General features: G+C 43.3%; 1 long non-coding RNA gene across 2 annotated transcripts; it reads right to left on the bottom strand.

Moving 5' to 3' along the window:
- Positions 1-19825: 19825 nt before the first annotated feature.
- Positions 19826-24227, bottom strand: LOC307220425. 2 transcript variants are annotated; one of them, XR_013840875.1, is made up of 4 exons: positions 23356-24227; positions 23093-23202; positions 20181-20241; positions 19826-20083 (listed from the first exon to the last, which is right to left on the bottom strand). It is a non-coding gene; the product is annotated as an uncharacterized lncRNA (long non-coding RNA). The 2 variants fall into 2 exon arrangements; XR_013840876.1 differs by having other exon boundaries at positions 23093-24223.
- Between the last annotated feature and the right edge of the window lie 47862 nt (positions 24228-72089).

Here is a 72089-nt window from a genome sequence, read left to right as displayed (position 1 = left end):
ATTCTGGTCATAGACACCCCCATCGTTCAGCCCGGACACTGAGATCCAGCGCCTAGGGCCTTCTGGCGGTTCCCTCATTGCGAGAAGTAAGGTTACAGGGAACCAGACAGAGGGCCTTCTCGGTAGTGGCGCCCACCCTGTGGAACACCCTCCCTTCAGATGTGAAGGAAATAAGTAGCTATCCTATCTTTAAAAGACATCTGAAGGCAGCCCTGTTCAGGGAAGTTTTTAATATTTAACGCAGTATTGTTTTTAATACTTGATTGGGAGCCGCCCAGAGTGGCTGGGGAAACTCAGCCAGATAGGCGGGGTATAAATAATAAATTATTATATATTATTATTCAGGATAGCAGCCACCCTCCCTCCATTTTAGCAGTCTTCAAGAGTTTCTCTTCCCTCCACATCCCAAGAAATGATTTTATTTTTTATTTTTTATATTTTTAAAACTCTTCTCTGGCGCAGAGACCTCTTCCCACCCAGTGATTGGGGATTTGAACTCGGTTCCCCAAAGCCCTAGCTCAGAATTATAACCGCTAAACAACACTGACTCTTGGATGGTGACCTATATGAGCAATTGTTCCTCGGTATGGTGAAGCCAGAAGGCTCTGGTGGAGGTCCATAGTGGTCCTGATGTTGTCAGACTTGTTGTCAGACCTGGGTATATGGCAGTGTTTTTGGACTACAACTCCCATCATCCCTAGCTAACAGGACCAGTGGTCAGGGATGATGGGAATTGTAGTCCCAAAACAGCTGGAGGGCCGAGTTTGGCCACCACTGGTATATGGCAAAGGACTAAGTTAACCATCTAGTAGTGGGTTAATTTCAATGAAGTAACATTGAAAATTAAGTTATAGGCATGTCTTTATGAACCAACTGCCTAAGAGATCTGTTTTGGAACATATTGTTTACCACTTTCAAGGGTATGTCTTCCAATTCAGACCTCTGTAGAATCATGCTTTAGTCCAGCCAGTAGTGAGTATATATTCTGGTTAATGACAGAGTCAAACATATTGGTCAATTCAGAAGCTTCTTTTTAAAGTAAATTGAAAAATATTACAGGAGGAAGGAATGGCATTTCAAGGAGTCGGTGTTGCGTTAAAAAATGAAAAACTACAAATGAAAAGCAGTTCATTTTCCTCCAGAACTAATTTTACTGTCTCAGTATGAGACAATCAACAGATAAACAATGGAAGGTTTCTCCCCACCTAACCCCCCATCACATTCTGCTTTCAGAAGAGTCCTCAAGAACACAACAATGAATCTGTGGAGGCTTTCTTCGGACTTCTTTTTAGTTCATTATTAAAATTTTAAAGCTGTTTTAAATTGAAGCACTCTGGCTTCATAACCTGCCAGCCTCACAAAGGAACTTTGACATATTTCCCGTTTTGAAAGCGTTCCGGGGATTTACATTTTGCACTTTGCAATTATATCTGTATTAAAATGATTTAGTACCTTGTTGCATGGGAAAAGGCAATTCATAATAACAGCCGTAGAAGCATGCAGAGTTTGGGGCATCAAGAAGGAAATGAAGCAAGGAAGTCAGAAGGGCTCTGAACAAGAGAGGCTTAAGAGAGAATATATTTTAGAGAGAGAAAACCCTCCTAGTCCTTACCATAACTTTATGTAACAAGATATCAGCAAGACTTGAAGCCAATATGCTTGTCTTTCTGTGTACCTAGAAGGAGGGAAGTGGATCTGGAAATGGTGTACACACTTCTGCCTTTATTTCGTGTGACACACAATGCAAAGTTTCAATTGACCATTTTCCCCCAGTGTCTGGCAGGACTGTATTTTGGGCAAACTTCTTCCTGCTGGTAAGATTTCTTAAGAGAATTCTGGTTTGCAAACCAACATTCCAAACAAAAAAATGAATTTATGGGGGGGGGGGGGAAATCAAGGGGCAGGAGTGGAAAGGAATCAAACTTGTCATCAGCTGCTAAAGCACACTGGAGAAGCAGCACAGTGTAGTGGTTAGAGTGTCAGACTAGGACATGGGAGACAATGGTTGAAATCCACACTCGGGCATGAAGCTCACTGGGTGACCTTGGACCAGACTCTGACTCTCAGTATTACCTACCTCACAGGGTTGCTGTGGAAATGAAATGAGGAGGGGAAGATCATGTATATCAACTTGAGTCCCTTGAAGAAAAAGGTGGGATACAAATGCAATTTAAAAATAAAATAAAATGTAATTTGAAATGAACCTGGATGATGTTTGGCAACATGTACTGTAAGACCACCATAACTTTAGAAAGTTCATCCACTTGCATGGTCAAGTCCAAATTGCTCACTATACTTCAAGAACATTTTCAGCCTGCAAAAATTTTCAGCTTTACTGACCTCAGTGATGTAATCACAAAACCACATCTGATTGGCTATCTAGCTACATGATATCATCCTGTTTTTAGTGTGATCGTTGAGGGCCAAACTGAATGAATCAGTATTCACACAATTAGAAATCACATTGATGGCCCCATTAAAAAAAGTAAATACTGTAGTATGTGTTAAAGAAATCAGAGTAGGTGTGTGTGTGTGTGTGTGTGTGTGTGTGTGAAATGAAGCATTTCTCTTAATAAACAATCAGTGTGTGCTCTGTAGTCAGCCTCCCTGGCCTCCCATGCTTCAGTTAACGTCCAGGAGAAGATGCCATGGGGCGTTCTTAAAAAAAAAATCAGTAAACAAGGGAAGTCTGTATGACTGAAGAGTGCTGGAGAAATGTTTAACAGGAAGAATGAAAGCAAAGTGGGATGCCATCTTTGGCCATCTTGAAACCTTAAAGTAAGTTCAACCTCACACCCAATGGAAGTCTAAAGAAATTTCGAAAAGACTTGCAAATGAGGCAGAAAAAAGTATCTTTTGGAGGCGAAGGAAACTTGTCGAAGGACATGTTTTGGCTCTGTTGCCAACAATTGAGCAAAGAGTTAAGTGGCCTTGAATCCATTGCCATCAAGACCTTGCGTAGTCTTGCATGGAGTTATGGAATGCACACCTCAACAATCTTGGTCTTCCAAGCTACAGAGTCTCTGGTCAACAGAGGGAGTACCAAAGTTTTAAGATACACAAATCTTCCTAGAAACTGGCCACCCCACCCCACCCTGCTGATCGATTGTGGCTGCGTTTCTGCTCAAGGCTATGGCAGTAGTTTTGAGTCATATTTTGAGCCTGACTCCAAGGAGGAAAGAATGCCTCAAACATTTTCTTGTACTTTGTGTGACTTGGGAAAGGCAATGCTCACCCTCCCACCTTGCCAGGTCATTGTCTGCATGAGGGACTTGCGCTGGTGTGATGGAACTGTGATGGAAATGCACAACGCCATCAACGATATCATGCAGAACAAATTCTTTTTGCTCAAATAATTAAGTAGTTTGTCTTTGGCTGGATTCAGATCAATAGTTATCAACGGGGATTCAAGAATGGACAAGCACCCCCTGCAGTCCCAAATGAAATGGCTCCAAATAAAAACAATCACTTAAAAATCATTGTAGCATGGTCCTAAAGCATCATTTTAATGTCACTGGGAGCACGCCAGCCTCTTATTGTAGGATCCCACTACTGTAGGATCAGATGCTGCTAAGGATGTCAGAAACTGCAAGAGCGATGTTTCCATGGTGTCTGGCAACATATCTCAGCAGCCTGTGGACTGTAGTGGAGGCCTCACCACAAGCTCACCAAGACACTGGATAGCTTTGCAGAGAAAGGAGAGTTTATCACAGTGAAGGCCTCAAGCTGTGTCAAGGGGCTGTCGAGCAAGCCTAGGTCACCCACAGGGCAGGAAAGCACAGGAGGCACAGAATGCTTTTTATGAACCAAAAATAACAACACAGCAGTGTTACTCAGGCTCGACTCATTCAGCTTGAGACACTGCTGAAACTGACCCAACCCTTACCCCCTCTAGCCTCTCATTGTATTGCTCAGCAACGTGCAGGACTCTCCTTGAGCAGGGTGTCAGAGAAGGAGGGGAGCCAGAAGGCCTGGAACTGTCCTGCTTCTGGGTAACAAGGGCAAACTCTGACTCCTCGTAATCTGGGGAACCGGGATCGTGTCTCTGCTCCTCCACATGCAGCTGCTGGGTGACCTTGGGCCAGTCACACTTCTCTGAAGTCTCTCAGCCCACTCACCTCACAGAGTGTTTGTTGTGGGGGAGGAAGGGAAAGGAGAATGTTAGCCGCTTTGAGACTCCTTCGGGTAGTGATAAAGCGGGGTATCAAATCCAAACTCCTCTTCTTCTCCTCCTCCTCTCTGTCTGAGTATGCACTCACACTGCAACTCTCGTCCTCTAACCCTGTCCTGGAAGGGCCTCCTTCTCCTTGATCGCTCAATCCCCCTGCTTCTAGCATCTCCCAGCTCGTTCCTTCCCCAGACTTCTCTTCAGTGTCCAACCACCACCATCTGGAGTCTACATTATCATCTTCTGTGTCCTCCCTGGGGGGATCTTGGGCAGGTGATTCCCACCACTCTTCCTCATCCAGCCAGTCCCTGACAAGGTGGTGAGCCAAAACCAGCCCATCTCATGAGAGCCAGTGTGGTGTAGTGGTTAAGAGTGGTAGACTCGTAATCTGGTGAACCGGGTTCGCTTCCCCGCTCCTCCACATGCAGCTGCTGGGTGACCTTGGGCTAGACACACTTCTCTGAAGTCTCCCAGCCCCACTCACCCCACAGAGTGTTTGTTGTGGGGGAGGAAGGGAAAGGAAAATGTTAGCCACTTTGAGACTCCTTCAGGTAGTGATAAGGCAGGATATGAAATCCAAACTACTACTACTACTACTATTCTTCTTCTTCTTCTTCTTCTTCTTCTTCTCAAGCCAGGTATGAACTCCAAAGGGAATTGGGCATAATTTAGCTAGACATTTTCAACTCTCTTCACAAGAAAGGAGATTGCAATCACTCGCTGTACAGGCCGGTTCTGTACAACTAGGGCTGAATAAACGCTTATTTTTACACCTCCCTGAGATTCTCAAAGACATGTGGCTTCTGGGCCCCACCATCAAAAACCTTCGCTTATTTTCCTATGCTCTTCTAATATCCCTATTAAATATTTAGAAAATGATCAATATACTCCCTTTCCCTTATTTGCTCCCGTTCTAGTCAGTTCTTTCAACCTCTCTGAAAGTCTCACTAGGGTCTAAGTACAAAGACATGGATGCATCAAATGGTTTGAGAATGTGAATATATTGTTTATGAATCAAAAGAGCGCTGAGCAATCTGGGTCGACATGAAACCTAACCGAGGGCAAAGGTCTATAAAACAGAAACATAAGCAGGCCAGCCTGCCATTAAAGTGCTGCTTTTTGTTGTAAATCATTTTTCTCTTAAATGTCCATTTTGGTTCTCAGGTTTCTCGGCTTATCTGTAGGGTATCCTGTCCAGAATGGCTCAGCTGTTTTGTAGTGATGTGTGAAACTCCCATATATTTCACATCTCTTTTCTCCTTCTCATAATATTTAGATAGGGGAGAAGAGGTCTAGATTTTCCTCAGTTGCCCCAAATCCTACATTTTGAAGAATCCTATGTGCTAGCCTTCCACAACACAGTGTCATCCATATCCTTTGGATTCCCATCACTCCTGACCAATGGCTATGTTTGGGGGGCTGATGGGAATTGTGGTTCAAAAACATCATGAGGCCATCACATTGTAGGATGCTGTTATGTGGTTACCCCACAAGATTGATTTCTGTTGTTGTGCTTGTGTTTTGCCAACATAAATATGGCAGCTTAGGTAAGTATTGACATCAGTGCAGTCTTATGCATTATCTTCAGCGGAGCTAACACTCAACTTATAAGTATGCATAGGACTGAAGCCTTGTTGTGCAATCCCACACATGTTTACCTGAGTAAAGAACATTGAGTTAAGTTGACTTATTCTCAGTTAGGAGTTATTGGGTTGCAACCCTAGTTTCTCAAGGAGCCATCACTGCCTTGGCATTCAATGCTTCCTTGCACACAGGGCCAGATTTAGGTTTGATGAGGCCCTACGCTACTGAAGGTAATGGGGCCCTTTATATGTCCAGCTGTCCTTTGCCAACAGCAAAATGTCGCTGTTTTTGTGTTGAATATATGCTATATGCTATGGACCTAATAGGTATCTAAAGCCACTTGCACATAACAAAATATGTATCTTATCAAAGTAATTGTTGAATTGAAATACAATTAAGAAGGAGTATATTAATAGTGAAATACTTTTAAATTTTGGGGGCACGAGAGTGGGGCCCTAAGCTCTGGGAGGAAGACCTTTCATTGCCTACAGACAGCCACCCAATCTTAAACAACTCCTAACCCACAATAATACTACAACCAGACTTAACACGGACACTGGCACCAGAGCCTGCAATAAACCCAGATGCCAACTTTGCTGCCACATACACCCGGACAACACCATTACTGGCCCCAACAACGTCACACATACCATCTCGGGACTATTTAATTGCTCATCGTCTAACATTGTGTATGCCATCAAATGCCAACAGTGTCCTTCAGCTCTCTATATTGGACAAACAGGCCAAACCTTACGCCAAAGAATAAACGGACATAAATCCGACATCAGGAACCACAAGACAGAGAAACCAGTAGGAGAACACTTCAATCTCCCAGGACATTCTATACAAGATCTCAAAGTAGCTGTTCTATTACAAAGGAATTTCAGAAATAGACTGGAAAGAGAAGCTGCTGAATTGCAACTTATCACCAAACTTAAAACCATGGAGAGACCTGGTCTGAACAAAGACATTGGATTCTTATCTCATTATACATGACATAGCCATTTTTCACCTTCTCACCCCTTGCTTTTTCCTGTAAGACCTATTGCAGTCGTTAAGAGTCGTCAACAGGCTCATCACAGCTATCTGCCTATCACCCAATCCCACCACCCTTCTGAGTAATACCCCTCCCCACCTTCTCACTATATAGAAGGGTCTGGTGACTTGTTTCAGTGTATCTGAAGAAGTGTGCATGCACACGAAAGCTCATACCAAGAACTAACTTAGTTGGTCTTTAAGGTGCTACTGGAAGGAATTTTTTTATTTTGTTTTAACCTGGAAGAGTTACCTCAAGTTGAGAACTTTGCCCCAGGATGAGAATGGAAATCGTGTGCCGGCGGTGCAGCGGCAGCAAGAGGCCTCATTAGTGAAAGCACATCTCCAGTTAAGAACAGATTCAGGTTAAGAACGGACCTCCAGAATGAATTAAGTTTGTAACTAGAGGTACCACTGTACGTAAATCCAGCACTGCTTGCGCACACCCTCCAGTCCTGGGAAGAACTGACCTGTCATTTCCCTCAAGTTTCTTAATGTGTGATATGGTCATTTCTCTGCCCTGGAAGCTGTTCTCTAATTGTGTCTCAACCCCAGAATGCTTGTTACACATGTTCAACTCTACTGCTCCACTTAGGTGCAAACAAAGTTTCCATGTAAATCAAGACTTTCCCGCTCACATCAGAGAGACCAAATGGGAGTTCCTCCCGGTGTTGTAAATAGTAGGTGTAGGGGGCTGATCTGGATCAGGACCAATTAAAGGCTTCAAGACACCTACGTCTGATCTCCGTACCTGCTCAGCAGGTCCTGCTGTTGGTTAAAAAAATGCAACATCAACTTACACGATGAAATGAAAACATGGTCTCTTTGTCCCCTTTGTTTGGCCCTTGCTCTTTGGAAAGCAGGGCTATAAGAGTAAATATTTTTGTCTTGGTACCAATTGTATTTTTGCTTCCAGTAGCAAATGTATTGCTAAATTTATTTTTGCAGTTTGTAAAAGAAGGAAAAAAGAGAATTAGGCACGACCATTGATAAAAGATAATACGCCATAAATCCATTTAGCCACACACTAAAGTCTTGGGTGAATTTTCTTACTTACTTGTTTTTGCTGCATAAAAAAGCTGCCTTTTTGACTCATATGAGCATATTCACATTCCCTTGTAGTGTTACAGGGAAGATGATGAAGAATATAAAAAAAGATTAGCGAAACTAACACGCTGACTTGGGAGCGGAGGGGGGGGGAGGCCTATAAATAAAAACAGATGAATTTGCAATGAAAACGCATTTGAACGATCACATTTTGTGCCGGTGGTGCAGTGCATCTGTAATTATTAGTGTGCTTTGTGTACATATTTTCCAATTACGACATAAAACCAAAGCAGATGGAGATAAAGTTTATTTTAAAGATTTGTCTTTTTATTTAATCAGATTGTTTTCCAGCTCTGTGCTAAGGGACGCATCGGCATCTAGGTAATAGCTCCAGAGGGAGGGAGAAGCTGATTCTGGGCCTGATCCTGTATGGTTGGCGGATAGCAGGCATCAGGAAGGCCATGGAACAGGCAGCGCTGTCAGAGTGGGACACATGAAGGCAGGAATTGATGTCTGAACAGCACACCAATGCTTTCTTTAACATGTTGGCCCCAGTACATTTGCGAAGATACATATGAGCTCTGCTTCAGGCAGAAAGAAATAGCCCCAAATTCTTCATTCTGCTGTCACTCAAGCCATTGCTCAACACACAGAAGCTCTGCTGGGGCCACTAGCTGGCAACCCTACACCAGATTCTATGCTTTTGTGTTAAAGTACCCCTGGACTGGGACGCAGGTGGCGCTGTGGGTTAAAGCCTCAGCGCCTAGGGCTTGCCGATCGAAAGGTCGGCGGTTCGAATCCCTGCGGCGGGGTGCGCTCCCGCTGCTCGGTCCCAGCGCCTGCCAACCTAGCAGTTCGAAAGCACCTCCAGGTGCAAGTAGATAAATAGGGACCGCTTACCAGCGGGAAGGTAAACGGCATTTCCGTGTGCGGCTCTGGCTCTGGCTCTGGCTCTGGCCAGAGCAGCGATGTCACGCTGGCCACGTGACCCGGAAGTGTCTCCGGACAGCGCTGGCCCCTGGCCTCTTAAGTGAGATGGGCGCACAACCCCAGAGTCTGTCAAGACTGGCCCGTACGGGCAGGGGTACCTTTACCTTTACCTTACCCCTGGACTGTTAAGTACAGTCAAAGGCGACTATGGGGTTGCAGCTCTCAGCTCACTTTCAGGTTGAGGGAGCTGGCATTTGTCCACAGACAACTTTCCGGGTCATGTGGGCAGCGTGACTAAACCGATTTTGCCGCAACGGAACACCGTGACGGAAACCAGAACGAATGGAAATGCTTTTGTGTTACAGGACTGCTAGCTCAGCTTCAGTACTGAAAACAAATTCCTGGGTAGGTGAGGGTGAATCTCTCAATTTTGGTTCCTTTGTTTCTCATTTTTACAGATACTTTCCAGTTTGCATGTATTAAAAAACAATAAATCCCTATGAGAATTGTTCAGCATTTTAGTGCGTATTTTTATAAATATAGTATACATGTTTATATTCAATTTGGCCAAACTGCACATTTTTAGAAGCAATTTCCCTCCTTGTAATGCATTTTTTGTTCATTGTTACCAATTCATATGCATTTGTATTACATTTTCCTCTATTTTTTCCACACGTTCTTTTGGGTTGGAGAACAACACCACAATCTTTGGGAAAGTGTGAATTTTGAATGATAGGGTCATCTAATGTTTTTGGAAGTGTGAATTAGGTAGATTCACTTTCTTCTTTTTTTCTCTTTTTTTTTGGTAGATTCACTTTCAAATGAGAACTGGACCAAATTTATTCTCCTTCCACATTCCTGGGACAACAAACTCTTATTTTTGAGACTTTGTTGTTATATGTATGGTTGGTGGATCTTGGAATTTTAATAAACCAAAAAACAAGTTTTCTCCTTCCTGCTCTGACCCCTTTAGACTACTGCTTCAGTACCTTGGTTGATAAAGCAGAGCTGCGCTAGCTATAAGCAGAAAAAATAACGAGTGGCCTCAGAAGCCTCTTCTCAGATCTCCAAGAATGCTTCTATATTTAGCTCAAGGACCAGGTAGCTTTGCCAACTTTTTTTTTTTAAAAAAAGGACTAATTGCATGTGGATGATTTGCTAGTTGCCAGGAAATATGTTGGCTACATCTGCTACATCACCACAGCAGGTATGCTACAAAGAAAGAGAGAGGTGAAGGACTTGAGGTCTTGAGGAGACACTCTCCTAAGGCAAGATGCTAGGTGCTGACACCAAGATTCCAAATGAGATCACTTCACTGAAAAGTGAAATGGGGTTGTACCTCTCCATTGAGGTTAATGAGCCCACCTTCTGCATCGTGCTTCAAGGCTCACTTCCTTGAATTCACCTATTCATCACCTCCCCCAAACAGAGATGGTTCCTAAGGCAGAAAACCCAGATGGTGTTCCTACTGGAAATCTAATAGCAAATTAATTAATAACCATTCACTAACTGTTAATGATGCCCCTCAAATGATTGGGTCTGTGTAGGCAATCTATCCGGAAGATATTTGTATTTTGAGCAGTTACTGATCTAACTCAGCTGCCCTCTTCCTGCCCCCTGTTTCTTCTTTTTCCCTATCTTTTGTTAAGCTCTTTGATGCCCTAATCCAAGGATGTCCAACCGGTCGACCATGACTGAGAGGTCGATTCCCAGGTGATTGCGGTCGATCACAGGCAATCGCTTGCTCATTTCCATTTGCCGGGGAAGAAGAGCTGTAGAATGAATGTATCCAGCCCTGCCCCCTTGCTGTGTCCTTCATTTGTGCAGGATCACTAAAACGTAAGATGGAGTTAGCACTGCCCGGCAAATTACCTAACCCCCCCCCCTAAAAAAAGTTCAACAACCTTGACCTGGCTCCCTAAGAAAAGCTCAACATTGCCTTTTGTTTTTTTCCTGGGAGTAGATTACAGTCTCTTGGGAGTTAGATGTCCCTGCCCTAATCTATGGAAGGAAGAACAAAATAAAAAAAAATTCCTTCCAGTAGCACCTTAAAGACCAACTAAGTTAGTTCTTGGTATGAGCTTTCGTGTGCATGCACACTACTTCAGATACACTGAAACAGAAGTCACCAGACCCTTCTATATAGTGAGAAGGTGGGGAGGGGTATTACTCAGAAGGGTGGTGGGATTGGGTGATTGGCAGATAGCTGTGATGAGCCTGTTGACGACTCTTAACGACTGCAATAGGTCTTACAGGAAAAAGCAAGGGGTGAGAAGGTGAAAAATGGCTTTGTCATGTATAATGAGATAAGAATCCAATGTCTTTGTTCAGACCAGGTCTCTCCATGGTTTTAAGTTTGGTGATAAGTTGCAATTCAGCAGCTTCTCTTTCCAGTTTATTTCTGAAATTCCTTTGTAATAGAACAGCTACTTTGAGATCTTGTATAGAATGTCCTGGGAGATTGAAGTGTTCTCCTACTGGTTTCTCTGTCTTGTGGTTCCTGATGTCAGATTTATGTCCGTTTATTCTTTGGCGCAAGGTTTGGCCTGTTTGTCCAATATAGAGGGCTGAAGGACACTGTTGGCATTTGATGGCATACACAATGTTAGACGATGAGCAATTAAATAGTCCCGAGATGGTATGTGTGATGTTGTTGGGGCCAGTAATGGTGTTGTCTGGGTGTATGCTGCCTAGTACACCAGTCTAGTGTGGAGTCTTCTTTCCCTTCTAAAACAGGAAGGAGTAAATAGCTACTTGCTGGAACCCACCCTTCCTCAGCCCAACCCATTTCCTCTTCCACTACTTTCTGCTCACTGAAATTTCCTCTTCTACAGGACTATTGAAGGTGCAAGACCACCTCAATACACCCTATGCAAAATCCTCTGAATGCCATCATGGAGATGAACAGGGAGAGATGTACACCAGCAAGAAAAACAAGAAGATCCTCCATCCATTGTGTGCTCTTCTCTCTCATTTCTTCTGGCAAAGAAAGGCCAAGGAACAGTATTGAAAACTTCAAGAGAAGAGGTTTAATTATTTCTTTTAAAATCTGGCAGTCATGGATCAAGCAAAGAGGGAGAAAATATATACACATCTCACCCATCCTATGAAGAAAACAGTTGCAACAAATGTTAGGTTATAAGAGACCCTGGAAGTGGACACTTTCATGTTTGAACTAGGCCTCAATCTCCCATGTTGTCCCATTTTGAAAATAGCTTTAAAAGTTGTGGATATGTTCATAACATAAAATAGTTCAAATTGAATAAATCATGCAAAATAACCATGCATGCAAATTGGAATATGATACCTTCAGAGCTCAGCATCTGTAACCTTGTTTGCTATATGCAGTGCAATTTGATGTGCATATTCTCAAGTGTCATGGGAGTGGTCCAGAGAAATTTTAGTCTTCATTTTATCCATCCTATAGGCAAACATTCATTTTATTTGTCATTCTGATTGTGCTGAAAAGTTGGGTTAAGATTAGGAACCTATAATATAGTACATCCCCAGCTACCCTGGGCACAGTCTATTCTCAATTTGGTTGACAGCCAATAAAGCTTTTTTCTTATTCTCCTTGGCTCTGTTTTCTCCCCCACACACCTTTTTTTGGCCTTATTCTGATGCCTACAATATGCATAAATAATTTCTTCATTATTTCGGAATGATTCCCAACATCTATTTACAGGATCATCAATCATGCTATTGAATAACAATAGGCTTATAACGTTTCCTTGTGGAGTGCCTTTCGCCAGCACAAATTCATTAAAAACACTTGCTTCTCTTCTCACTTTACAGCAGAGATATCAAACCATTTGGCAATTAGGAGCCACTTAAGAGATCTAAGTAAGCATAAAGTGCCACCGGCTGCTAAAGGTACATAAATATGATGGGATTCGTGGATGGAGGCTGAAAGTGTTTGCGCTGGCAAGCTATTCTGTGTGTGTGTGTGTTCTCTTTCTGATTTCATTAATATAAGGCCTTCAGTGCTATGCATGAAATCGGAAAACTGTGCTGGACCAAGAAGCAAGGAAGGCATCGCAAGCAAAGCGAGACTCTCTCTGCCAGCAAATAAAATGGACAGAATTTGAAGCAGCCCAAATGAATCGTATTCCATTCTATTTCATTTCACTTTTAATTTGTATACCGCCTTTCTATATTACTATACACATGGCTGTTCACAAGAGGAAGAAACAACAAAATAGCCAAGATCACACACCTAATAACAAACTGACCCAATACAAAAAAAGTCATAATAGAAACATGTTGTTGTTGTTGTTTAGTCGTGTCCGACTCTTCGTGACCCCATGGACCAGAGCACACCAGGCACTCCTGTCTTCCACTGCCTCCCGCAGTTTGGTCAAACTCATACTGGTAGCTTCGAGAACACTGTCCAACCATCTCGTCCTCTGTCATCCCCTTCTCCTTGTGCCCTCCAACTTTCCCAACATCGGGATCTTTTCCAGGGAGTCTTCTCTTCTCATGAGGTGGCCAAAGTATTGGAGCCTCAGCTTCACAATCTGTCCTTCCAGTGAGCACTCAGGGCTGATTTCCTTCAGAATAGATAGGTTTGATCTTCTTGTAGTCCATGGGACTCTCAAGAGTCTCCTCCAGCACCATAATCCAAAAGCATCAATTCTTCGGCAATCAGCCTTCTTTATGGTCCAGCTCTCACTTCCATACATCACTACTGGGAAAACCATAGCTTTAACTATACAGACCTTTATATAGAATAGAAACATTAAATAGAAACATAGATTTAAAATCAATGACTTCTATCAAATAAAGCTATATTCAATAATCCATTAGAATATAACAGTAAACAGTAAAATTAAATACCAGCAAATAATAATTAAACAGTTTACACTTAACAATTACAATCAAGAATGACTAAACTATAATCACTAAAAATAACAGCCAGTCACAATGCATAAAATATCACAAAACCATGCGAAAGGATCAAATAGAGAAACAAGGACACACAACTTTAAAAAAAAATATCTATATATCTGTACTTCTCACTTCCCAGCTGCTCCTGCTGTTTTCAAAGTCATGGTCTAGGAAAAGTTCCTAGAGATGGAGGGTGGGTTAAGGCAGATGGAAAAAGTCATTCCATGACCAAACAGCCTGCTGGTTTAAGCACAGATTTAAAGCTATTCCATATTGGATCAAGCTCCATAAAGTTGGGGAATTGATAGCTGGCTGGTATCTTAATGCATGTGACCTGCAATCAGCAATTATGATGAACAATGTCACCAATTACTCTTGCCTGAAACTACCTTGTACACTTTCTTTAATGTTTCAGTCCTAAATTCATATGGACTAGCTGGGGCCCCAAATATTCCCTGTGTTGTCTTTCTCCTGTATTGCCTTAGGAAGCAACTGAGATTTATTGTGTTGCTAGAGGAATCCTCCGGAGAGATTACCCAGCCTGTTTATTGCTTACAACAGTAGCTGCCAGGATGCTCATAAACCTCTAGGAAAGTTCTGCTTTCTCTCTGAACATGTGAGGCTTTTTGCAGCTGATTTCCAGCTGGGAAGCTCCTCCAAGAATGACAGTGCAATGTTGTGTTTCCATTCCTGTAAGAGCTGCCTGGCCAGAAGCTGGCCACAAAGAACCTCATGCTGCTACAAGTCAGTGTAGAGTTGGCCCTAAATGCTTTGGGGCAAAAGATGACCTTCTTCCATCTCAGCCCAGCCACCTTGTTAATCTCAAACACAAAATGCAATAATCATGCACAGGCCCTAAAAAACTATTGATTAGAAAATTCTAACCATCGCCAACACGTAGACATCTTGTTCCGTTACAGACCTTGGGTGATACAAAATTAAAATATTGGGTGCATGTCAGTTCAGCACATCACTTTCACAACACTTCAGGAAGGTTGGTCCTAATTCTAACAACATTTTGTATAACCTGAAGAAAATCCAGAGCACAAACAGTATATTAAATCAATAACCTTGTGACATATCATTTCTGGAAGTTGAAAAATAAGTTGCAATGTTTGGTCAAACAAACTGCAGCAGAATTGCATTCTTAATGTATTTATGGAAGACAGAATATTGTCCCACTCACAGTTTTGATCATCTGTATTTGAAAGTTATAGTACCATTTATGAATCATTACCATGAACAGAAAAAGGCATATGGCTGAACCTCCAGTACTGGACTTTGTACAATATTCAAAACATTTTGATAAAAGCTTATTAATTTTGGTTATACTATTTAGATGATTTATGGCTAAATGATCAAAAACCTAAGCTAAAGCCTTTATAGTCCCACTCTTCAAAAAATTCACTTACAGGCGTTTCTCTCCAAGGGATTCTTCAACAAAAGAGAAACCATTTGAGTGGCCTAAGAAAATACCAAAGCACGAAGCATAATCCTTGCCAGAGGAAGGAGATGATGGCCTCTCCTGACACAGTGGACATCAACACCAGCCACTTGCTGTTTGATTGGCCTGGAGGATTGAGTGAGAAACTGCTGCTCCCTTAGCTGGGCAGACCAAACCAAGAGCCATAAGCAAAGTCCATTGGGGTGCCAAATACTGGCGAAGATCTCTGCAAAAGATCATGAGTGAACAGGGCGTGTTGAATTTTTCAACGTTCAAAATACGTGAAAATCAGAACCAATATTGCTGCATGCAGCATCACATTTGAAACTGCAGGTACAGGCTTTCTGTCTCCTTAGTGGCTCGCTCGGCTTAAAATGCAAACCTAGGAAATTCAAGGGAAAGAGGCCAGCATTTGGTAGAAACCTCCCCATGTCTTTATAACAATATCTGCGGAGTCTGCTCCATTAGAGGAAATCAGGCACTGCCACACCAACCTTGGTCTGCCTTTAGCTAGCTCCCACCTGCCTGCCACCTTTCTTTCTTTTCTGAAATGATTTTTATTGGTTTTACAAAATAAACCTCACATATAACACATTTAGATTTTAAATTCAAACAAGATTCTTCCGAATCTTCGGACTTCCCTCCTCCCCTCCGTGGGTCCGTTATATATCTAAATCAACTGCATATTATAATTCATCCACATTACAGTCCTCCGAAATACCCAAAGTCTTTGTAACATTGCAGGAGTTATTGAAAGCTTGCCAAAGAGCTCAAGTGATTACAGTGTTCTTTTAAATACAATCTGCATTTGTCCCATTCCCTGCTGAAGTTTTGATCCTCCTGGTTTCTGATCTTCCCTGTCAGCCTCGCCATCTCTGCATAATCACGTAGTTTCATCTGCCAGTCTGCTTTTGTCGGCATAGTCTCCTCTTTCCATCGCTGGGCAAGTAGCATCCTTGCAGCTGTAGTCACGTACATGAATAGTCTTCTCAAATCCTTCAGTATGTCTGCACCTAAATTTCCTAACGAAAAGGCTTCTGCTCGTTTGACAAATGTTATTTTAAACATAGGAAGATGGAGCCTATCATTGTTTCACCTGCCATTAGCTCTGGCTCCACCTACGGTTAGCCTCTCAGCCTTCTTCCCTGCCTGTCCCAATGGTCATCAGGTACCACTGCACTGCAGTCATGAACACAAAAGGCTTTTTTGAAGCAGCCCTCTGCATTTCTCTGTCTGTTCCGAATACGCAATAATTACGTGGCGCAAGAGACAGCACCTGGCAGTGTCATGAACGCACAGATCATTGTTATAGTCAGTTTGAAGATTCCCTTGGAGAGATATCGGAGGCATGAAAGCCGCCAGTACGAACACCATCTCTGGCCAAGGCAGCTCATTGCTCTCCTTTTCCACAGAGCTGCATTTGCGACATTTAAATCACAAAGTGATGTTTATTGCTGCCAGAGACTGAGGGAAACAAGATGAGAAAGAGAGCCTATTCTCTTCATAAAATTGTTAAATTGCCAGTTTGTTTCATACTTCTTCTTCTCCCCCCCCCCTTATTTTGAGCCTTGGTATCCTGCTTCGAGTGATCAAATAGGAGCCCACTTGTAACCCAAAGGAAGTGATTTTAGCACAGTTTAAGTACCAACAAATTGTTTATCCCTTGCAAGCCAGGCTGCTCGAGACTATATTTAATGTAGCATCATTCCCACTGTTATCATTTGCATGAAAGAGATGATTATTTATGAAACAAGATGTAACTAGGGAAGCAGTTTTCAGAAATAATCACACCCCAGGGACATTGCAAGGCACAAGGTTCATTACCGTTGAGAGGGGAAGTATATTTTGCTCTGAAAAGGATGAAGCTGGAGTTTAGAATACTGAACTGCAGTTTCAGCTAAGCTGCTCGGTTCACTTAGATTAATCTGTCCCTTTAGACTGCTTACCTCATCAGTCCGTTGGAATTCTCCTGCAGCTCAAGTCATGTTCTTTAACCCCTTAGATATACAGTCGCACCTTGGAAGCCAAGCGGAATCCATTCTGGAATTCCGTTTGACTTCCAAAACGTTCTGAAACCAAGGCATGGCTTCCGATTGGCTGCAGTGTGTGAACAGGGAAATCTCATACTCCTGCCTCCTATCAGAGATGTAGCTTGGCTTCCTCTCTAGTGCTGATTGCTATTCTGACAAGCTTTACATTAGGTAATGTAATGGTTCTAGGGGTTGCTCGGGCGTAAACCGGCGCCACACCTGGCTGGGTTGTCTGAGTCAACATTTTCTGTCCGGACAGCCACTCGCCCGTGGCTGTCTCAGTCACTGGCAGAATCCGTCAGTGGGCGTTTCTTGAACTTCTTCCAGCAAAGAAGCTATTTGACGCCTAGTCTCCGCCTACTCTCCCATCTGCCCCCCTTCTCCACTGGTGCTACGCTGATTTCCTTCCCCAGAAGACGGGCTGCTTCTCCCCATCCCGGGACGCTCTCCGGAATCCCTCTGGAGCCCCCTCTCTCCCTCTGGCTCCTATGGCAGTTCCCTGACAGGTAAGAAGGTATCTTTAAATGAAAGGGGGGGACTAACCAGCATTTCCTGTGTTGCATTCCTAAAAACATTTTCCACAAGTAAGCTTGTTGTTGTTTAGTCGTTTACTTGTGTCCGACTCTTTGTGACCCCATGGACCACAGCATTCCAGGCACTCCTGTCTTCTACTGCCTCCTGCAGTTTCTCTCCAAGGGATTCTTCAACAAAAGAGAAAACATTTGTGTGGTCTGAGAAAATACCAAAGCATGAAGCATAATCCTTGCCAGAGGAAGGAGAAGATGGTCTCTCCTGACACAGTGGACATCAACATCAGCCACTTGCTGTTTGATTGGCCTGGAGGATTGAGTGAGAAACTGCTGCTCCCTTAGTGTAAAAGGGTGAAAGACTTCTGGGAAACGATATACAATGAATTGAAAAAAATGTTGAAATATACGTTTGTTAAAAAACCAGAGGTCTTTCTATTAGGAATGGTAGGAAATGAAATTAATAAGAGAGACTGTAAACTGTTTCAATATGCAGTGACTGCCGCAAGGATACTTCTGGCCCAAAGATGGAAGCAGGAAGAAATTCCAACAGTGGAAGAATGGAGAAGGAAATTGACTGAATATGCAGAATTGGACAAATTGACTGGGAAGATTCGATATCAGAAAGACCAAAAGTTTATCGAGGACTGGGGAAAATTTACAGAATACCTGAAAAATATATGTGATGTACAGACAACGCTTGTTGGTTTTGAAGAGACTTTGTGAGATAGTAAGAAATACTGCAAAAAAGAGAGTAAGAGGAAAAGGAGTTGGGAAAGGCAATTTTATGTTTAGAAATGCGTTAATAAATAGAAATTTTACGAAAGATTGACAGAGAAACTGAAGGAAGTCAAAAACTGAAGAATGAGTGCAAAATAATTTGTTGACTGTATAAAATATGTTTGGAAAATGAATAAAAATTATTTTTTTTTAAAAAAAAGAAACTGCTGCTCCCTTAGCTGGGCAAACCAAACCAAGAACCAAAAGCAAAATCCATTGTTGTTGTTTAGTTGTTTAGTCGTGTCCGACTCTTTGTGACCCCATGGACCAGAGCACGCCAGGCACTCCTGTCTTCCACTGCCTCCCGCAGTTTGGTCAAACTCATGCTGGTAGCTTCAAGAACACTGTCCAACCATCTTGTCCTGTGTCGTTCCCTTCTCCTTGTGACCTCCATCTTACTCAACATCATGGTCTTTTCCAGGGAGTCTTCTCTTCTCACGAGGTGGCCAAAGTATTGGAGCCTCAGCTTCAGGATCTGCCCTTCCAGTGAGCACTCAGGGCTGATTTCCTTCAGAATGGATAGGTTTGATCTTCTTGCAGTCCATGGGACTCTCAAGAGTCTCCTCCAGCACCATAATTCAAAAGCATCAATTCTCCCGCGATCAGCCTTCTTTATGGTCCAGCTCTTACTTCCATACATCACTACTGGGAAAACCATAGCTTTAACTATACGGACCTTTGTCGGCAAGGTGAGGTCTCTGCTTGTTAAGATGCTTATTTCAAAGCAAACATGAATAGGATTGCTATACCTGAGAATATATCTACCATATTTCAAACTTCTGTTAATTGTCAAAATATCATATGCATTTTGTATTTGAGCTCCATATGACAATGCATGAGCTGCTCATTCACCCTGAAGTTTATATATTTCTATTATTCTTTTGAATCTGTGCACCACTTAATCATAAAAACCTCTGTTTACATATACTGCCTTTCACATGAGTTTCAAGGTAGTATACAACAATAAATCCAATTTTGTTCACAAATATACAACAAAGCAATAACTTTTTTAAAGGTCTGGTAAAGGTTTTCCATAGCTTAGACTTAGAAAGTCTGGTTTTCTTGTTTTCTAACCTCTTCCCCTCAATATCCTTCTAAGGTCTATAATATTTTTTTACCTAATATTACTCCTGATTCATAGCAGCATTTTCCCCGCATGCTTAGTTGCAAAGAAAGAAAAGAGAAGTATCTGTCTGTTTCTTTTTGGGGGAAATGAAAAGGGATATGGTCTTGGCATATAAAATCATTTTAAAATTGTTCATTTGAATTAAACATCTAAGAATGGTTGAGATCTAAATTAAGATACCAGCCAGTTATTACAATAAAATCCAATATTCTCATTGCCAATGCATTCAATACTATTATAATATATGATTTTATTGTACGTTTGTGCTTATCATAGCTGTTTTCTTCACAGGGACATGGGTGCGTCACTAGTTTACTGTAAGCAGAATCCAGTATTTTCACACTAATGCAAATTCCACAGGAATTTCCAGAGGACAGGGAAACCTCTCCCCTGAAGTTGAAAACTCCCCTTGATCTCCCCTTGATGTGTACGTTGGCCCTGAATCAGGAAATCATGGTTGCGATTTAATCTCACCTTTGCTCAATACTCACTAGATGATTTTGGGCAATCCATCCAGCTCCCCATCTGTAGTATGGGGAGAATGACTTGACTTAAGAGGGTCACAAGAAGATAAACTATGCAAAGAGCTTTGACTATTTGAAACTGTAATACAAATGCTTACTTATCATCATCATCTTCATTGGGAGCAGAACAAAGAGACACATGAACAGCCGTCTGTTCATCTAAAGGGGAGAAAGAGAGAGAGAAAGGAAGAGAAAACAGCCTTGTGTCAATTTATCGAGAGTGTAGCTGAAGCATGTAATATGCATTTATGTGCTAAAAGGCCCAGAGCATTTTAGAGTGTCAAACACGTCATACATTTTGGTATAGGCAATTTAATATGTATGTGTCAACACTGATCAGGCAAACATTAAGGTGTGAGAAAAGTGGCATTCATTACATAACATGCTGTCATAAGGAAAAGGTCACTTTCCCTTTAGTACAGCGCCCAGGATTTTCACGGGATTTTTTAACTGGTGAGCATCCTCTTTCAGAGCAGTTCTTAGACAATCTTCAGCAGCACAATGGTGCACTTTTCTTTCGTATTATATTTGGGAGACAATTTAAAAACCTCCACCAAGGTATGGAGCATATTGGGTTGGATCCAGACTTACAGTGCAGTCCAAGCCAGTGGCTTTTTTTTTCTAAAAAAATAATGTTTAGGGGTACTCTCATTTTGACTCAAGAAAACCACCATTTTATACAGTGGTACCTCGGGTTACATACGCTTCAGGTTACATACGCTTCAGGTTACAGACTCTGTTAACCCAGAAATAGTGCTTCAGGTTAAGCACTTTGCTTCAGGATGAGAACAGAAATCGTGCTCTGGCAGTCCGGCAGCAGCAGGAGGCCCCATTAGCTAAAGTGGTGCTTCAGGTTAAGAACAGTTTCAGGTTAAGAACGGACCTCCGGAACGAATTAAGTACTTAACCTGAAGTACCACTATAGTTCAAATCAGGGAAAATAAATACAGTAAATGGGCAAAAGTACAAAGATTCACAAAATGTTTAGGGGTATGTGTACTTCTTGCATCCCCCCCGGAAAAAAACACTGGTCCTAACCACTCAGAAGTTAGTCCTATTGAATTTAATGAAGGTTAGTCATAGGTAAGTCGGTTTAAGATTGCAGACATAATCATTCTTAGAATAGACCCATTAAAATAAATGTGATTCAAGTTGCTCATTATTAACTTTATTGATTTATTTAGAAGAGGTATATGCTGCTTTTCATTTCTGTGATGAATTATGAAAGCGGCTTACAAATAAAACATGGTGCATAAAATACTTTTTTTTTAAAGTAATGCAATAAAATATAATCAGTAACATTATATTATTAAAACCAAATCAAAATTGTGGGGTGGGGAGTCAATAACACACATCCCATTGATTTCCAATCAGTGGTTGAACCTATTGTTTTCAAATATAACCATGAGCAGAAATCACCGTTAAAATCAAGCCAAAAGCTCAAGAAGGCAATTAAGACTTTGAGCTCATACCAATATATATATATATATATATATATATATATATATATATATATATTGGAAGCACATAGTTTAACAAATGGTTCTGTGGGGCTGCCCAGCACATAAAATTTGATCTAGCAAACAAAGAAGAAAATTGCGTCAAAGGCTGACCTATATGTTGAACTGAATAGGAGCGTCCAGAATAATAGGAAATAAGCGGGGCAGAAATACTTCATGCAATTGATTGCTGTGACAGTAGAACAAAAGCATATTTTTGGTTGCTCCAGGGGGCTTCTGTGGATCAAACTTTGCTAATGCGCTCTCTCTCTCGCGCTCTCTCTCTCTCTCGGCATTTCGAATCTCCGTGATGGGGTGAGCTCCCATCGCTCTGTCCCAGCTCCTGCCAACCTAGCAGTTTGAAAGCATGCCAGTGCAAATAGATAAATAAGTACCGCAGCGGGGGGGAAGGTAAACGGTGTTTCCTTGTGTTCTGGTTTCTGTCATGGTGTCCTGTTGCGCCAGAAGCAGTTTAGTCATACTGGCCACATGACCCAGAAAGCTGTCTGTGGACAAATGCCGGCTCCTACGCCTGAAGCGAGATGAGCTCCACACTCCATAGTCGCCTTCAACTGGACTTAACCGCCCAGGGGTCATTTTCCTTACCTATATTGCCCAGCTAAGGAATATAAGGCAAGGCTGTAGCTTATACTACGATAGCAGGACTGTTAGGAAGAGCTGTATAACTGAATTTAAGCCATTTCTTGTTTTAACAGAAAACTTTTAATGAGGGTGAAAGAGGAGAGCGCAAAATATGGTCTGAAGTTCAACATCAAAAAACCCGAAGATCATGGCCACTGGGCCCATCACCTCCGGGCAAATACAAGGGGAAGAAATGGAGGCAGTGAGAGATTTTACTTTCTTGGGCTCCATGATCACTGCAGATGGTAACAGCAGTCACAAAATTAAAAGATGCCTGCTTCTTGGGAGAAAAGCAATGACAAACCTAGACAACATCTTAAAAAGCAGAGACATCACCTTGCCAACTATGGTCCGTATAGTTAAAGCTATGGTTTTCCCAGTAGTGATGTATGGAAGTGAGAGCTGGACCATAAAGAAGGCTGATCGCGGGAGAATTGATGCTTTTGAATTCTGGTGCTGGAGGAGACTCTTGAGAGTCCCATGGACTGCAAGAAGATCAAACCTATCCATTCTTAAGGAAATCAGCCGTGAGTGCTCACTGGAAGGACAGATCCTGAAGCTGAGGCTCCAATACTTTGGCTACCTGATGAGAAGAGAAGACTCCCTTGAAAAGACCCTGATGTTGGGAAAGATGGAGGGCACAAGGAGAAGGGGACGACAGAGGATGAGATGGTTGGACGGTGTTCTCGAAGCTACCAACATGAATTTGACCAAACTGCGGCAGGCAGTGGAAGACAGGAATGCCTGGCATGCTCTGGTCCCTGGGGTCACGAAGAGTTGGACACGACTAAACGACTAAACAACAACAACAACATGACGCAATCTTCAGACAATATTGCACCGAATCATAGGCAAAATGCAGTGCTTACCATCAATGCTTCCAGTGATCGCATGGCAACTGATAGTTTCACGAATACAATATATTTCCCTTTTTTGGTGGTAGTGGGGTTACGGGTGTTCTCTTACATGATGGAGATTTCTGAAAAATATATATGACCAGTTGTATTCAGTTCCGTAAGACAGAATATAATCAACAATTGTTTGAAAAACACTTTAGTTTGTTCAAAGAATGTAAAATGACAGAAAATAGGAGAGCAGATTCAGAGAGAAGAATTGCAAAATATGTCCTTACAGTAAGAAATGGAATTGTGGCTATAAACAGATCAATATCAAGCAGTGCAATGAGAGTCCCAGAGATGTGGCTTAACATCTGATGTAACAACTACAGGGTACCAAATGGAATTCTCAGAAGAATCCAACATCACACGTTCCACGTCTACTATTCCTGCTCCTCAGAATGAGCTCAGTAGCAAAGTTAATAGCAATATCATTTCACAATGAAAGGGCCATGTGAAACCAATTACAGTGTAGGCCAGATAATGACAGGTGCTGGTGGGTGGGGACCACATGAAAAACCCAACAGAATTTGCCGGTACATTAGGAGATAGTGAGTTACCTCTGCATAAAATCACATCAAAAAGAGCAATTGTGAGTGGTGATAGCATTAAGGAATATTCACCCCCCAAATGGAGCTTGATTATAAGTTTTGAACACATTCAAGAACAGCCTGGATCTCAAGGTTATTGCAGGAGAAGCAACTGGAAATCTTGTAGGACTTGCCAAAACAGAATCCTCTTCAGAGTTTTCTTTTCCTTTCAGTTGCAATGAAGGCAATTTCCAACACAACTAGCCTTTGTTATGACCATCAACAAACAGTAAATGAACCCATAATAACTGAAAATTATACTTACCCATGGATAAGTATAAAGACATATTATTATGTCTAAAGTTAGATCTTTTAAACAGAAATTTAAACAGATACCTTGAGGCTACAGTCCTGTTCAGCTTAATGGGACTTCTAAGTAGACAGATACAGAATTGTACCATGAATGGTTTTAAAATGTAGGAGTGAGATAAAAGGAACATATCCTTCAAATGTGGTCCTCAAATAAGTTTGGAATTCAAAATGATTCAACTAAGCTGATCCACAATTACGAACCTCTGTACCCATCCTAAGACTTTCTTCCTTGATTCTGACACTCCACAGGGCTATAGTTATGAGCCTCACACCACTGTCAGGATCTGGTTTAGATTGGCAGGCTCTGATGCAGGAGGAGGAAGAAAAGGGAAGGGGGCTGAACCTGGGTTGGAGTGAAGAATCTCCTATTTCCACCCCAACTTGGGCTGCTTCAGAAGGAAGAACAGAGATGCCATTTCCCCCAGCACAACTTTCCTTTAGATCATGGAGTCTTAGTGGGGTCTAGAAAGGGCTTGGAGCAGCTCGGTGGTGGTGGTGGTGGCAGAACCAGAGATAGCAATGATAGAACTGGAATCTGAAAAAGAGGGCGGAGCCTAGAACCAGATGTTGCTTTTGCAGATAGGAGCAACCTACCCTCTCTGAATGGCATGCACACTTGCAATCTTGATATTCCCACAAGGCGATCAAGTCTTGTGAGTGAGTATGCTGGGTCTTGTCTTTAAAAGCTTGGCAGGTAGGGCGTGAAAACTTGTTGGAGCACCTTGGTTGCTTCTGTCCAGTTCTGAAGTTCTTGCCTTGCTCCTTAACTGTGACTCCTGAGCCCTGTGTTGGCTGTTGAGCCTGGACCACAGCTTGCCTGAATAAAGATCTCTTTCTTACTTACAAGTAAGAGCATCTGCTTGCATGTTTTGGGGTAGGAGCCAGGGCAGCTATCATCTGACTCCTTTTCCTCTTTAGGAACTGTTGAAATTTATTTGGCATTTGCATGCTGACACTCTTCTCACTGGAGGCTTGCCAGTGATCTGTGAGGCCGCCGCTTCAGCTTGTCAGTTTTACAGGAGAGATTCAGAAGAGATGAACACATCAAAGGCTGAGCTCTGGCATTGCCAGCCCCACGTTTCATTATTTTTGGTCACAGATGATTCATATCTTCTTGTAAGGACATCAGCTTAAAAAGAAGAAGACACGATACAGGCATGTGTAAGATTCCAGAGAAAATACACAGATTACCACTCATCTTGTAATGATCACAAAACCTTATTGCTTTATATTATGAATAGTTCAGAATTCAGGGTCTTGTAGTATTTAACTTAAGGATTCCTCTTCCTCCCCAGCCCATTTTTAGCTGGGCTCAAACTTCTCTGAGTTTTGGGTTCAATTGGTAATTGGCATGCCAATCTTTCCCAACCACTCTCACCCTTATGAAGAGGGCAGGAGTTGGTGGAACGGGCTACTGTATCTGGTAATGTTGAGAGCCTAAAATGCCCCATCCTTGCTCAGGGATGGATAGAAATTGTAGCTTCTAACACACACACACACACACACACACACCGTCCCGTGGCCCAGGAGACACTGGAAACTACAATTCCCACATATCTCAGGAGCAATGGATGCCCCAGACAGCACATACAATTGTCCATGCCTTAGAACAAGACCGCAAAGGCATCGGAAATCATGAGTCTGATCTCTCTGCTGTTAGTTTCCTCCTTCACAAGAAAATGTCTACTTGGGGAAAGGGAGGTCTCCAAGCCAGGTGGGCAAGGATCACCTCCCAGGGACAACCACACTCCGAGCTGTCTCAGATAACTCTTGAAAATATAACAACTTTTTGAAAAAACAGAGTTCTCTAAGGGAACTGAAATTCTATTGCTGGCTGAGACCTTACAGTGTTTGTGTGACTGCTCTTGGACCCTCTGAAATATCTGTATATATGCAAATAAATAAGAGTAGGGTTTATCAGAGCAATAAAACCCTCCTTTGTCCAGGGTGGTGTGGGGGTGAATGGAGCAGAGATATCCATCCAATCACCCTGATGGCTGCTGATGGTCTCCTGCCAGCTCCCACCTGTGGAAATATAGCAATGTCACCTGTCCTTTCCACTTGCCAGATGTGTGGGTGGGTGGAAGTGCCAACAGTGGTATGCTCATTGTCAGACACCAGCAGAAGGTATTGGAACAGGGTGTTCTGAAAAGGGACTAATAATTGGCACAAAAATGGAAGCAAGAGGAATTACCAACAAAAGAAAAATGGCAGATGAAATTGATGGACTATGCAGAACTGGATAAATTAACAGGAAGGGTTCGAAATCTGCGGAACCAAAGATTCTTAGAAGACTGGAGTAAATATACGAACTATTTCAAAAGTAATTGTAATGAACAGATTACGCTAGTAGGATTGCAAGAAGTTTTGCAAGGATGATTATTTGAAATATTGCAAGAAAGACTATGAGGAGAATTTTTAGTTAATGATAAGTAAGAGTAATAAAGAAATTAAGAAATGCAGAATAAGTGATAAAGAAAGGAAAATCAGAGGTGTTGATGCAAGTCTAAAATATTGTATAAGATAAGAAGTTATGTTATATGATTGTTGGAAATGATATGTTAAAAAAACTAATAAAAATGTATGCTAATAAAAATGTAAAAAAAGAAAAGGGAATAATAATAATAATAATAATAATAATAATAATAATAATAATATTTTGTACTCTGTCCTACGGCTTCACAACAAAACATTGAACATTAAATCCAACAGATCATGAGCTGGCCCTGATGTTGTGAGAAGACATCATTGGGCTGGTTGTAGGCTGGATCACTGCACCGGCTCCAGAATGACAGAATAATCTGCCAGTCCCCTCTACCTGCTGCTGCTGCATCGTGAGTGTTTGGAGTGTAAGGCCTCTCCCTCCTCAGGCTAATTCCATCTGGCCTAGGGGGCGGGGCCCAGGCTCACCTCCGTGATAGTTTTAAGGACACTGGTGCTGCTGCAGCAAATGCTAAAGATGTTTTATATATTTTAAGGTGTTTTAAACGTGTTTTTATTGCTTATTTTGTTGTACCACCGTGAATGGTGGTTTTTATCTATGTATTTTTCTTTTGTTCCATCTTGTTCTGTTTTGGGGTGGGATATTGAGTGGGGTGGGGATTGGTTTTTGTTTGGGCACAATTTTTTTTGGTTGTTTTGTTTTTCTATTTTGTAAATGGAGGTTATTATGAGGCTTGAGATTGCTACCGTGGAGGGGCGAGGGAGGTATGGCGGTGGGGGCAGATGTTATAGGTGAAGGGGATCGAGATACGGATACACTCGTACCCCTTCCAATCTGCGCCCCATCCCGAGAGACGAGGGTAGGGTGAGCAAGGATTACTCACCTCCTTCACTGGTGTTGTACAATGCCAGGTCTATAGGCAACAAAACCGCCACCCTGCGCGATTTCTTTACATCGCAGGGGGTCGACCTGGCTTGTGTGACGGAGACCTGGGTGCGCGAAGGGGTAACTGTTACCTTACGAGAGATGGCGCCCCCGGGTTTCTCCGTCCTCCACCAGTCACGGACTGTGGGCCGGGGGGGAGGGGTGGCATTATTAATCCGGGAAGATTGTTCTTTCAGGGCTCTACCATCGCCATCGATCCCCGGCATTGAATGTGTTGGCCTAGTGTGGGGCTCCGAGGAGAGCTTGGCTGTCTGGCTGGTGTACCGGCCACCTAGCGCACCAGCAGCCACCCTGTCAAGCCTGCTGGAGGCGGTGGCCGGCTGGGCCTTGGAGTTCCCTAACCTATTGGTATTAGGAGACTTCAACTTCCATGCTGATGCCACTCCCTCCTCACAGGCTCTGGACCTGGTGTCTTCCATGGCGACACTAGGGCTCTCCCAGTTTGTTTCGGGCCCCACACATCAAGCAGGCCACACGCTGGATTTGATCTTTGGCGCCGGTATAGATGTGATCATGTTTCCTTCGATGAAGGTGCCATGGTCTGATCACTACACTCTGAAAGCCAGGATTGACTTTCCACCCCCACCCTGCTTAGGTGGCGAGCCGATTTGGGCTCGCCCGCAGAGGCTGATGGACCCTGATAGATTCCGTCAAGCCTTGCGGGACCTTGCTCCCCCTGGCGACTCATTGACTGAGCTTGTTGAGGGCTGGAATACCCAGCTCCTGGCAGCCATCGATGAGATCGCACCTAAGCGCCCTCTGCGACCCCGCAGAAACCGGGCTCCCTGGTTTACCGAGGAGCTTCGGAAAATGAAGCGGGACCTCAGACGGCTAGAGCGAGTATGGCGGGGTGCCCGTGACGGAGCCTCAAGAACATCTTATAGGGCTTTTATGAAAACCTATGAGATGGCAGTGAAGGCCGCTAAGAAGTCCTACTTCTCAGCCTCCATTGCATCCGCTAGCTCTCGCCCGGCGCAATTATTTAGTATAATTCGGTCTTTAACGTCCCTTGAAGGACAGCCAAATTTAAATAATAATCTGACACACACCTGTGAGGCATTTGCGAGCTTTTTTGCGGAGAAGGCCCTGTTGCTCCGCCATGACCTCCCTGCCAATTTGGATACAATAAAGGAACTGGAGGCCGCTCGACTGTCCTCGGGTCCAGTATTGGACCACTTTGACCGGATATCTCCAGCCGATGTGGACAGACTCTTCCGAGCTGGAAAGCCCACCACCTGTCCTCTTGACCCGTGCCCGTCATGGCTGATTAGAGCGTGTCCAGACGAGGTGCGGGCCCCCCTGGGGGATATCATCAATTTGTCCCTTGGCACCGGGATATTCCCAGGGGAACTGAAGGAGGCAGTGGTGCGTCCGCTCTTAAAGAAAACATCATTAGATCCCTTAGATCTATCCAATTACCGCCCGGTTTCGAATCTTCCTTTCCTGGGTAAGGTGATTGAGAGAGCGGTTGCTGAACAGCTTGGTAGGTTTCTGGATGAAACATCTGCTCTGGATCCATTCCAGTCCGGCTTCCGCGCTGGCCATGGGACCGAGACGGCTCTGGTCGCCCTAACAAATGATCTCCGCAGGCAGCTGGATCAAGGCGGGTCGGGGCTGCTGATTCTTCTAGATCTGTCAGCAGCCTTCGACATGGTCGATCACGAACTCCTGGACCACCGCCTTGCCGACGTGAGGATCCAGGGCACAGCCCTTCAATGGCTGCGCTCGTTTCTCTCTGGTCGGGGACAGAGGGTGGCGCTTGGGGGGGAATTGTCATCGCGCCACTCCTTGGTGTGTGGAGTGCCTCAGGGTGCGATTCTCTCCCCGATGTTTTTTAACATCTTTATGCGCCCCCTCGCCCAGCTTGTCCGGAGTTTTGGGCTGGGTTGCCATCAGTATGCTGATGACACCCAACTCTATCTGTTGATGGATGGCCATCCTGACTCGGCCCCAGACACACTGGCGAGATGTCTGGAAGCTGTGGCTGGATGGTTACGTGGGAGCCGGTTGAAGTTAAATCCTTCGAAGACAGAGGTCCTCTGGCTGGGCCGGGACGATATGGGATTGAGGGGGCAACTCCCATCTCTTGCGGGGGTGCAATTAGTGCCAGCACCGTCCGTTAAGAGTTTGGGTGTAATCTTCGATACCTCCCTCTCTATGGAGGCGCAGATTACAGCTATAACAAAGGCGGCATTTTTTCATCTCCGCCAAGCTAAGCAGTTGGCCCCTTATCTCTCTCGCCCTGACCTAGCCACTGTGATCCATGCGACGGTCACCTCCAGACTGGATTATTGTAACTCGCTCTACGTGGGGCTGCCCTTGAGACTGACCCAGAAACTCCAGCGGGTGCAGAATGCCACGGCGAGACTCCTTATGGGGTCTTCGCTGTGAGATCACATTCACCCAGTACTATACCAGCTGCACTGGCTCCCGGTGGAGTACAGGATCAGGTGCAAGGTGCTGGTTTTAACCTTTAAAGCCCTATACGGCCTAGGACCCTCGTACCTACGGGACCGCCTCTCCTGGTATGCCCCACAGAGAAACCTACGGTCTGCAAATAATAACATCCTCAAGGTCCCAGGCCTCAGAGAGGTTAGGCTGGCCTCAACTAGAGCCAGGGCCTTCTCGGCTGCGGCTCCAATCTGGTGGAATGCTCTGTCACAAGAGACTAGGGCCCTGCGGGACCTGACATCTTTCCGCAGGGCCTGCAAGACAGAGTTGTTCCACCAGGCCTTTGGTCAGGGCGCAACCTGACTCCCTCCTCTGGCAACCTGCACAGAATATTGCTTAATTGGTTGCCATTAATTTGATTTTAATTAATTTTTATAATGAATATTTTGAATGTGTGATTATTTGATTGTTTGATTATTTGATTGTTGTTAGCCGCCCTGAGCCCAGCTTCGGCTGGGGAGGGCGGGATATAAATAAAATTTATTATTATTATTATTATATTATTATTATACCTCCCACCGGCAGCAGGGATGTGGACATGGTGGTACCCATCCCCCCCCCTACTCTGTTCAGCCCTGCCAGGGTTAGGATAACAAATCTGCAGTGTATTTTCTCCTCCAAAGGAAACTGACTAGTAAGGGTTGCCCCATGTTTCTACTACCCAGGAACAGGAAGTCATGCAATCATATCCACAGCCTCATTTGCAAGATTATCACAAGAGCACCCAGACTAAAATTGTCTATCAAAAACTTCACTCTTGTGGTTTATCACCACAACAGCTACTCACTTTGGGTTCTAGTCAAGCAAACAGTCTAATTTGCCAGCGCCTAAATGATATCAAGCGTCAGAACAACTTGGCCACAAGAAGGAAATTTTGCCCATGGTATGACTATTTCCCACCTACTCATTTCGACTCTCTGGAACCCTACCTGCATAACCTAGCAATTCTAAAATATAGACGCGCTTTCACTCTCACAAGATGGAATATTGCCCTCGGCTGTACTTGAGGGACGATTCCAACAGATTCCACACAAAAAATGCTTATGTCCCTGTGGAGATGGCAGTACCGAATTGGTGGCACATGCCCTTCTGGCTTGCACTCTTTATAAAGACTTGAGGAATGAGGTTATCACCCCTCTTTTATTGTCCATTCCAGGTCACTCAATCACTGCCACAGTGTCCTTTCTCTTGGCAGAGCAAGAGGAGCAGGTGACAGCAAAGGTTGCAAGGTTTTTAGCTGGGGCAATCAGAATAATATTCCACTATTTGACTATTGATCCAAAACCCTATAATGTGTTTTATACAATTGACTTTTTATTTCTATTCTTTGTCTATCCTATTGTTGTTTTGTTGCTATGGCCGACGGCTGACGCAAATAAAGATTCATTCATTCATTCCACATCCTCATTTGTAGCTGCAGTGCAATTTGGGGAGGACATCCAAGTACACTATGGAGGAGTCACTCAAAATTTCTTATACACCTTTTTCTGCATAAGCTATTTAAGTTTAACTTCCTCATAAGGAAAACCCTGGTGATTCCATTAACAAATAAGGATCAGGGAGTCCTTCCCTATAGAATTCAAGAATAGCAAAAAACAAACCATCACCATTTCCAGCCCAGCTGCCAGGCTCTCTGCTTCCACATAACTCTTCCTAAATAACTGGAGCAGAAAAATAACCCTGCAGCACTCTCCAGGGTAAAGGCAGATAAGCAAACTGCAGAGAAGGGCAGAGATGTGATTGCTTCCATTTTGATAAAACGTATTTCTTCCCGTCTTCTATTAATATAGCAGCACCTTGCTAGTCCAACGGCAAAGGCTTTAGACCTGGAGAAAAATGTTCTGACATCCTGAGTTGCAAAAGCATGGGGACGTACGAAAGCAAACACGTGTCTCCTACAGATGCTCAAATCCATTGTTATGCTCCAAATCTTGTGCCGTGTTTGATGTATTAAAAATAGCAACTCAGGGACAGGCAACATGGTGGCCTGCAGATGTCACTGGACTCCAGCTCCCATCAGCGCCAGCTAACAACATCTGGAGGGCACACAATTGGCTGCAGCCTTCTGAACTGAAAGCTCTGCTTTGATGAAGGAGTTGTTAAGGTATTGTGGAATTTGCTGGTGATAGACACTATATTCCCCAGGATGGGGAAGAGCACTTTTAAGGGAAAAATTAAGGATGGAATTTTCCATATGGCCAATCAGAGTCTAGGGGTTGGGCTTAGTGCAGGCATAGGCAAGCTCGGCCCTCCAGATGTTTTGGGACTACAACTCCCATGATCCCTAGCTAACAGGATGGTCAGGGATGATGGGAATTGTAGTCTCAAAACATCTGGAGGGCTGAGTTTGCCTATGCCTGGCTTAGTGTCACTTGCAGATTTAGGACCAGCCAGTGGGGAAGTTGACTTCTAAAATGGCTCTCCCAAACTGTAAATAATAATAATAATAATAATAATAATAATAATAATAATAATAATAATTTGTAGCCCACCACTCTGGGAAGTTTCCAACATATATAAAAACATAATAAAACATTAAGCATTAAAAAGCTTCCCTATACAAGGCCGCCTACAGATGTCTTCTAAAGGTTATATAGGTACTCATCTCCTTGACATCTGATGGGAGGGCATTCTACAAGTTGGGCGCCACTACTGAGAAGGCCCTTTGCCTGGTTCCCTGTGGTTTCACTTCTCACAGTGAGGGAACCGCTAGAAGGCCCTCGGAGCTGGACCTCACTATCCATGCTGAACAATGGGGGTGGAGATGCTCCTTCAGGTATACAGGGCCAAAGCCATTTAGGGCTTTAAAGCTCAGCACCAACACTTTGAATTGTGCTCAGAAATGTACTGTAATTACTAAAAGGCACATCATAGCGCCAAGACATATGTGTCCCCCAATTATCACCGCTTAATGGTGATAATTTATCAGATGGCTAGACTGTGAAATACATTTGCAGGGAATAGGGAATTGTGTAACGGTGGCGTGGTGCCCTTTAGATATTGCTGGAGAGTGACTCGCATCATCTCTCGCCATTGGCCATGCTGGCTGGAACTGATGTGAATGACAGTCCAAAAACATCTGGAGGACACCATGTTCTAAGTGAATATTGGATTGGAAGTACACCTCATAGAGCCATGAGGTCTGTTTCTTCTTCTTTTCACTGATTAAGGGAACCCCCTAGAAATTCTTATCTAAGGGTCTCAGAAACTGTAGACCTGTCCCAGACACAGATGCTTGAATGATAAACTGGAAGTGTGAGCCAATAGAGAATAAACTGCTTTTAAGTTTCCCTGACTCATTGGGAGATGGGCTTAAGCAGTGGGACTGAAATCAGAGGGACTGAAAAATGTCACTAGGGTTGGATCATGTCCTAACAATTCAGGAAATCAATTTACTATCCCTTCCACTGACTTGTCAAGTTACTGAAGCCTAGTTGTTGTTGTTTTCTCTCAGCTGTTTTGCATGCACTGGATAGCATTTGCTGCAAATGCAGAATTCCCTGGGATTTTTCCAACACGGGGTCAAATTCACGGGTGCAAAATGAGGCTTAGATTTATCAGTGTGGCTGTGAGAGGCCCTGCCAGCTAAACAAACAATCAAACAATCAAATCTGCTCCGAACCAGAATCCAAGCATTGCTCAGCAAAGATTGAATCACTACTTTTTTGACAGCAGTGATAGATTAATACCAGAGAAGGTTTAATAAAGAAATAATGTCAACATCGGCTATATAATATGCTTTCTACGTTGCTGGGAAATCACCCAACACTGTATCCCTTTTTCCTTATTTCTCCCAACTGCACACGGTTGATTACTGTGCTTACGTGTGTTATTACTGCATACTAGGAAATTCAGTTCACAGCAAGACGAAGGCCTGTCTCTCCAGATTTCCTGAATCACCTCCTTTGAACATAGCAGGTTTCTCCTCCGACACTGACCCGAATGTAATTGATTGACTACGTGGCCAAGTTACCCGAGTAAGGTAACAACTAATAATGCCCTGCCAGGTGTAAAGGAGCAATTTTTGGATCAACCTTGCACTCGGTGCAACCCCACTGAAACCAATTAGGTTTCATAGCACATCGCTGAGGGCACAATTTTATTAGAGCCACTTAGAAGTTTGAAACGAACTTATTCTTTTTTTAAAAAAAAAAGAAAACCGCAAAGCATGAAACAAGTGCTTATTCATTCATTACAATATTTTGTCCATGTGGCAGCAACCTTTACATGCAGTGGGCACATATATGGGAAATGTAAGTCAAATTCATTTTGGGAAAGCTGGGAAGGATATGCAGAAAGCCATTTAGGAAGGTCTGTAGAAATTGTGACCCAACATTGTGCATAACCATATAACCCCTTATTCTCCTTCTTTCTCTCTGGCTGAATGCAGAAAGCACTCGATTCTATTTCTGCGACTTTTCCTTGGTGGATAATTTGTGTCTTTTATGCAATCATTCTCATGGCACAAATGCCACTTCTGGAATTCTTGTGGACTGCAGAGGATGTTCCAGCAGACGTCTCCTTACTGCATTTGTCTTCAGCAGGACTGGCCAAAAATTGGGGCAAAAAGGCATTAAGGAATGCTGAGAGAATGAGAAATTCGGCAGGGAAACTGTCAAGGAAGCAGGAAGGCCTTGTGAAATGAGAAAGTGTGATTGTGAGATGATGACTTCAGAAACAGCTAACAAACTAACAGGCTACCAAATAAGGAACTGCTTTAAAATTAATCCATAAACTAATGCATGGCCGAAATGACATCACACAAGTTGTTTACCATTGTGTATACTAAGGCTATGAATTTGTGCATTTGGGGTCTGCCATCATGACAGATAGGTCAGGCCACACTGTTCTTAATTAAGAATAAAACTGCTTTTTTGCCAATTCTAATCTGGCTTATTGACCTCCGCCTGACAAAACAAACTCATGGATGAATTCACATAACAATGTGCAAGCCACTGACTACATTATCTAAATGGACAATACTTCGACTTTCTGAACAGGTTAGCTATTGTGCAGTACCTGTGGCTTGCAGATGGATTTAAATCAGTCCAAGTTTTCTGCATTTCAGCAGTCTAAGCTCCTATGCCACAGTCATACATGATACCTGAAGCAATAATGTTGCTGTGAGAGATGGGGAAAGCACACACACACTTCTTAGTTTCTCTTCTATTTGTCCTTCCACCAAACCAGTCACTCACTCCTATGTCTCCAGTACTGCCTCCTTCCCCTTAATTTATCTTCATGACCCTATTCACTCAGAGCTATAAACTTCCTTCTCCTTCTTCTGCAGATGCATTCCTCTTTCTTTCTTCTTTCTAACTTTTCTCAATTTCCCCCTTAAAAAAAGAAGAAACTAGTGCTAAAGCAAAACCTTTTACTCAATTATTCCCTCATACCATCTTATCTCTTTTCCTGCTTCCCTTTTAAACTTTGTGCAGATACATGCCCTCAAATATTGGTTTTATCTCCGAGCTAAGCCCAAGATAGCTCTTCTTCATGCTGAATGCTTCTTTCTCTAACAGATATTGTGAACCATTGTCTCTGAAGCTGGCACTTCTCTAAAGGCCTATTTTGAGACACCTTTGTTTATTTTTAATACACCTTCCCTTGGTGACCTCACCTGTTACTCTGTCTAGTCACATGATTGATGCATCTGTCTTTAGCCCCTGAATCTCTCTCACTGTTCTGATTTTCCTTCCTTCCTTCCTTCCTTCCTTCCTTCCTTCCTTCCTTCCTTCCTTCCTTCCTTCAAAAGAAAAGAAATATTCCCTCCAATCAATAATAATAATAATAATAATAATAATAATTTTTATTTATACCCCGCCCTCCCCAGCCAAGGCCGGGCTCAGGGCGGCTAACAAGCAATAATAAAAACAAGTTGAATGAATACAACTTAAAAACAAGATTAAAATACAACAATTAAAATATTGAAACATTAAAATATTAAAATGCAGCCTCATCACAGGAGGAGAAGGAAAAGAAAAAAGAAAGAGAGGGAGGGAATCAAATTGGCTCCAAGCCAAAGGCCAGGTGGAACAACTCTGTCTTACAGGCCCTGCGGAAAGAAATCAGATCCTGCAGGATCCTGGTCTCATGAGGCAGAGCATTCCACGAGGCCGGAGCCAGTGTTGAAAAGGCCCTGGCTGTGGCTGAAGCCAATCTAATTTCCTTAGGGCCCGGGACCACTAGGGTAATAATAAACAAAGACTATTCGGTGTTATGTTGGAGGGGATGCCAGGAAACAGGGAATTATGTTCACATGTGATGCGGATGCAAATATGTACATTTTATTCTGGCAAAGGGTTAAAGCTGACCAAAAGTCCAGAGGTAGCATTATTATCAATTTACGATGGGATGGAAGGTTCACATTTCTGCAGCAATTTACAATAAATCACCGTGAAAATTCTCCAGCATTTTGATGCAAATTTCATCTGCAATTCTGTATGCAGTCTTGACCATTCTTGCAAGCAACTTTCCTTAATGTAATACATTTCAGTATGTCATTTCCACTAATTTATTTATTTTTATCCGCGTTCCACCCCCCCACCAACATACAAATTTGGGTACACATTGTTGGAGAATGGAATCACAAAATTCAGGTAAGTGCGAACTTTGAAGGATGGCTGTGTACCAGTTCATTTATTGTTGCGGAATGTGCAGATAAATTAAGCTTTACACTGGAGCTGAATAGAATTTCTCCCCCATCATTTGTCTTGACCTTGGTATCCCTCCATTTCTATGAGCTTCAGAGATTTTCCTTACAAACATGAGCTCACATATGTAGCTGGGCTTTCCTACAGATTTGATCCTAACCATGGCTATTGAGAAGTAAGTCCCATTGATCTCAATTGGGCTTACTCTCAGGAAAATGGGGTTGGGAATTCCTCTTTTTTTATACAAATTTATTTATTTGGTTTTTCAGATTAAATTTTTACGGTCACATATCGAACATACAACATAAAAACAAGTGATATTCCAATCCTACTAATGATTTTAACTGCTTATAATGGTTTTGAAGATAGGTTATAAATTTTCCCCATCCCCCAGTCCTGTACACCTGAAGGAGCATCTCCACCCCCATTGTTTTGCCTGGACACTGAGGTCCAGCGCTGAGGGCCTTCTGGAGGTTCCCTCACTGCAAGAAGTGAGGTTACAGGGAACCAGGCAGTGGTTCTTGGTAGTGGCACCCGCCCTGTGGAATGCCTTCCCATCAGATGGCAAGGCAATAAGCAACTATCTTACCTTTAAAAGACATCTGAAGGCAGCCCTGTTTAGGGAAGTTTTTAATGTTTAATGCTGTATTGTGTTTTTAATATTTGGTTGGGAGCCATCCAGAGTGGCTGGGGAAACCCAGCCAGATGGGCGGGGTATAAATAATAAATTTTGATTATTATATTATTAAAATTTTGATCTTCCTGATTTCTGACACTTCCGGTCATTTTAGCAATTTCGGCATAATCCATCAACTTGATCTGCCATTCTTCTCTGGTAGGGGCTTTATCTTCTTTCCATCACTGGGCCAATAACATCTGCACAGCTGTGGTCGCATGCATAAATAGTCTTTTCTGCTCCCTAGGGATTTAAATCACACACCTTTGAAGTCTAAAATGGACTTGGTTGCTGGGGAAAACAAACTTGCACACACTTTTTGGAACAAATAGACTGTAGGATGGGGACAAAATCTCTTTAACATGTTGATGTTTTTATGGCTTTGTGATGGGAGTCACCATTTTCTTTGGACGGTGTCATTTACTGCTAAGTAAACATAAAGGATTAAAACAAAAAACCAGCCGCTTTGATAGATTTTCCACCCATCTAATGGATAACCATCACGTTCATCTGCAACTAAGCCAACTGGCATGTGAATTGTACTGCATACAGATAAGTGCCCTTGTCCGTATACAAGTAGCTATTTATATCCAAACGCAGGTGTATTATTAATTATATATTTGCTGGTAGCCAGCCAGCAGTGTGTGCTCGTACGAATGTTGCTCTCTCACAGAAGTCCACTATTCTTATGTGTTCTTCTCTATTCACTGTAATCCTCCAAGGTCCAAGATAGAATAATTGAAAATCTGGAAAGACTCCCAGAGTGAGGCTAAAGAAAATCAAGTATTCTGCACAGGGTTCATTGCAAGGTATATTTCAGCCTGTCACAAGAATATTGTTCGTAGTAGAGAAGAAGCAAAATAGCTGCTGTACTTTCAGGACGTAAGGAAGAGTCCTGTGTTGTCTCATCAAGGCTTTATTACACACCAATTTGACCAGTTTCAAGCAAGCAGGATCTGTGTGTGCGTATGTGATACAAACTTCCATGCATGTCTCCCCTGCAATGCTCTTCTGGGTACCAGTCAACTGAGTGGATGTGTCTGTTGATGTAATTGGAGCCACATGGTGCACTCTGCAAATGCAACCAGCTACCGCACTATCATCATTTCCCACCATTTATTCAGGAACTGGAAAGCTATGGCCCTCCAGATGTTGTTGCACTCCAGCTTCCACTGGCTCCGGTTGGTATGGTCAGTGATGGGAATTGTAGTCCGGCCATATCTGGAGAGTCAGAGGCTCCGATCACTCATCTAGTTGCAAGCCAAACCTTCATTTAGCACAACTCTGCATTGTGACATGTTCTTCCTGAAGGAGCCTCTCCACCCCCATCGTTCAACCTGCACACTGAAGTCCAGCTCCAAGGGCCTTTTGGCGGTTCCCTCACTGCGAGAAGTGAAGTTACAGGGAACCAGGCAGAGGGTCTTCTCGGTAGTTGTGCCTGCCCTGTGGAATGCCCTCCCACCAGCTGTCAAGGAAATAAACAACTATCCTACTTTTAGAAGACATCTGAAGGCAGCCCTGTTTAGGGAAGCTTTTAATGTTTAACGGATCATTGTATTTTAATATTTTGTTGGAAGCCACCCAAAGTGGCTGGGGAAACGCAGCCAGATGGGTGGGGTATAAATAATAAATAACTATAACTATAACTATAATTGTTATTATTGTTATTGTTATTATTCCTGCCTTGACTGGTAGATCACAGGTGAGTATTGCTAGCATCAGCTCCACTTTAAAGGAGAACTCAGCAAAGTCCCCTCCTACTGCAGTTATACCCTGGTCCTGGGCTAATATGGTGGCAGCAGTGGTTGGCTCTGAGCCACCATTTAAATTCTCCCACAATGCCCCAGAGCAGTCTTCCCCAAGCTGGTGCCCTTCAGATGCAATAGATTACAACTCCCACAATCCCTGACCATTGACAATGCTGACTGGTTCTGATGTGAATCATAGAGCGGCAACATCAGGGGGGGTACCATGTTGGAAGAGGACTGCCGCAAAGTGACACTGGGGGAGACAAAAGAATTAGCTTCCCCATAGCGGACTCTAAGGTACGCTAAATATAATTTTATTAACAGGCCAATCAAATCACATTATTTCCAAATCACATTAGTTCCAAATTATACAGCCAATTTTTTTAATTTTTGTTGGGGGTACCCATACTTCAAGCTCCGAAAAGGTGTCCAAACATCACTTATATTGCTGCTTTAATTAGATAATTCTATCCAGTTCTGTCCAGATAGTCTCTTTGTTACTTTTCTCATCTTCTTGTTGTTATCATATATTCCTTTCTTTGTGATCTCTGATAATCTTCACAAGCGGGTTGAAAACAAACATCCTCTGTGTGGGTTTTACACACTCCAAAAATCATATCACATAGGGGCAGCCGCCATTTCCACACCTCCGTAAAGAGACTTTCCCTCGGTCTGTCCGTTAATTTTCCCAAGCTTGCCAGACATATCTCAGAGGGCTCTGCCAAGGTCTTGATCACATCCCTATAAACATTCACATTCCAATAACCCTGGTCCTCCTCCCCCATCCTTCTTAGGCAAGCCTGTCTCGGCGAGATGCCATTTGAAACTGTGTCATAAAACGTTCTTCCGTTCTCCTCCGTTCACCGATGTTTACCAATCTTCTCTTTGATCAGTAATTCACTCCACACAGTTCTTGAATTCCTGCTTGTGATTAATAAATTGCAACGATTCTTCTTTCTGGGATGGAGGGTTATTAATACTCACATAAGGCAAAGAAAAAGAAAAGTTTTTTTCCTCCACCCCCCTTTCCGTTTTGCACCAAACATACCAGTCTTTTAATGGTGATTCATCACTTGATTTATTTGTCCCGCCCGTCGCTCCGCTCCCAGAGTTCCATTAATCAGCAGTCTTAACTCCCAATCTTCGCTTGATGTATGTGCTTTAGCTTCTTTCCAATTATATATTTCCAACTATATGTTTCGAGCTAAAGCAACCAGTGCGCTGATTGGAGACAGCGTCCGGGAAGAGCCAACTTCACACAAGGGCTTGTGCCAAGTGTCCGCACCCCCTTCTTTCGAATCCGGGGGTGAATTATGGACACTGCTGGCAAGGCAGTCCCCCCCATCCCCTGGGGGGGGGGCAGGAAGACTGCATACTTCCCATAGCAGCCTCTTAATTACCTCATGTGGGTCGGAGAGATGTTATTGTCAGCCATCTTCCAATGCGCCCCCTGGTGGCCCCCGCAGACTCTAAGGTAGGTATCAGTACTGATGGGCCCTGGCAGGACACTGGGTCCTGCAATTTGCATGAAAATGCCAGGTGTTGACCCAGGGCCTGACCAAACGATACACCTAAGGGATAGGGAATCCACTTGAGATAGACCACCCTGTGGAACACCCTCCCATCAGATGTCAGGGAAATAAACAACTATCTGACTTTTAGAAGACACCTGAAGGCAACCCTGTATTGAAGAATTTTCAATGTCTAATGTTTTACTTTTTTATGTGCTGTAAGCTACCCAGAGTGGCTGGGGAAACTCAGCAAGATGGACGGGGTATGAATAGTAAATTATTATTATTATTATTATTATTATTATTATTATTATTATTACTACAGTGGTACCTCTAGTTGCGTTCACCTCCGGTTACGTATCCTTTGGGATATGTACACAGCAAACCCGAAAGTATTTTTCCGGGTTTCGCTGTGCGCGCATGCGCCGAATTGCAGAAGCAGCACCTCTGGTTGTGAATTCCTCGGGATGCAGCTGGAGCTCCGGAACTGATCCCGTTCGCAACCGGAGGTACCACTGTATTATTATTATTATTATTATTATTATTAAGCAAAAAAAGTTCTTTTTAATGTTTTCCTAAGAACAGTAAAAGTAAAAGTAAAGGGACCCCTGAGCATTAGGTCCAGTCGTGGCCGACTCTGGAGTTGCGGCGCTCATCTCACTTTATTGGCCAAGGGAGCCGGCGTACAGCTTCCAGGTCATGTGGCCAGCATGACTAAGCCGCTTCTGGAGAACCAGAGCAGCACATGGAAACACCGTTTACCTTCCCGCCAGAGTGGTACTATCTACTTATCTACTTGCCCTTTGACGTGCTTTCAAACTGCTAGGTTGGCAGGAGCAGAGACCGAGCAACGGGAGCTCACCCCGTGTTGGGGATTCGAACCGCCAACCTTCTGATCGGCAAGTCCTAGGTTCTGTGGTTTAACCCACAGCGCCATCCGCGTCCCCCTAAGAACAGGCGTGGGTGATATTTATAGTCCAGTTACATGCAGACCAAGCCTTTGTAGGTCTACACAGAAGTAGGTCTCATTCAATTCAGTGGAGCCTATCCCCTGGGACTGCAGCCTCCACACACTTGACAGGAGATTCCACTGAACACATTGAGACTTGCAGCTGAGTAAATACACATAGGATTGTACTCCACAACTTCCCTTTCATTTGGAAAGACAATTAATATCCAGTTTCTTTTATTTATAGATCGCTGACTTCTTCTTTTTTAGAATGGCGTTAGCTAAGCATTTTCCAACCCTCCTGTCAAAACATTTATTTAACGTATAAACGTTAAATAAATTTAGGGTTGCAATTATATAGACTTACCTAGGGCTAGAGAAATTCTCATGGCGCACAATAGGACTTACTTCTTACTGTATATATGTATGTGATTATGCTGTGATTATGCTTACAGCACAGAAAGACACACTTTCTCTAAGAATAACAGTGAGAATTATTTATTTGCAATATTTTAATAGCTGTGATTCTTATAGTTACCGAAGCCAGTGTTTTGGTTTAAAACGCTGGTGCTTTAGGTTTGAAAAAATGAAGACACTGAGCAAGAAAAATTGAATGAAAAAAGCTACCTTCCACTTTCTGCCACAATTATTTCTGTCAAATGTAAACCTTTTTAGGAAAGTTTCAAGAAGTATAACACACTCAGCATCCCATACCTTGTTGCCAGTAAAAGGGAATTGCTTCAATGAAGCCATTTTCTTTCACGGGTAGCAAATGTGTACATGACTCTACACTCATTGAATTCAACATGTACAGCTAAACTGTTGCATACACAGACTACACAGACTGTGCACTCATTGAACATTGCATGTGGCGTTCTCCGGTCCATGGGGTCACGAAGAGTCGGACACGACTAAACGACTAAACAACAACAAAAAACTGTTACAGAATCATAAAATCTTAGAGTTGGAAGGGACCCAAGGGGCATTTAGTCCAACCCTTGTAATTTAGGAATCTTAGCTACTGCATCCATGACAGATGGCTATCCCACCTCTGCTTAAAAACCACCAAGGAAGGAGAACCTCTCGTGGGAATCTGTTGCCCCGCCGAACAGCTCTTACTGTGAGAAAGCTTTTCTGAGTATTTAGTCAGAATTTCCTTTCTTGTAACTTGAAGCCATTGCCTCGAGTCCTTCCTTCAAGAGCAGGAGAAAATAAGCATGCTCCATCTTCCGTGTGACAGCCCTTAAGATATTTGAAGATGAAGCTCAACATCAAAAAAACGAAGATCATGGCCACTGGTCCCATCACCCTGGCAAATAGAAGGGGAAGAAATGGAGGCAATGAAAGATTTTACTTTCTTGGGCTCCGTGATCACTGCAGATGGTGACAGCAGCCACAAAATTAAAAGACACCTGCTTCTTGGAAGAAAAGCAATGACAAACCTCAACAGCATCTTAAAAAGCAGAGACATCACCTTGCCAACTATGGTCCGTATAGTTACAGCTATGGATTTCCCAGTAGTGATGTATGGAAGTGAGAGCTGGACCATAAAGAAGGCTGATCGCTGGAGAATTGATGCTTTTGAATTATGGTGCTGGAGGAGACTCTTGAGAGTCCCATGGACTGCAAGAAGATCAAACCTATCCATTCTTAAGGAAATCAGCCCTGAGTGCTCACTGGAAGGACAGATCCTGAAGCTGAGACTCCAATACTTTGGCCACCTCATGAGAAGAGAAGACTCCCTGGAAAAGACCCTGATGTTGGGAAAGATGGAGGGCACAAGGAGAAGGGAACGACAGAGGACGAGATGGTTGAACAATGTTCTCGAAGCTACCAGCATGAGTTTGACTAAACTGCGGGAGGCAGTGGAAGACAGAAGTGCCTGGCACGCTCTGGTCCCTGGGGTCACGAAGAGTCGGACACGACTAAACGACTAAACAACAACAATAATCTCTCCTCTCAGTCTCCTCTACTCCTGGCTAAACATATCCAGCTCCTTCAAGTGTTCCTTGTAAGGCTTAGTTTCCAGACCCTTGATCATCTTGGTTGCCATCCTCTGCATACATTCCAGCTTGTCAACATCCTTCTTAAATTGTGATGCCCAGAATTGGGCACCGTGTGGTCTGAGCAAGGCAGAATAGAGTGGTACAATTGATCTGGACAGTAGACATCTGTTGATGCAACCTAGAATAGAGTTAGGGGTTTTTTTGCTTCTGCATCACACTGTTGACTCATGTTGTGTGTAAATGCAGACAGTCCACACAGTCTGGTTTAAAAATAAAATAAAATCAAAATGAGCTACAAGGAGGAGTGGGGGGGGGGGGAGAGAGAGTTTATTTTGCCCCTGTGGTCTTTTACCTTTGGTTAATTCTGAGACTGTCACTGCGAAATGCATCTTACAAGACACAAATTTGCAGACAATCATTTACCCTCATTTGCTAGTTTTACACAAAGGCAGAGCACTGTGACTCATTCTGGGGGGAAAAACTGCTGTTCACCTTACAGATTCCATAAAGGCAGGCTCTCAATTGGAACTCTATTAAGCCATCATAACATTCTCCTCAAGGAAATGAGCAGGCAAGCAATTACTTGAAGCTATTTTCCACTTAGGGATTCTGTTTTGCAAAGCTGAGCGTTAACATTTGGATGGAAACAATTATGCTCCGACTTGTGGAATACCTCTTGAGAAATGTTCAAGAAAATTTTTAAAAGGATAAAACAAAAGTACACCCCATACCTTTTCCTCCCCCAAAAAACAATGGCAAGCAAACAAACCCCAGACCAACAATCAACCTCATTGTTCCCCAGCCATATACATAGGGTTGCCATCTTACAAAAAGTTAAAATCTGGACCATAGCTGTCAACGTTTCCCTTTTTTAAAAAGGGAAATTCCCTTATTCCGAATAGGATTTCCCTTTAAAAAAGGGAAAAGTTGACAGCTATGATCGGGACACAAAAGTTGTTGCTGCTATATCCAGATTTCCCTGGATATTCCAGCAATTTCTGCCCGGACACTGCTTCCAACTGCCGTATTCTGACTATGTCTGGAAAAATCCTGACATATGGCAGCCCTACATATGCATAAATGAACATGGGTAGGTATAAACCACTCAGGAGGGGAAAACACACTGGAATATGTACCCCCAGCTTAGGGATGATCTACACCAGGGGTGGCCAACTCCCAAGAGACTGCGATCTACTCACAGAATTAAAAACTGTTGGTGATCTACCCCCATTTTGGAAGGGGGGGTTCGGGTCAAAGTTATTGAGCTAGTTTTAGGGAGGAGGAAAGCCATCTTTTAGGGGCGTTTGGAGCAAAGTTGTTGAACTTTTTTTTGCGGGGAGAGGAAAGAGCTACTGTGATCTACCAGTGATCTACCACAGACGTTCAGTGACCTACCAGTAGATCAAGATCTACCTTTTGGACGTACCTGATTTACACTCATGATTTTTAAGGAAGGGTTAAGGAATGGTTTTGATAATGTATAGGTACATATGACGTCCTACGTTTAACATTCATAATGTGTTATTAAAATGTGACACCAGAGAGACAGCAGAGCAACAGGCAACCATCAGTAGGGAGACAGCATTTTGATGGTGGGAGAAGGTTAAAAAACCCAGCTTTAGTGAACAAGTATGTCCTGTGATGTTTTTGAACGATATATCTAATGTCACTCCAATAACAAACAGGTCAGTGTAGATCCAGCCTTAGTTGCAAAAGCACTCCAGGCTCAATGGAACATTTTAGGGAGGAATTCTCCTGTTAAAGTCAATCTCTCTACCTGTGTGGTAAAACATATGCATGTACTAAACCAGGTATATTAATTTGATTGATTGATTATACTTTTGAATTATAAAAAATCACGTGTTCTTAAGTAATCCATAACAACTAACAACTGCAGGTTCAATACTGAAAGGAATGAATGAATTGTTCATAGGGAAGTGACTCTTTCTTAGCTGTGGTTGTTTTTTCAGGTTAGAAGGGTGAGAATCTGAGGTGCTTTGCAAATAAATACATAACTAAATGGTTATCAATCAATCAATCTCCTTTATTGGCATAAAAGCTAAATAATTATGAAATCACACCAAGTCAAACTCATGCATGTCATTGATTTTTGAGTTTTATTAAGGTCAGGTTGAGTGAACAAAAGATCGAGTCTGATCACAGTCGAACAATGATGTTTTTCAAGTGGGAGAATATCTTCAATGAAATGTCAATGTATTCCAAGTGCAGGCTCAGCAAAGATAAACACGACATCAAAAGGTGCTTACTCATTCTGCCATCTTGAGCGAGTTGTAAAAACACGCAACTGTCACAGATGGAAAGATTAAAATAGGATGATGTTTCACACAAAAATTTGAGGACATTTTTATGAATCAGAAAATGAGATAGGAAAGAGGAAGGACAAATCTAGGCATACTCACTTGGAATTAAATAATTAATTAAAATTAAATTTTGCATTGGTGGAATGTGAGTTGAGTAAGCATGGATTAGGATCAGAGCAATTATGTAAAGATGAATAGACAACACTAGGGAACTTTTTTTTTTCATTTTCTGTTGCATGAGATTTTTCAACTGTTCTATGTTCTTTCAATGCTGATGTCAAATCTGAAATTGATTTTTGCGTACATGGTATAGTTATAAGTTTTGCAAACTTAATTTTTCTTTATTTTTATAGTTTTGTAACCTAAATATTTGTATTTTGTTATGTATGTGGCTGCTATGCACTTCCTCGTCAAATACGCAATATAACAGTGTTCGTGAGGCGTGCCTATAAAAGCTATTTTGAAATTCCCCTGGGTGACAAGAAATGGGCTCTGCATATTGTTTGTCACAATTGTGAGGAAATGCTTAGAGACTGGACAAAAGGAAAATGGGAGAGTATGCCTTTTGGGGTTCCCATGGTTTGGCAAAAATCCAAGGATCACACAAGAGACTGCAATTTTTGTTTCCCAGTGGTATCTACAATTGTTATTCAGGTACTTGGTAAAACCTTTCTGCTGTCCAAGCAAGAAGTTGACCATTTTGAGATCCACACAGATAATCCAGTTATGCTCCTCACCATGTTCACTTCCTTCATCTTCAGAATAGACAAACCCCTTAAAAACTGGAATTGGGAGGTCCTCAGAGTGTGGGATAGGTCTAATTGCTGAAGGAATACTGGGATAGGTGACAGCATGTCAGTTTTTCTTGCCGATACCCTTCATATTGACCAGACAAAAATGGCATAACAAAAGGCATCAGGCTTGCTTACACATTTTTGTCTACTTGAAGAAGCCATGGTCCGATCTGAAAAATACAAATATTTGGGTTACAAAACTGTAAAAATAAAGAAAAATTAAGTTTGCAAAACAATAATTACCATGTGGTTAGGGTAGATCAACCTGTCAGTGTCCACTTATCCCCAGTGTAAATATGACATATCGGCAAAACTCGGAAATGGAAAGATAACTATAGCATGTACACAAAAATTGATTTCAGATTTGAAATCAGCATTGAAAGAACATATAAGAACAGCTGAAAAATCTCATGCAAAAGAAAAAGAAAAAAAAATATGTTCCCCAGTATACTGTGTATCCCAAGGGAATATATGTTTTTTGCATACCTCCAACTGTACATAGATATACATGTCATTTTCAACGCTATACATGTCATGTTCAATAACCTAATAACACCCCCCCCAAAAAAGCCACATTCTAAAAAGGTGTTGGATGTGAATAAGATCAACCAAAGGCCTGGCTAAAAAGGAACCTTTTTGCCTGGTGCCTAAAAGTGTATAATGAAGGCACCAGGTGAACTTCCCTGGGGAGAGCATTCCACAGAGAGGGAGCCAATGCAGAGAAGGCCCCGTTCTCATGTTGCCACCCTCTGGACTTCTCGTGGAGGAGGCACACAAAGAAGGGTCTCAGAAGATGATCTCAGGGTCCAGGTAGGTTCATATGGAAAGAGGCAATCCTTGAGGGCCCAAAGCTTGGGTGGGTGGAAGCATTATTGCATGGCACCTAAAATACAGACAATGGTAAAGGTAAAGGTAAAGGTACCCCTGCCCGTACGGGCCAGTCTTGACAGACTCTGGGGTTGTGCGCCCATCTCACTTAAGAGGCCAGGGGCCAGCGCTGTCCGGAGACACTTCCGGGTCACGTGGCCAGCGTGACATCGCTGCTCTGGCCAGAGCCAGAGCCAGAGCCAGAGCCAGAGCCAGAGCCGCACACGGAAACGCCGTTTACTTTCCCGCTGGTAAGCGGTCCCTATTTATCTACTTGCACCCGGAGGTGCTTTCAAACTGCTAGGTTGGCAGGCGCTGGGACCGAGCAGCGGGAGCGCACCCCGCCACAGGGATTCGAACCGCCGACCTTTCGATCGACAAGCCCTAGGCGCTGAGGCTTTAACCCACAGTGCCACCTGCGTCCCCTACAGACAATGGTGGTCCCAGCCAAATGGGAGCTACCACTGAAAATGGCCGTTCTCATGTTCCCACCCCCTGCAGCTTCCCTGGAGGAAACAGACATAGTAACTAGTTGGCTCACGTTGTAGAAGGGGCCAGATTAGCATCATCATCATCATCATCATCATCATCATTTATTTATTTATACCCCGCCCATCTGGCTGGGTTTCCCCAGCCACTCTGGGTGGCTTTCAACAAAATATTAAAATACAATAATCTATTAAACATTAAAAGCTTCCCTAAACAGAGCTGCCTTCAGATGTCTTTTAAAAGTCTGGTAGTTGTTTACTTCCTTTACATCTGGTGGGAGGGCGTTCCACAGGGCGGGCACCACTACCGAGAAGGCCCTCTGCCTGGTTCCCTGTAACTTGGCTTCTCACAGTGAGGGAACCTCCAGAAGGCCCTCGGCACCGGACCCCAATGTCCAGGCAGAACGATGGGGGTGAAGACGCTCCTTCAGGTATAATGGGCCGAGGCTGTTTAGGGCTTTGAAGGTCAGCACCAGCACTTTGAATTGTGCTTGGAAACGTACAGGGAGCCAGTGTAGGTCTTTCAAGACCGGTGTTATGTGGTCTCGGTGGCCACTCCCAGTCACCAGTCTAGCTGCAGCATTCTGGATTAGTTGTAGTTTCCAGGTTGTGTGTTCTTCTGTATACAACATTCGGAGAGCAACACAGAGGAGGCACCTACCACATTGTCTTTCTCACTTCCGAGAGAATATCTGGAGGGGTCTGTGAGACCATTTATGTCCCGATTACAACAAGATGCGGGAGGTGAAACAAACCTTAAGGATCACATCCTTTTGAATAAAGGATGAGTTTCCTCCAGAGTGTCAGGGAGCTGTAGCCTTTGTTAGGCTCGCACTGATGGCTATTTTATCTGAAGAAGAAAGCAGCTGAAATGTTAAGAGCAAGACGTTTCCCCTCGGTTGTGACTCTCTCCAGCTGCGTGACTAATGTGCCCTTTTGATTTCCATTGTATGAAAATCCTTTTGGGAAGTTTATTGCAGAAACCTATGGGGCCTCATTGGCCTTCCAAGCTGATTAGTGCGAGATTGGTTCCCGTTGCTCTTCTCTTCTCTATCCTTGAGCTGCCCCAGGATGGTTTATGATACTAAACCTTATTTCATGGGACCATGTAGGATGCTTTCAGTAACGTAGCTGCAGTATTGTATATAGAATTCCAGAAGATGTCCTTTGAAGAAGCGGGGTGGGGAGAAGATAACAAAAAATTGGTTGAGGCAGATCTCGCTTTTCACTTTATATGGTTTATTGGTCTTCAGAGAGAAAGCATACAGCTCCATTCAAACTCAGAAAGCGACTAAATGAAAAAAAAACACAACCACCTTTGACAGGACAGGGAACCTGAACAGCCAGCACGAGTAGAGAACAGATTGGTGTAGAGGGGATACAGCAGCCTTGCCTTCCGCTCCATTTAAAGATACATATCTGGGATGCAAAGTGGAAATGCTATTCCAGCTGTAAAGTGGTACAATTTGAAGGGAAGGATGGCATCATGACAGCCTCCATACCTATGGCCCTGTGGATAGTCCCAAAGGTGTGTTGATTTGCATCCAGAGTAGGGATCCTCAGGCTTGGGTGCCGGATGAAGTCCTCCAGGACTCTCTGTATCAGGCACCCCCAAACTCGGCCCGCCAGATGTTTTGGGACTACAACTACCATCATCCCTAGCTAACAGGACCAGTGGTCAGGGCTGATGGGAATTGTAGTCCCAAAACATCTGGAGGGCCAAGTTTGGGGATGCCTGCCTCTATATGGTCCTGGAAACTATCCCTGTGGTCTCACCTTGCTGGAATGTGTCTGGTTTTTGTTACCGGAAGTAACTGCTCTGGTTTTTTAACTCTTTTCAGAAGCCGGATATGCTGCACGGCTTCTATTTTGACTTTTCCCATTGTGTTGAGGCTTCCACTCTCAGTTTTTGGTTGTCAAATGTTTCGGAAATCAAACGGTCTTCCAGAATGGATTATGTTCGACAACCGAGATTTGAGTGTACAGTGGTACATTGGTTTACGAACTTTATCCGTTCCTGAAGTCCATTCTTAAACCGAATCCATTCTTAAACTGAGGTGCACTTACCCTAATGAGGCCTCCCACCTTCCACCGTTCAGATTCCATTCTTAGACCGAGGTAAAGTTCACAAACCGGAACACTACTTCCGGTTTTGCAGAGTTTGTAAACCGAATCGTTCATAAACAGGACTGTTCTTAAACCGAGGTATCACTGTAGTAAAGGTAAAGGGACGCCTGACCGTTAGGTCCAGTCACGGATGACTCTGGGGTTGTGGCACTCATCTCACTTTACTGGCTGAGGGAGCCGGTGTACAGCTTCTGGGTCATGTGGCCAGCATGACTAAGCCGCTTCTGGCGAACCAGAGCTGTGCATGGAAACGCTGTTTACCTTCCCACTGGATCAGTACCTATTTATCTACTTGCACTTGACATGCTTTCAAACTGCTAGGTTGGCAGGAGACCACTGTAGTAGGATTGGAATAACACTTGTAGTTTAATGGTGAATTTTGGATATAATGGAGATGTTAAAGATTTGGATTATTATAAAAGACGCAGGAGGAAATTAATAACAACAGGACCCACAAAGGGGAAGAGGGAAGTCCAGGAGATTCTATGGAAATTTGTTTCTATGTTGTATGTTGTATAAATTTACAGACTGTAAAACTGTAATTTGAAAAACCAAATAAATTATTTATTTATTTTAAAAAAGGAATGTGTGCTTGAACTCACCTAGAGTTTAACCAAAATGTATATGTAAGGGGAAAGAGCATGCAAAAATACATATATAGCATCCCTCCACTTTTGCACGAGTCATTGCAGAATGAATCATGGGTCATATGCATTGGCTCATGAACGACTGCATATATGTGCTGTGCCGGGAAAGAGATCATAATTTGATTCAAACCAGGAAATGGTGGTAGAGAGCTGGAGAGTCTTCATAGCTTATGAGGAGACCATCCCCGGAGTCTGAAGAGGACATCAGTGAGGGTGTAGGAAGTCCCGAAAAGACTGGAGCAAAAGCAGCCCTTTGTTTGGGCTGCTCAGCCTCTCCGCCCAGAAGCTGATGCATGCAAGTAGCAGCAGCCGCAGCAGCCGACACCACTTTCCCATGCATTCTCCAGCCTCCAGCCAGTCCTAGAGCTTCAATTCAACTGGTGGATATTTTGGGATACAGGATTTTTTTTTGGTCTGGATTGGAGAGTGTGTGGCAGAGATGGCTTTGAAGGGTCTTTAGAGGGTTCTCCCTACTTACGCGATTTTCACTTATGTGCACTGGGGCTTGGAATTCAACCCTCACGTAAGTGGTGGGACACCTGCATTCATTAAAAAAAAAGCATACAAAATTGTAGTATATTAGGGGAAACACGTTGCAAAAATGCAAATGCTGCGGAAAATGCGTACAAAACGTCCATTTTTCCCCCATGTGGACTAAAAGAAAATCTTGAACTTCAGTTAGGTAAAGTACACATAAGTTTGGAAAAATGAAAAACCTTAGGAAACCAAAATTGACAGATTCATTTATCTGACACTGGAGAAGTAAGTTAGAGGGTGTTTTGCATTTACTAAGTTAGGTCTCCTTTTGTTTAGGCCTCTTGTTACAGGCCATTCCTTTGGAACACAACAAGCTGTTGGCTTCGGTCAGAAGGTTTCACTTCTATGATTAATGGCTGGAAGATCAAGCTTTAGACAATTTGTGTGCAAGGACCAAGGGCATATTACATCTCTTCATGTTATTGCCTCATAGATCTTTGGATAAAACTTATCCCTTTGCTTGACCCGAACTGTTGAGCAAATCTTAACTTTTTATATGGGCCAGTTACTCTGTTGGGAAAACCGAAACTACCTAAGGAGACTGAGATGCTGAAGTAGTTTTATGATGATTTGTAGTTTACAGTTTCTAAACCTCTGTAAGAGGGTTCAGAGTAAAGCACTCATAAAAGGTTTAAAGCACTCCAATAATTTCAAATCATTTTGCACAGTAGAGAGCAATTTAAAAAAATGTTTGAAGTGCTTTAATATTTTTGTTATAAGTGCATCAATTTGGAAATAAGTCAGGCTGCATGCACTTATAAATAGTTCAAGACACACTGTACTTGAATGTTGCATCTAAAATTGAAAATTTGGGGGGGGGGGGTTGAGAACGGGGTAAGAAGAATTTACAGAGTATTGGCAGAGTGGGAAAAAAGGAAGGTTAGTAGTTGCAGGAGCAATTAGAGTAAAGGTGTTTACAGCCACCTGTGCTATTAAGATGGAGATGATTAATTTGTGAATGGAAACATTTATTGTTTACTGACGATGAAAGATAACTTAACTGATTATAGGTTGCACTATTTTCTTGTCTCTTTAGGGCCCAGGGATGGGAGATGCATGTTTCTTCTCTTCTTCAGTGACTGCGTAAACACATTTTATTCTAGAATAAATGGAGACTGGGTTCTTGGGTTTTTTTCTGTGTAGTTCACACACACACACTCTAGATCCATGGTCCCTAACGTGGGGCACCCCCCCCCACAGGGGGGCAATTTGACTTTTAAGGTGGGGCAATTCAAGGGTTATTAACAGTTAATGGCCTTTTAGGCTTCCTCCATGTGAATAGAACTTCCCTTTTTGAATGATAGGAACCGAATGATAAGAATGATAAGAATTATATGTCAAATGGCATCAGGATTTTAGAGATGCTTAGGTGGGTGTGGCTAAGAAAAGGTTGGGAACCACTGCTATAGATGTACTGCATATATGTGTGTACACACACACACACGCGCACAGGTACTTCTTGAGAAACTGTTTTTGCGTGTTCAGACCCAGAAACCTCCCCCCAAATAAATTCACACTTGACTCAAATTTTTGGTTTGGTTTTTGGCAGAATTTAGGCCACAACTTTATTGATTACAGAAAGTGACTGGTTGCATAGGCTCTGGTTTGTCTAGCTCCCTGCCATGCAGGTAGCACTGACCCAGGGTTCCAGCATAGGTCAGCCAAGGGTGAACACCTGGATAAGCGGAAAGCCAGGAACAGGCTATCTCCACCACCCAAATGTCCCCCTGGACTCAGGCACGGGCACAACCCCCTCTCACAGGTTGGCCAAACCATCAAGTCCCTGGATTACTTTAACAGAATACCCTTCACATATGGATGGCGAGAGCGTTCTCCCATCCCTATCAGCTGAACCAGAGGCTATCCGCAACCTTACAAGTTGTGACGATTTGCTACACGGCAGGTGAAACCCAAATGGCAACAGCCAATCAGCCAAGTGGGGAAAATTCCTGCCGTGCCCCTGTCCCAACGACAGACGACACACGACGACATAGCAAGGTCAAGCGCAACAAGCCTCAAAAGTAGAGGAGAGGTGGGCAGGTGTTCCGGATACACATGCCGAAAGAGGAAGCTCTGGGTCACGTGCATGAGCCTAAATAGGTCCCTCGAACCATTTGGCCTGCATTCCATTGGCCAGATTGCACCCAGCTTCAAGGGACCTACCAATTGGGTGCTGTGGCTGACCAATCGTACCCACCCACAACACAGGGTGTCAGTTTCCAGGTCTCTCCGCAATACGTGCCCTCTTTAAGGGAGGGCCCGATTTGTTACAAAAATAAAAGCTCACCGCAGATTGATTCTGCTTCACGCCATGGTGTGCCCATTTGAAAACAGATGTAGGTGGTCCTGGCAATTGGGGGTGTCTCTGCATCTCCACAGTGGCCCAATGATGCTTAAGATGGGGGCATGCCAATTATCGCAATCACCACTCCCTTCTTCTTTATTCACTTGGCGCAGGTGCAAGAGAGGGAAACATGGTTAGCCTGATCAAGGGGAGGCTTACCACTGGGGATCTCAGGATCTAGAATCAATCTTGATTGAGGGCAGCATGTTGAGGATGAACATAAAGAATTCCTGATTTAGAAAACAAACAGGTGGGTTGGTGTGCATGCTGTGCCACGCCATAAACGAGACTGTACTATACGGCATCAGTCACTACTGAGTCCTCACTCCCGCTCAAGGAAAGGGTGACACTGTCATGTCATGCCTTTTCTTTTAATACCCACTACCAGAGGACAAGGGACGTGGGTGGCACTGTGGTCTAAACCACTGAGCCTAGGGTTTGCTGATTGGAAAGTCGGCGATTCGAATCCCCGTGATGGGGTGAGCTCCCGTTGCTCGGTCCCAGTTCCTGCCAAGCTAGCAGTTCGAAAGCACGTCAAAGTGCAAGTAGATAAATAGGTACCGCTCCAGCAGGAAGGTAAACGGCGTTTCCGTGCGCTGTTCTGGTTCGCCAGAAGCGGCTTAGTCATGCTGGCCACATGACCCGGAAGCTGTACGCTGGCTCCCTCGGCCAGTAAAGCAAGATGAGCGCCACAACCCGAGAGTCGTCTGCAACTGGACATAATGGTCAGGGGTACCTTTACCTTTACCAGAGAACAAAGGAGGAGAAAATGCAGGGAAGCTGCCTTTTTGTGTGGCATTTAAGAGTTTTCCTGCAAAATGTCACCCCACCTTGCATCCCTTTGGGACTCAAATGCAGCTAAAGAAAGTACAGTAGTACCTTGGTTGCTGAACGTAATTCATTCTGGGAGTCTTGAAACTGTTTGAAAACCAAGGTGCAGCTTCTAATTGGCTACAGGAGCTTCCTGCACTCAAACAGAAGCTGTGTCGGATGTTCGGCTTCTGAGAAATGTTCGCAAAATGGAACACCTACTTTCGGGTTTGCGGCATTTGGGAGCCGATTTGTTCAGGAGCCAAGCCGTTCGAGTACCACGGTTCCACCGTAAAAGATTTCAGTTTATCACTAAGGTGCACTCTACTTTTGCCATCCTAATCAAAGAAATCAACACAATCAAAACATCCAATTAAATCACTGAGTGCAATTAATTGCATGAAACTCTCCGTCATCAGCAGTGAACTGGAATGATAAAAATAGATAATCCTGTTGATGTTTGAGTTGCAGTCCAACATTCAGGCCAATGCAGGTGCAGTAAGCAAGACAGAGCCGGGAATGAGGCATTCTGTCACGATCATTTTCTTCTCAAAACTGCTTCCCTCTGGATTGTCTCTTGGAATTCCATCAAAAGAGATTGGAAGTGTTTACCTATGCAGAGTGAGGACAGTACTCATTGAATTGGCTCTTCTGGCATTCATGGATGTCAGCATATAGTCAAAAATTACTTATAGTCACATGCCATTATGACATCAACTCATGTGTCCTTTCCTTGCCAAGATAAGACTGACCCAGGAAGCATTTCCCTCGCCCTCAACTGGCTTTGTTTACCATCATTGATTACTGCCCCCCCCCACATGTTGTCATTTAATCGTTTAGTCGTGTCCGACTCTTCGTGACCCCATGGACCAGAGCACGCCAGGCACTCCTGTTTTCCACTGCCTCCCGCAGTTTAGTCAAACTCATGTTAGTAGCTTCAAGAATACTATCCAACCATCTCGTTCTCTGTTGTCCCCTTCTCCTTGTGCTCTCCATCTTTCCCAACATCAGGGTCTTTTCCAGGGAGTCTTCTCTTCTCATGAGGTGGCCAAAGTATTGAAGCCTCAGCTTCAGGATCTGTCCTTCCAGTGAGCACTCAGGGCTGATTTCCTTCAGAATGGAGAGGTTTGATCTTCTTGCAATCCATGGGACTCTCAAGAGTCTCCTCCAGCACCATAATTCAAAAGCATCAATTCTTTGGCGATCAGCCTTCTTTATGGTCCAGCTTTCACTTCCATACATCACTACTGGGAAAACCATAGCTTTCACTATACGGACCTTTGTTGGCAAAGTGATGTCTCTACTTTTTAAGATGCTGTCTAGGTTTGTCATTGCTCCCCCCCCCCCACATAGCCAAATCTAATTGGCTATATAGGGTGGTGACATCAGTCCATTCACTATACAGTGGAACCTCGTGTTATGGGCGGAAAGTAGTAGCAGAAAGTGAGGGGAAAATATAGGAACAAGGCAGGAATACTCTCAGAATACACTGCTTCCAACCAGAAAATTAAAATGAGAGAACATGTGGCACATCCTGATGCTGAACTGACAGCATTGCTCATCTGGTGAAGAGTTCCCCATTACGTTTACCAAATGTGTTGCTGGGTGGAAGTGCTGCCTGTGAGATTTTTGCTTGTAGCAACCAGTAGAAAACCCTGAAATGGGAGTTTCTGGGTTTGGGGCAGAGCATGGCTGCCCCATTGCCTTCATGTAGAATCATAGAATCATTGAATCATACAGTTGGAAGAGACCACAAGGGCCATCGAGTCCAACCCCCTGCCAAGCAGGAAACACCATCAGAGCACTCCTGACATATGGTTGTCAAGCCTCTGCTTAAAGATCTCCAAAGAAGGAGGCTCCACCACACTCCTTGGCAGCAAATTCCACTGTCGAGCAGCTCTTACTGTCAGGAAGTTCTTCCTAATGTTTAGGTGGAATCTTCTTTCTTGTAGTTTGGAACCATTGCTCCATGTCCGCTTCTCTGGAGCAGCAGAAAACAACCTTTCTCCCTCCTCTATGTGACATCCTTTTACATATTTGAACATGGCTATCATATCACCCCTTAACCTCCTCTTCTCCAGGCTAAACATGCCCAGCTCCCTTAGCCGTTCCTCATAAGGCATCGTTTCCAGGCCTTTGACCATTTTGGTTGCGCTCCTCTGGACACGTTCCAGTTTGTCAGTGTCCTTCTTGAACTGTGGTGCCCAGAACTGGACACAGTACTCCAGGTGAGGTCTGACCAGAGCAGAATACAGTGGCACTATTACTTCCCTTGATCTAGATGCTATACTCCTATTGATGCAGCCCAGAATTGCATTGGCTTTTTTAGCTGCCGCGTCACACTGTTGGCTCATGTTAAGTTTGTGGTCAACCAAGACTCCTAGATCCTTTTCACATGTACTACTCCCAAGCCAGGTGTCACCCATCTTCTATTTGTGCCTCTCATTTTTTTTTTGCCCAAGTGCAATACTTTACATTTCTCCCTGTTAAAATTCATCTTGTTTGTTTTGGCCCAGTTCTCTAATCTGTCAAGGTCGTTTTGAAGTGTGATCCTGTCCTCTGGGGTGTTAGCCACCCCTCCCAATTTGGTGTCATCTGCAAATTTGATCAGGATGCCCTTGAGTCCATCATCCAAGTCGTTGATAAAGATGTTGAGTAAGACCAGGCCCAAGACAGAACCCTGTGGCACCCCACTAGTCACTCTTCTCCAGGATAGCATAGTCAAGACCACATTTTACCAGCTTCTTTACAAGAATATCATGGGGCACCTTGTCAAATGCCTTGCTGAAATCAAGGTAGGCTACATCCACTGTGTTCCCTTCATCTACCAGGCTTGTAATTCTGTCAAAAAACGAGATCAGGTTAGTCTGACATGACTTATTTTTCTTCAGAAATCCATGCTGACTATTGGTGATCACAGCATTCCTTTCTAGGTGCTCACAGACTGTTTGCTTAATGATCTGCTCCAGAATCTTCCCTGGTATTGATGTCAGACTGACTGGGTGGTAATTATTTGGGTCCTCTCTTTTCCCCTTTTTGAAAATAGGGACAACTTTTGCCCTCCTCCAGTCTGCCGGGACTTCGCCTGTTCTCCAGGAATTCTCAAAGATGACTGCCAGTGGTAGCAGTGATAGCATTGGACCTTATCTGGGCCCAATTGATGCACCAGTTCCAGGCTGAGTGCAACTGTCTGCCTGCCCCCTTACTTTCTTCCATGCCTGCCATGGGTTTGCCTGGCCAAGAGGTCACTTGATAGTCCCAAGCACGCCACATATTAGCTGTCCTACCTTACAGGTTTCTTGCAGAGGTTGCATGAGCAATGTCTCAAAACTGCTTTATTTTCAAGTGCACTGTGTATGACTGGTTGTTCCTTTCCTTTAAATGGCTCTACATTTTAAAAGCAACAGGCAAAACAAAATCCAGTCCACATGAATTAAAAAAGGTTTTTAAATATAATTTTAACAAAATACCAGAGGCATTTCTGTTAGGTTTAGTTGGAGAGGATGTTCCAAAAAAAGATGTAAACAGCTGCAAGGATTCTTCTGGCTCAGAAATGGAATCAGCAGGAAATTCCAACATTGGAAGAATGGCAGATTAAGATGGTGGAATGCGTAGAACTGGCAAAGCTGATGGGGAAGATCCGGAATCAGCACAACCACTGGAGCAAATTTATTTCATATATGAAAGAGCATTGTAAACATCTGAAAATGTTTGTAGGTTTAAGTTGAAATGTTTTGCAATGTGAATATAAGAAAGTGATTTACATATAATGAGGTGAAGTACAAAAAGAAGATAGAAGGTTAAAAAGTGGTTATAGAAAGACTAAGAATCCAGTAAAGATATTTGGAAGTCAGAAAGAGGGAGGGAAGGAGGTCGATGCTCAGTTTGAGCAAGGTTTCAGGTTACAGAATTATGTAATAGAATGTGATAATGATAAATATGGAAAACTTAATAAAAATTATTTAAAAAACAAAAACAAAATCCAGTCCACATCATTCCAGTATCATTCAGGAAAACGCACCAGGGAAAGACATAAATTCATGGGGCAAAGGCCTTCTGTAAATAGTAACCCTAGAGAGGCGCTCTTTTGGGAGTTGGCAGTAAGAGCCTTAAAGCAGAAAACAACTGTGCATGTGAACATGCTTGAAATCTTGACCTTCTCTGTACATATGTAAACACCCCTGACGATGACAGAGGTACCAGATTTTAAGCCCATGCATTTCCCAGAGTTCCTGTCATATATATGTCACCCGAAATACATAGAGCTGGTTTTCAACCCTTTGGCTGCCCAATAATGTCACACCTCCAGAATAAATGAGCTGGGATATGAATTAATCAATATCTCTCATAAATCATGCTGGCCTCAGTACAGTGTTGCTTAATCCTTGTGCTGTAAATTGATTCTGAAATAATAACGTAGGGAAGTGGTGGGGAGCAGGGGGAGAGAGAGACCATTTCCTTGCTTCCAATTCACTTTAAGGTGTGGATTTTCTCTCTCACACACTTTTGAAACAATTCAATTTTTCTGACTGCATTGTGTCAACTTGATTGGCAGAACTGTGGGTAGACTTCCATATGGCACATGTGGGGGGGGCGGCGTATGCAGTTCAAATAAATACCTGTCAATATATTCTCCTACTCCTTCCCTCCCACATTTTGCATGGAAGAAAGGCATTAAAGATACTGGAAGTTGTTCTGTTCAGTTTTCAAAAATGGATTGTGTCTCGTAGCTCAATCAGCCCACAGAAGAAAAATCAATTTATCCCAGACAAGAGAAATATTTTTGGGAAGAGATTTATTCGTAAGCGTGGCAGTGATGTTAATCTGGTTTATACTCATGATTTTGAAAATAACAACCTTCTATTGATAAAATTATCCTTAACAAGTGTAGCACAAACAAGTATTTCGTAGCTAGGATTTGAATGTTTTCCCTTCCATGAATTCACTAGGTGGCCTTGAGTGCTATCTCTTGCTCTCAACTTTCCACCTGCAGTATGGGGATAATAATACTGACTTACCTTACAATATACTGTATACATATGGTACATATATATCAGTTGATTTCAGTTGGGTTTCCAATATGTAAAAGCAATACAAATAAAACAGCATCTGCTACAACTTACAATGAAACAACACAAGACAGAGCTCAGTTTAAATCAGTCAACGTATCTAAAAACTTTAGATGAACTAAAAGGGTTGTTTTATGGATTCTAGATATAAAGGGTTTTACCCAATTGGAATTAGTTTTTCTACATGTGGAAGAGTCTTTTTTATAGCAATTTTTATTAATTTTTCAGTTTACATCTCAAAATAAACTCAAAATATCTCAAAATATTTTTACATAATACCATGTAACAGTTGACTTCCCTCCTTACCCTTTCATTTTTCATTTTACTTATCTATCATTCCTGCATATTCTACTGTAGCCAATCTAATTGTTTCTCCATTTTACATCCTTCAGATATTTACCATACTGTTGAATTTATCTAAATGGTACCAGCGTCTTCAATTGTACATAATTATTTTCTAAATATCCAGCAAAAAAATTCCACTCCTCTTTGACTAAAGATTCTTCTTGCTCTCTTATTCTATAATTTAAACCTGCCGCTTCCACAAATTCTATCATCTTAAGTTGTCAATCTTCCTTTCTAGGGATCTCGCTCACTTTCCATCTTTGGGCTAGCAAAATCTGAGCCGCAGTGATTGCATCATTTTCAAATAATTATCTTTCAAAGTAAATTTCAAATGATTCTTCCAGAGTTTCTCCCAGAGGTTTAGGTCTATGTTATGTCCTTTATCCATTGCCCAGTGTGTCATTGAAGCTTTGACTTCATCTTTCAGTTCCCATTCTAATAATAAGTTATACATTTTTGACAATAGTAGATATTGTTGGGCTGCAGCTCCCATCATCCCTGAACATTAGCTATGCCAGATGGGGCTAGATGGAAGTTGGAGTCATCTCAAGAACATCTAGAGGGTCACGTGTTAGCTTTGGAAAATACATAAATTAGGCACACTTCCTGCCAGAACACAATCCTACAATGAGATTGCAGAAACACTTCTAGGTGGAGAATGTAAGCAATCCCTCAAACAGGCCTGCCATTGGGGTGTTGTACACATCGCACAGCAATTTCCCATCCGTAGACACCAGGAATGCCATCTCCTCTTCCAAAAGTATCAGGATGTCTACCAACGGCCACATCATGAGCCACAGCTTATGAATTACGGATGCTTTTTGTGTCTGCAGAACTTCAAGAACCAAATGCTCAAGAGGGACCATTTCAGCAAATGTTAGAAGTATTGTTGTGTTATTATGAAACTCTTTATATTGATGGCTGTGAGGTAATGAGAGAATTTGAAGAGTTGGGTTCCTCAGCTCTGATCTTAAGACATTTGTTTGAGGTGGGTTATTGTTGTCTGGGTAGTAGCCAATGGGCCAGCAAGGTCAGCTGTTTCTTTCTCATTAAGAAAGAACCACAAGAGCTACTGTGGCATGGTGACTAAATAGCCTGGCAGCACTTAGTTCAGTGAATTGGCCTTCTGCTCTTCCATACTAGCTGGGGACTCCAAAAGCAGAGTGAGATCCCAGTAAATTTCTAGGCCAGTTGCACTGAAATTAAAGGGGTGTGTAATAGGTCTTTTGGTTTTAATATTAAGGAGGCAATTCACTTTGGGGACCATAAATAGAGCATCTGTTTGGGGAGATAACTGGCTCTTGTGTAGGGATTTGAAAGAGCACATTTGTGTTTTGCTGGTGATTTTATAAAATGAGGCATGGAGAACTTTTATGAGGTAAAATAATTTCAGGACTCCCAGACAATGTTCTTTGGCACATTTTTTAATATTTGGATAGAGCCGAATTCTTCATCTCTGAGGGCAAAGTCTTAGCAGCATAGAAAATGAAGTGACAAACTTCCTTTGCTTCATAAAATAATGTTGCCAGAGTCATACGACATGGGTAGTAAGTCTGGCAAAAAGATTCATTTAAAAATGTGCAGGTTTTCTTTAGTTTTCCGAGTAAACTTAGCAAGTGCAGTCATGAGGATAGATTAAACAAAATGATTGAGTGAATTGTGCAAAATGACGGGAGAATTCCATCATTCTAACAAGAAGGTGGAAAGACATTTACAGCTTGTGAGTTTGTTGGTGCAGGGAGCATGCGGCTAGGTTATGTGTTGTAATGCCACAATCTCCCATTGGGGAATGGGTGAAGCTAGATGGGGGAGTGAGGAATGAAATAGCATTTTTCTCAAGAATGAGAACCTTGCTAAAATGCAACTATTTGAAATTTTGACACCGCGGAAAAACTGAGGAGACTGGTCGAAACAGAAATGCCAAGATGCTTCAGAAATGCTAGGATATGTTGCATTTGGGGTTTTTGTTGTGTTTTGTATAGAGGGAGAAAAGTGCACTCATGTTATCATCACAGTATCATGGGTGCAGCCACAGGTACAGTTGTGATGATGGGGTTGGTGGCAACTCTGGCATGACAGCAGGGACAGGGATGCAGATTTGTGACCTGGGAAGGGCAGCCTCATCTGGACAGAGGAGACACTTGCTTTTTTCGCCTACAGTGGCAAAATTTCTCAGGCTGGCCCTGGTTGTTGTGTCACACCACACCTACTGATATGATGGAATTCAGCAGAGTGTGCCACTACTGTCAGTTTGCATTTCTTAGTACAGAAAGTATTGATCTGATGTGTAGAGATCTTTCCTGTTCTAATTCATTCTAGAGGGTTCTGGAAGCTTCTCTGTGTGAAACAAACAAACAGAAGATTCACTATGTTTGGGTTATTCCTTCAGAGTAACTGAGTACAGCTGGCTTAAACTGGTTCTCTTATCTCTTCTGTCAAGGTCATGCTGACTATGAAAGTAAGGCCAGAAGGAGCCTGGGTTTCACTTTTCTCTTTCTATCTCTTTTCCTTCTGGTTTGGTGTTCTGTACATAGTATCCTTAGAGTTAAGGTTTGGACTTGTTATAATAAGTTATTGTAGGTTTATGTTAAGTCTGCTGCAACTGGATTTCTTATGGACTGTGCCAATCCTGAATGTATCGGACTTGTGACCATTATGCTCATTTGCCTTCAGTAGCAGTAAAACTCTGCTGGGTGAAATATTAATTGCCTCTGATCTATTTTTTTGAGAATCCTGCAAGTTGTTACTCTGCTAACTATACATTGGAATCTACTCTGGATCAATATTGAGTAGAATCTCAAATGACAACTATGTTGTTCAAAAAGCCACCATTCTGTAACACAACAGGTACTGCAGCATGAAACGAACACTAGAAAACCAGGAAAAATGACATTATATACCCTAGGCCTGACTGCAGCTATCGTGCCGCCGCAGTCGCATATGGCGGATCCTCTGTTCACGGCTGCAATCGCAAGCAGAGGATCCCTGCGCCGGCGGCAAACCACTATGTACAGCGCATATACGGCGTCACACGCATGCACTGTACATAGCAACACCGCACACGTGCTGTACATAGTGGTTTGCTGCCACCGCCACCGCCGCTCAAGCGCTGTATGGACAGCGGTGGGATCCCTCCATCGACTCTAAAGCCACATGTAGAGGATCCTACGTTCACAGCTTCAGCAGTGATGGAGGGATCCCGGAACCATCTGGAGCGGCGACGCCGGCAAACCGCTATGTACAGCGTATGTGTGATGTCACTACGTACAGTGCATGCGTCTTATGTAGCGACGCCGTACATGCGCCCTATATAGCAACGCCCTGCCCTGAGTGTCACGACGCCTTGGTTTGCCCCTGCCCCCTGGTCCACTGACCACATGCCACTGCTTGCAAAGATTTGGTAACACTGCATCCAAGGCAGTACCAAACATTTTTGAGACCTCTGTGTGGATATATCCAGATCCTAGCCTTAAAGGGAACCCTGACCATTAGGTCCAGTCATGGCCGACTCTGGGGTTGCAGTGCTCATCTTGCTTTACTGGCCGAGGGAGCCGGCGTACAGCTTCCAGGTCATGTGGCCAGCATGACTAAGCCGCTTCTGGCAAACCAGAGCAGTGCACGGAAACGCCGTTTACCTTCCTGCCAGAGCAGTACCTATTTCTCTATTTGCATTTTTGATGTGCTTTAGAACTGCTAGGTTGGCAGGAGCTGGGACCAAGCAATGGGAGCTCACCCCGTCGTGGGGATTCGAACTGCCGACCTTCTGATTGGCAAGTCCTAGGCTCTATGGTTTAACCCACAGTGCCACCTGTGTCCCTGATCCTAGCCTTATGTCAATGCAAAAAAGGAAGGTGAATTATGAATTCTATTTACATGCTTTCCTTTTTTATTATGCCTATGAGAAGCAATCTATTTCAGATATCAAAGTGGGTGGCCAGCGTTTGTTCTCTAGGCAACGTGGTTGGAGGCGGTATGAATAGGGAGGTGCTAGAAAGTGCAACACTTTCTGCCGAAATCAACAGCCTCCTGCAGTTTTTATCCCCCGCAATCAAATTCTCGTGTTTGCCGAGGTGGTTCTTTGTGTGCCCCCCAAGTCTTCTGTTACTGTTGCTCTAATTGGGGATTATGCAATCACAACATTAAAGTGCTGTATGGTATGCAGTGCAGAATTAAATACTTCCCACACAGAGTTCATTAAGCCCTGAAGTTTGCTAATTAATTAATTAGGTCTGCACGATTCCTGGGGATTACAATAAAATTAGCATTTGAATCTGTTTTCCATCAAGCCAACTTCAGAGCATACTTCTTGAGCATTCCGGCACTGGGAAAATGCTGCGAATTCAAGCAAAAATGCAGATCCAAAAGGCAACATAATGTAATAAGTTAACTGGGGTGGCGAGGTGGATATATATAGTTCATTGGTGACAAGTCTGGTCTGTGCTAGATTCCCGTAATATAAGCTGCTTTAAAGGAGAACCACATCTGAAATGGCATACTTTTGCTGCAGAGTGGGAAAATTCTCATTTTTTTAAAAAAAATGAAGCAATTTCACAGCCAGCTTAAGGATAATTGAGACTAAAGGCTTGGTTGTATGCTAACAACACTCCCATCACTATGGCATGCCGGAGAGGGAAATTAATTTTACAAGAACTCTATTTTGAAAATTTAATTCATGAAATCGTGGCCAGTTGATTCACAAAATGAGTGGAAAAGATTCTGAACTCTTTCATAGGGCAGACTGTGAAGCCTCCCAGTGACATTGCTCTGTGCAGATGTTATACACACAAATGGCAAGAAGAATGCAAATCGACAATTAGCGGAAAGAATGCATGCGTGTGCATTTGTGCGCATAGCATATGCTGAACTCAAATAAATCCAGGGTACTGGTTGCATGTTCACCTGTATGTACATGAAGCCTGGCCCACATTCATTCACAGTCTATATGGTTCTTACAAGTGCACCTACTTTATGTGCATAAGATATGTGCGCATGGACAAGTTCTTCTCCCACACACATACAGAAACATTTGCTGCATGTGTGATGATCATGTGAAAAGCGCTAGCAATGCAAAGCAGTGCATATTGTTTGCCTGCCGTATGTTGCTCATTGTTAGCATTTCCCATTTAATTTCTTATTGCATTTGTTGGTACTAAAAGCTCGTGGTCCTGCGGGGGGTGGGCCTGGCAAACCCTACACAAGATTATCTGAAGTTCCATATCTGGACAGAAGTGAGCTTCAGCACTGAGTGTTTGAAAAACTTGTAACTCCCCTCATGTTATCAATGCGACTCTGGTGCTTTAGGTTATATATAACCATGGAACAATTTGTCAGGATTCCCCTTTTTTTCTCCCAGTTAGGAGCTGAAAATTATTCCAAGTTCATCTGCCAAAACCAACAGCCACAAACCAACAGTCAAATGGTCTGGCCAATATCTGTGCTTTGAATAATAATAATAATAATAATAATAATAATAATAAAAAGTTTTATTTATATCCCGCCCTCCCCAGCCGAAGCCGGGCTCAGGGTGGCTAACAATAATCAAATAATTAAACAAACAAATAAACACACATTCTAAAAATATTTCATTATAAAAATTAATTAAAATCAAATTAATGGCAACCGATTAAGCAAAATTCTGTGCAGGTTGCCAGAGGAGGGAGTCAGGCTGCGCCCTGACCAAAGGCTTGTGGAACAACTCTGTCTTGCAGGCCCTGCGGAAAGATGTCAGGTCCCGCAGGGCCCTAGTCTCTTGTGACAGAGCGTTCCACCAGATTTGAGCCGCAGCCAAGAAGGCCCTGGCTCTAGTTGAGGCCAGCCTAACCTCTCTGAGGCCTGGGACCTTGAGGATGTTATTCTTTGCAGACCGTAGGTTTCTCTGTGGGGCATACCAGGAGAGGCGGTCCCGTAGGTACGAGGGTCCTAGGCCGTACAGGGCTTTAAAGGTTAAAACCAGCACCTTAAACCTGATCCTGTACTCCACCGGGAGCCAGTGCAGCTGGTATAGTACCGGATGAATGTGATCTCGCAGCAAAGACCCCATAAGGAGTCTCGCCGCGGCATTCTGCACCCGCTGGAGTTTCTGGGTCAGTCTCAAGGGCAGCCCCAGACAATAATCCAGTCTGGAGGTGACCGTCGCATGGATCACAGTGGCTAGGTCAGGGCGAGAGAGATAAGGGGCCAACTGCTTAGCTGCTTAGTTGTTTGAGCTGCAGAATGCAGAAGTTGAAGCTTTTCACAGCATATAGATAAGCGCTCTCACCTGCTGGGGTTTGCATAGGAAGCTGCTATGAAACTGTTAAAGGTCCAGGCTCCGTGGCCAGTAAATAGTTTGAAGCTCTACATGGCAGGCATTTGATTATTTGAATGGACTTTTCCCATGTCTAAATCTGATGCTAATTCTTTTGGCCTTATTTATTTATTTGCGGAGTCTGTAGAACCTTGCTGCAATGAGACCGTTCCAGTCCCAATCATCTAGAGAGAAGCTTTGAAGTTCCAGATGGATAGTTTCCTTTCCCTGTTTTTACAGGACTAATTGGCTTTCTAATGAAAGTGCCCTGCCAATGCTAATTTGAAGGTCTTTTGTGAAGGAAACACCTGCCTAGTACAACTGAGATTACCGTCGTCTCTCTGCCCTTAGCTAGCAAAAGATGGTGATTATTGTTGACACATGTGAAGTGCATTGTTGTGGGAGTGTTGAAAAGAAAGGTTGCAGATGAAGCATCGTCCTTAATTTAGCAGCGAGGTCACACCACCTTTAATGCTATCTGTGGACCAGCTCTGATGATGGTGGTGGTCCTTTCCTGTCATTCCCATGCCTGACTTGTTTCATGTACAAAGTGTGTGCAATTTTAATAATAAAAGGAGCCCATTGGTAGGAGGATATGAACTCTTTCCTGTCATCCAGGCACTTCCCCTTAAGTCAAGGAGAAAAGTACATGAGATTGTAGAGCACTTGGAGGTAAGGTATTGGGTGAGGTTTAATTCATCTCACCCACAAGTTTTTTTATGATATACAGTGGTACCTTGGTTTTTTAACGTCTCCATTGGTGAACTCGAACTCGCTGTAAACCAGGAAGGAAATGCTTCAGTTTTCGAACTTGCCTCAGAAGTCAAACCAGAAATGCAACTTCCGTACTGAGTTTTCCGTATCAAGATTTCTGTTTTGAGGCTTCCATTTTGAGTTTATGGTTTTCGAACATTTTGGAACTCTAACAGACTGAGGTTGAATCCTGACAAGACAGAAGTACTGTTTTGGGGGGACAGGGAGCGGGCGCGTGTGGGGGATTCCCTGGTCCTGAATGGGGTAACTGTGCCCCTGAAGGACCAGATGCGCAGCCTGGGAGTCATTCTGGACTCACAGCTGTCCATGGAGGCGCAGGTTAATTCTGTGTCCAGGGCAGCTGTCTACCAGCTCCACCTGGTACGCAGGCTAAGACCCTACCTGCCCACGGACTGTCTCACCAGAGTGGTGCATGCTCTGGTTATCTCCTGCTTGGACTACTGCAGTGACCCAGAAACTGCGATTAATCCAGAATGCGGCAGCTAGACTGGTGACTGGGAGTGGCCGCCGGGACCACATAACACCAGTTCTGAGAGATCTGCATTTGCTCCCAGTACATTTCCAAGCACAATTCAAAGTGTTGGTGCTAACCTTTAAAGCCCTAAACGGCCTCGGTCCTGTATACCTGAAGGAGCGTCTCCACCCCCATCGTTCAGCCCGGACACTGAGGTCCAGCACCGAGGGCCTTCTGTCGGTTCCCTCATTGCGAGAAGTAAGGTTACAGGGAACCAGACAGACGGCCTTCTCGGTAGTGGTGCCCACCCTGTGGAACACCCTCCCTTCAGATGTGAAGGAAATAAGTAGCTATCCTATCTTTAAAAGACATCTCAAGGCAGCCCAGTTCAGGGAAGTTTTTAATATTTAATGCTGTATTGTTTTTAATACTTGATTGGGAGCCGCCCAGAGTGGCTGGGGAAACTCAGCCAGATGGGCGGGGTATAAATAATAAATTATTATTATTATTATTATTATTATTATTATTATTATTCCCTCAATATGTCTGGTTTGGTCTTCATTTCCCCTGAGGCCTTAATCAGTTTAACAATGCGATCCTCTACATCAGTGTTTCCCAACCTTGTGCCTCCAGCTGTTTTTGAACTACAACTCCCATCATCCCTGACTAGCAAGACCAGTGGCAAGGGATGATGGGAATTGTAGTCCAAAAACAGCTGGAGGCACAAGGTTGGGAAACACTGCTCTACATGTTTGCTGAGTCCTCATGTCTTCAGTGGGGTTTACTCCCAAGAATTTGAGTTCAGAATTGCAATCAAATGTAGCATATTTGTTATTTATATCCTATGAATAGTTCCCATAGTTGCAAGTAATTGGACTTGCTAGCCTCTCTGGTTATGGCAGCTGAAACAGGAGTAGCATCTTCCATGTCAGCAGCTGTCCAATTACCATTGAATATAGTGAAATCATTCTCCGGATGTGCAGACATAGATAGGAAACTATGCTTTATGCCGTCGGTTGCACTCATAAGTTTCTGTGGGTGGAATAGCAGGAGAAATGATTAATTGCTATAGGACCAGGTCTACAAAAGTGAAAGCCTGGGAGGACTTCCTGTGTGGTGTGCTCTGAGATCGGGTCGGGGAAATTGCTCTGCCTGGGTCAGCCATGTCCCATCACAGTGAATAAGGGGGAGGGGAGCAAAGGCGACGTGAACCCCTAATAAAACTGAAGAGGAGGTCCTCAATCTAAAGCATCGAGCTGCGCATAAAAGGGACTCCTGCTGCTCCAGCACGAAGTTGATACAGGAATCTTTATTTGGTGTGGAAGAGAGCAGGAATAGCCCAGTGCCAAACTGAAGGCACGTTTAGCTGCGAGACGACTCAGGACCCAACAGAGCAAGCACCAGGTTTCTCAAGAAAGAACAACTGACAGTACAAACAGTTACCATAAATACGGTTTCTTAAGTCAATAAAAAAAAAAAAGCAAAAGCCTGGGATGGAGGGGAAATGCCCCCCCATTTTTCTAGGTCCCACCCCCCATTTTATGAAAACAAATGGGGAAGAAAATGGGAAAAATTGTTTCCCCACCACCGTCTTCACATCTCTAGCCAGGTCATGCTATAAACTCTCCAAATGATGAATATAATGTAGATAACATAGCAAGGCCAACCACATATGATTGTACTGAGAAAGGCAAGTCCAGAGATAGCCAAAGACTTCTGAACTACCAGTCCCATGATCCATGAAAGCTGGATTCTGACAACATTGGGTGGGCCACAAGTAGGGATGGACAAATTTGTCAATTTTGGTTTCTCATGCTTCCAGTCTTAAATTCGGTTCTCCACATTTCTGCTGCAATTTGCATTTCCTTGTTCTTTAAACAGCCTCATGAATTTTTTTACCACAAATTCCTCCTCTAGAAACACATTTGGTATGCAGTTGTGACAAACATACACACATATGTAAGCAACCTCCTATAATATCATGCATTTTAATATTATTTTCACTAACACATGCATTTCTATTCACACTTTCCCTTACTATATGCAATTCTGCACACATCGGTTGGAAAACTGCATTGCAAAATTCAGAGAAGTGTGAATTTCAAAGGATAGCTATTTTTCAGTTAGTGTATTGGTTTGAGAAGTGAGAATTAGGTAGTTTCTCATTAAAATACAAAGTCATATTTCTGCCTCACCCCAAGTCACAGGTTCCTTATCCCAGCTATACAGTTTGCATGTGCTTTCCCCCCCTCCATGTGAACCCGCATGAATTATTGGAAACCTAGGGGAAAGTCAGAAAATATCTGATAGTACAATGTTGCTGAAAATAAATAGATTAGTGCATCAGTAGGAAACCATCCTGGAGCTCTATATATCCAGTTTGGAGCTCAGCAGATGAAATAATAACAATAAATGATTTAAATAAAAAATAAGCAAGTGCACAGAGATATTCAATTGTATAAATTATGTGAATAGGTTTCCTTTCATACTTCCATACCCTTTCTTCTTTCAGATTCATAATAACTTTCTATTTAGATAGAAGATTAGGTAGGTGTGTATATACAATCCCGGTATACAATGTTTTATGCATGATGTTATAGTACTTCTAACAATGTTCTGTCCAAAGACAAACAGCATTCTAAGAAGTGTGTGTTTGTGCGTCTTGAAAAAAACAAAAGGAAGCAAACAAAATAATAAAATTGCAAGCTGGAGAATAGCATTCAGTACAAAATGAAATAATCCCAAAAAGAGAATTACACACAGAGTGAAAGAATGGGGGATACAAACATTTAATGCTAAATAGGGATCATGGCAGAAGTACCAATATATATTTTTTTCCTTTTCATTTTACAGGTTGAGAAACAGATAGTTGGGCAAATTATTTGAAATCTATAATTTCTCTGTTTCTCATTTTGTTGGTGTTAAATCTGTTTCTCTTCAGGCATTTTGCAGCTGTGATGGTGATGATGATGATGATGATGATGATGATGATGATGATAGTACAGTGGTACCTTGGTTGTCGAACTTAATCCATTCCAGAAGTTCATTTGGCTCCTGGAACCATTCGAAAACCAGGGCATGGCTTCCAATTGGCTGCAGGAGTTTCCTGCACTCAATCAGAAGCCACGGAAGCCTTGTCGGACGCTCAACTTCCGAAAAACGTTTGCAAATTGGAACACTCACTTCTGGGTTTGCAGCGTTCGGAAGCCGATTTGTTCAGGAGCCAAGCCGTTCGACAACCAAGGTACCACCGTAACACCAAAGTGTGGTGTAGTGGTTAAGAGCGGTGGACTTGTAGTCTGGTGAACCGGGTTCGATTCCCCGCTTCCTCCACATGCAGCTGCTGGGTGACCTTGGGCCAGTCACACTTCTCTGAAGTCTCTCAGCCCCACTAACCTCACAGAGTGTTTGTTGTGGAGTAGGAAGGGAAAGGAGAATGTTAGCCGCTTTGAGACTCCTTAGGGTAGTGATAAAGCGGGATATCAAATCTAAAAAATCTAAATCTAATCTAATCAAAGAGTGACCTCAAAGAAAACCAGGCAAGAAGGCAGGAAATGCTGCCTGAATGATACTGGAATCCTATGGGCACTAAACTGTTTTTGTCCCAACATTACACTTGAATGCAACTTTAACTGCACCTTTTGCAGGTCACTTGGAGAGCCTCCTGGGGCTACGAAGTGGAATGTTGTAATTCTAAATAACACCAATGCAGAAATGGCCAACCCTATCAAACAACAGGTTAGGTTTTCTGAGAAGTCCCTTGCTGTCAACAGACTGTCTGCCACACTTGAATTTGAAATCGAAAGCACTGCGCTTGAGAACTAAACCCAGGCACTTCTTGGTTTGTCAAGTCAACACACAGCAGACACTGCACACACCTTTGCAGCATTGTTGGCTAGCAAACCAAGAGCTAGAATGAATGCCTGGTGGTAGCTGGATTGGACAAACTTTTGGTTTCCACTTCTTGGTCACATAACCTCACATAACTTAGGGATGGGCAAATCCATTGCAGGGAGGTTTACCTGGCACTTTCATTAGATATTTTTCGGCACCAGGTGAAGGAACAGCACAAGACCGGGGGTGATCATCAGTGAGCTGCGCACAGGTGAGCTGAAGCGAGCTGCCCGCTAGCCCTGTGGAGCCTCCTTTTATTGAGACAAATATACAAGCCAGGCAAATACATTTTGGGCTGTGATCTTTACACATCTTCTATCCCGAGATCGTGGGGTGGTACAAAGTTATTTTGGCACCTGTTTCCACAGCGTCATTTTCCCCTTGCACAATGTATGACGAAGGAGACAAAAGGTCTCAGAGACAAAGGTTACAGACAGGACACCGCTGACTACTGAGACCGCAAAAGGTTAGACAGAGGGAACGATGTTCAGCCAGCCGTGGCTTTGTCTGAGGGGGGGGGGTGTCCCCGCACCCCAGGGTCACGCATGCAGGCAGACTGTGACTGCCTGCTGGTGGGGAGTGGGCTCCCTCCGGACCCCACTCCCCACTCCGCGATATCCCTACAACCAGGCAAAAGCATTCCTCTTCAACCAGGCCTATGGCTGGCTAATATTCTACAGCCTTCTAAATAATAATTATGTTTTTATATACCATATTTTTCGTCCCATAGGATGCTCCGTCCCATAGGATGCACCTAGTTTTTTTGGGGGGGAAATAAAGGAATTTTATTTTCTTTATTTCCCCCCCAAAACCAGGTCGGGGAAACCGAACCAGGTCGAGGAACAGCAGGATGGCGGTGCTATGCCTCCCTGCTGTCCCCCGAGCTTGTGGGGCTGGCCGATGTCTGCCTGGCGCGGGGGCGCTCTGCT

The sequence above is a fragment of the Podarcis cretensis genome (assembly GCF_951804945.1).
Source record: "Podarcis cretensis genome assembly, chromosome: 1".
NCBI lineage: Eukaryota > Metazoa > Chordata > Lepidosauria > Squamata > Lacertidae > Podarcis > Podarcis cretensis.
Note: the sequence above shows the minus strand (reverse complement) of the source record. Positions and strands in the feature narration are given on the sequence as shown.